Source organism: Beta vulgaris, chromosome 3, assembly GCF_026745355.1.
Source record: "Beta vulgaris subsp. vulgaris cultivar EL10 chromosome 3, EL10.2, whole genome shotgun sequence".
Lineage (NCBI taxonomy): Eukaryota > Viridiplantae > Streptophyta > Magnoliopsida > Caryophyllales > Amaranthaceae > Beta > Beta vulgaris.
In genome coordinates this window covers 56,597,722-56,663,553 of record NC_079204.1, presented here as the reverse complement: position 1 = coordinate 56,663,553, position 65,832 = coordinate 56,597,722, and the positions used below count along the sequence as shown (strand labels likewise).

The 65,832-nt window shown below is 35.1% G+C and overlaps 6 protein-coding genes and 1 non-coding gene across 7 annotated transcripts; 4 read left to right on the top strand and 3 right to left on the bottom strand.

The window, feature by feature from the left end:
• Positions 1-760: 760 nt before the first annotated feature.
• Positions 761-4,281, bottom strand: LOC104889778 (serine hydroxymethyltransferase 4). The gene is made up of 4 exons (XM_010675084.3): positions 3,293-4,281; positions 2,129-2,519; positions 1,936-2,037; positions 761-1,292 (listed from the first exon to the last, which is right to left on the bottom strand). Exons 1-4 carry the CDS (start codon positions 4,160-4,162, stop codon positions 1,048-1,050), a joined length of 1,608 nt encoding a protein of 535 aa, XP_010673386.1. The 5' UTR covers positions 4,163-4,281; the 3' UTR covers positions 761-1,047.
• A 14,815-nt stretch (positions 4,282-19,096) lies between these two features.
• On the top strand, positions 19,097-22,029 carry LOC104889777 (adenosylhomocysteinase). The gene is made up of 3 exons (XM_010675083.4): positions 19,097-19,486; positions 20,252-20,686; positions 20,964-22,029. The coding sequence occupies exons 1-3, from the start codon at positions 19,205-19,207 to the stop codon at positions 21,708-21,710; spliced, it is 1,464 nt and encodes a 487-aa protein (XP_010673385.1). The 5' UTR covers positions 19,097-19,204; the 3' UTR covers positions 21,711-22,029.
• A 1,345-nt stretch (positions 22,030-23,374) lies between these two features.
• TRNAW-CCA (transfer RNA tryptophan (anticodon CCA)) lies at positions 23,375-23,446 on the bottom strand. Its single transcript has one exon. It is a non-coding gene; the product is annotated as a tRNA-Trp (tRNA).
• A 232-nt stretch (positions 23,447-23,678) lies between these two features.
• LOC104889776 (photosystem I reaction center subunit V, chloroplastic) lies at positions 23,679-24,426 on the top strand. Its single transcript, XM_010675082.4, has one exon. It carries the CDS (start codon positions 23,790-23,792, stop codon positions 24,279-24,281), a length of 492 nt encoding a protein of 163 aa, XP_010673384.2. The 5' UTR covers positions 23,679-23,789; the 3' UTR covers positions 24,282-24,426.
• A 1,125-nt stretch (positions 24,427-25,551) lies between these two features.
• On the bottom strand, positions 25,552-41,249 carry LOC104889775 (partner of Y14 and mago). Its single transcript, XM_010675081.4, has 4 exons — positions 40,780-41,249; positions 38,487-38,609; positions 31,093-31,311; positions 25,552-26,145 (listed from the first exon to the last, which is right to left on the bottom strand). The coding sequence occupies exons 1-4, from the start codon at positions 40,981-40,983 to the stop codon at positions 25,999-26,001; spliced, it is 693 nt and encodes a 230-aa protein (XP_010673383.2). The 5' UTR covers positions 40,984-41,249; the 3' UTR covers positions 25,552-25,998.
• A 2,691-nt stretch (positions 41,250-43,940) lies between these two features.
• Positions 43,941-47,351, top strand: LOC104889774 (uncharacterized). The gene is made up of 8 exons (XM_010675080.4): positions 43,941-44,096; positions 44,576-44,741; positions 45,214-45,304; positions 45,401-45,459; positions 45,701-45,761; positions 46,039-46,129; positions 46,237-46,313; positions 46,985-47,351. Exons 1-8 carry the CDS (start codon positions 44,069-44,071, stop codon positions 47,099-47,101), a joined length of 690 nt encoding a protein of 229 aa, XP_010673382.1. The 5' UTR covers positions 43,941-44,068; the 3' UTR covers positions 47,102-47,351.
• A 1,898-nt stretch (positions 47,352-49,249) lies between these two features.
• Positions 49,250-56,651, top strand: LOC104889773 (anthranilate synthase beta subunit 1, chloroplastic). The gene is made up of 7 exons (XM_010675078.4): positions 49,250-49,668; positions 53,124-53,194; positions 53,339-53,376; positions 53,645-53,755; positions 54,290-54,389; positions 55,081-55,213; positions 56,293-56,651. The coding sequence occupies exons 1-7, from the start codon at positions 49,432-49,434 to the stop codon at positions 56,383-56,385; spliced, it is 783 nt and encodes a 260-aa protein (XP_010673380.2). The 5' UTR covers positions 49,250-49,431; the 3' UTR covers positions 56,386-56,651.
• The last annotated feature ends 9,181 nt before the right edge of the window (positions 56,652-65,832 follow it).

Below are 65,832 nucleotides of genomic sequence, written 5' to 3'. Positions count from 1 at the left end.
TATTTCCTAAATTCATTTTGGCATCAAAGAGTATAATTTTTTAAAATCTCATCTCTAAAAAGGAAATTGACTACTTCAAAAATCATATGAATTGTAGGAGTGCTAAAATCAGACTTTCGGCAAGTCAAGATCCACTATTTTCGTCACCTGGAAATTGGAATTTAATACGCCTAGAACACTATTAAGTGTAGACACAACATTTAAGAAGTCAATGACTCAATTCCAATGGTGATTATGCCATTCCCTGGTAATCTATCCGACGAGTATATAATTCGGAAAATGTTTGAGTAATTCTTTTAGATCTTAGCTATATTAGAATAAAATATTAATATTTATGTAATAAGTGAGGGGAGAAATGATATATAAATACCTAAAATGCCTAGCAAGGTGAAAACAATTTGTGATAGTATAAGATTCGATGCGAAAAGCAATTTAGTAAGACTAAGAAATAAGTAATAGTACCATGTTAATCCCAAATACCTGAGTGATGAAGACTGAAGAGTACTAGAGTTCCACTGTTCCAGTGTTGCACACTCTATTATTCATTAACGACCCTATTTTGTGCTTATTAGTAGCTTCGGGCTTCATGCATGCATGCATGAACAGTAACTTCATTACAATTTTGTTAGTATATCTTATTAGTAGCATTACAAGTTCATTATCAATACCATTATCTCTGCTAATCCGTAATTATACCGTCGATTAATGATATTAAGCGTCGTGTAAAAGAATTTGTAAAAGACATTAAGGGAGTAGAAGATGAAGGAAAATGGAAAACTATATTAAGAAGAAAACAAGGTGAAAACTGAGACATTACATTGTTTATTCTTCAAGTAAATGTGACAGTAGCCGTTCAAATAACTACTAGTACACCCACTGGGATGTATAATTTCCACAACCTCTTTTCTTTGATCAAATCCTCTAAAATTCCAACAGAAAATAAATGAACAATCTGCAGTAGCTTTCTTCCACAGAGACGATAAAACGACACTAAGGCTTCGTCCATGGAGAAGCTGCTATGATCCCGATATTTAGACACGAAAAAACCTAGTCCTTGTACTTCAACTCAGACTTCAAGAAACCGGGCATGTCATATGAAGACGAAAATTTCTCAACATCAGCCTTGAGTTGTTCAATGTCTTTGTTGTTCACCAAACCTTTGTTGAAGTCCTTAAGGAGCTTACCATACTCCTTCTGAATACTCAAAGTGATGGTGACTGCCCTGTGGAGGAACTCACCTATCTGCTCAAAATCCTTCTCCAGCAACCCTCTTGAAGTCATGGCAGGAGCACCTATCAAACATTATTTTACTTCACGGATCAATACATAGCAGGAGCCAGATTATAGCAGGAAATTCAAGAGCAAACGATGCAGGATTCCAGTTCCTGAATTTGAACATGCTACCAAAATAGGCGGTATAAGCTACTTTACTCGATCTCTTGAGTTTATGTCATATATACCAATGTAGGGTTCTCGACATTCTGACATGAGTATGGACATTTTAATACTTCATTTTAGGCTAACATCATGGAAAATTTACATAAAATAACCTATTCAGGCACTTTACTCATGTTGCAAGTATCCAAGTCCGAGTAACATAGTGTAATAGGTCAAAAGATGGGAGTACTTTCCAACAAGAAATCTGATAACATTTCTTTCTCTCAGTCAAACAAATACGGCCTGGTATAAATGCGCTCAAGACCATATAAAAGAATAATTTGTAAATCTTGTGCTATAGGAAAAATTATGACTATCTAATCAGTCAACTTTCTAGGCATTTACCAGTAACCAGAACCAGATGAGTTGCACCAAATTCTTTTTAGCATCGCAAGTCCACATAATCTATTACTTGATAGGAAGAAGACAAGAAGTTATACTTTAATTTTCCACTTAATATTGTGACTATAGTAATATATTGGGTATCAAAGACCATACCAACTCGTACACCTCCAGGAGCCAAAGCACTGCTGTCACCGAACACAGCATTCTTGTTAACAGTGATGTTGCAGAGATCACAGAGCTTCTCCACCTTGTTTCCTGCCAAAATGAATGTAACAAGATCAACATTTCACACCTTGACATAAGTTAGACACGGAAACGACTCAAAACAACATGTTGATTCTTTTACCAGTCAATCCAAGAGGACGAAGATCCCAGAGTACAAGATGGTTCTCAGTTCCACCGGTAACGATGCTGTATCCTTTGCTCATCAGATAGTTTCCAATAGCGACAGCATTTGCCCTGACTTGCTTGGCATAAGCCTTGAACCCAGGAGACATGGCCTGTTTCAAGGCCACAGCCAACGCACCGATTTGGTGGTTGTGAGGACCACCCTGAAGAGACGGGAAAACAGCAAAGTTGATGCGGTCTTCAAAGTCATACACAGCATCCTCGGGTTGGCCTTTCTTTGGGGGCTTTGGGCCTTTACGGTAAAAAATCATACCAGCCCTTGGACCCCTAAGACTCTTGTGAGTAGTGGTGGTGACAATGTCACAGTATTCAAAAGGACTTGCAGCTTCCTGCAATCAAAACATGAACAAAACTATTAGTGTTCTATCCACCACCAACAAGTAATCGATTTCATAGCGCTCAAAAAACGACCTAAAACGAGCTCACAAGGGAAGTATTCCACCTCTCTCGAATAACCAAATAGTACATCAATATTATACAATGACACTGCCAACACTAACTCCTCCTATCCCAATCACATATTGTATGTCTCAACTCTCACCTATTCAAAGGACTAACATAAATCGAATACCTAAGATATAAGGCCGAATAGCCATCTAATTACGTCGAGTAATTAGGAAACAAAAACCCCAATAACAGAGGGGGTTTAAACTTTAGAGACACACTTCCCACTATCACTGCAGCAGAGGTGTGATTGTGTATATGCATTCCTTTTAATACTGAAAGAGCAATGAAGCATTTCCTATCACATTGTAAATTGAACAAAGAAAAAACTTCATATACACAAACAACTATCCCCTGGAATCTTTACACAATGACATGCAAAATCTGACACTTCCACATCATTTCCTCACTCCACATCATTTCCTCAAGGAAACACTTAGATCATCATACTAACAAAAACCACCAAAATTACAGATCCAATTAGCTCATTCATCATCAAAACTAGATCAACAATCCACAATATAAACAAACAAAAAAAAAAAAACTCCTGCAAAACCAACACAAACCCAGATCTCAAAACCAAATCTTCCCACCAACCCACATCACAAAAACAACAAAAATTAACAAATAATCAAGATCAAAGAAAAAAAATATATACCTCAGCAGCAACAAGTCCACTAATGTGAGCCATATCACAAAGCAAAAGAGCCCCACACTTATCAGCAATAGATCTAAAACGTGCATAATCCCAATCCCTAGGATAAGCACTTCCACCACAAATGATCATTTTTGGCCTAAAGTCCAAAGCTTTCTCCTCAAGCTTATCATAATCAATATACCCAGTTTGAAAATTCACCTTGTAAGGTAAACTTTCAAAGTAAATTGATGTTGCAGAGATTTTTTTACCACCAGCAGTGTAATACCCATGAGTTAAATGTCCACCTGATGGAAGATCTAACCCCATAATTCTATCATGTGGGTTTAAAACTGCTGTATATGCAGCAAAATTTGCTGGACTTCCAGAATAAGGTTGAACATTTACACCCCATTTTTCTGGGTTTAATCTGTAACATTCAAGTGCTCTTGATCTGCAAAGATTTTCAATTACATCAATGTGTTCATTACCTCCATAATAACGATTTCCAGGCATACCCTCTGAGTATTTGTTGGTTAAAGCACTTCCTAAAGCTTGAATTACTGCAAAAGATGTGAAATTTTCAGATGCAATTAGTTCAATTCCTCTACATTGACGACGCTTTTCTTTTTCAATGAGATCATGGATTTCTGGGTCGACTTCTTCAAGAGAAGAATTTCCCCAACTGTTGACAGGATCCATGGCGGAAATGGGAAAAGAGGAGAGAGAAAATGGTGGGTTTTTTGTTGCAATTGCAGAGGAAGAAGTAGAAGAAGAAAGAGGGATGCACACAAGGTGTTTGATGAAATGCGGAGGAGATTTAAAGGAAAAAATTGGAGGATGTGAAATTACTCTTGTGTCCTTGATGTGGGATAGTGAGATTTGGTGCATCATTTTTTTCAGTTTTTTTTAATGGAAATTAAATTAAATAAAATAAAATAAAAAAAGATTTTTGACTGTTGTTTGTTTGGTGGAGAGAGAGGTGGAGGAGAGAGAAAGAAGAATTGAGAATTGGTTTTGGATCTGGAAAAAATTGTTGAATTGAATGGTGTGGTGATGATTTAAGTGTCGACATATGCTGTTTTGCTTACTTCATCTTTTACTATATTGTCCCTCTTGGGCCATTTTAGTGCATTTGTGGAGTATCCTTGCCCACAAACTGACATATAAAGTTTTTGGGTTGGATTGAATTTGATTAGGACAAGTTAGTTATTGCTGGGTCTGAGCGATGTTTCGGGTTATTTTTTTAACTATGTTAAGAGAATGAGGATAAGTTTTTTTTTGTTTCGTATAAGAGATGTAGTATGATAGTAAGAATTTAAGATCATAACATATGTGTATCCAGAAATGATATGCATTCATAAGTTTAAGTTAATTAAGATAAATTGTCATGTGACGCATGTAATTTGAAACAAATGGTGATGAGATAATTAAGAACAACATCATTAGGTCCATTGGAAGAGTTTTGGAATAGAAATGGTAATTTTTTAATCGTCAAAGGATTAAGAATATGTTCGGATTAAAAGGGTATATGCTTAACCCCTCTTCCCAACAATAATTTATGGATTTCTAAAAGAATTATAGGGTAAATTTACAACAACATTCTATATAAAATACATTTTATCCAAATCTCTCTGTTATTGGCTAAGAATCATAACTCTAACAAGTATATTTTAGCTAATGATTCCTCAAGATGCCAAATTCATTAAACTAGTTAAGACGTTTTTCTAGTATAACACGATATCATGTGTCAATAATTCGATATAGCTAGTCCTTTTAATTCTTTATGAAAATTTATTTGGTAACCTAGATTATACTAGACACTAATCGATGGGCATCAAGTTGGAAAAAAAAAAAAGCTCTCAAAACAAGTGTTATTGCATTTTAGAGATTGAACCCCAAAACTCTACTTATCTTCAAACCTTTTTTTTGAACAATTAAGGTATCCACTGTCAATAGTAACGACTAATCTCCTCGTTCCAGGTGCTCCACTTAAGGGAAAGTGCTTGCCAATATTTTTTATTCAATCCGAAAGATTGAGGATTGAATCCATAACTAATAATTAAAGGACGAAGTGAGCAACTAATATACCAAAACCAGTTGGACAACCACTTTTCGACTGATCTATATATATAGTATATTAGTAAACTAGATTAAAGTCAATCTACTATTGGCCAAATGACATTAGAAAACTTTGTACATGAAACAAAAATATCTACTAGGGGTGGATGACGATATGCATATATTATCTTCTATGAAAACGTAGTGCCTAATTTGCCTATGCAACTATGCCCTATATGATCAGAAATTTAGAATGCTACCAAACAAAGGTTGGTGTGCTCTATCGTAACACTAAGGGAAAAGTACGTTAAAGTAGTAGGTATGTTATTAGAAGTAATATGATTGAGCCATTTTTATTTGTTGTAGGACTTGTGGACTCAACTGTGGTTGGTGAAATTGGTGGAAAAGTAAGAATTTTACATACGAAGAAAGCTAAGATTGAGAGTTGGTATGGCCATCTTTGTCAATTTCTATCTCAGATAAATTATTATATACCCAACAATTTGACCCTAAGCAAATTCTCTAGACCAAATGAAAATGTAATAAAAACATCCTAGATGGGATAACATACAGAAATTGATAGGATAATGGTTAAGCAGTCTTTGCTTTTGTCCAAAAGAAAAGGTCTCCTGTTACAAAATTTACCTTTTGTAAAAGGAAACTAGTCATTAAGCTCGTACCATTTTGCGAGTACGGAAAATTATTGTATAAAATAATAATACTAATATAAATACCACTTGATTTAGTGATTAAGATATTAGTATATAAATTTGAGATTATGGGATCAGAGTTATACTATGCCATTTCTATTTATTTTTTTTCTACATGTATTACATGAAGTAAAACGCTCTTAGGAAGAGTGTCGCATGAATTTCTTCCTTATTTAGGAACGTCTTTTAATAGATTTATATAAATTTTGACATGAATTTTTTCAACTATTCCTTATTTGTTAAGGTAATTCTAAATTAATAATTAACTCAAAATGTTTCCAACTCTGCATGTTTCTTTTGAAAAGAGTCTTGCACAACTTATAATATATTAAACATGTAAAAAAAAGTCTTTTTAGGTTTTATAGTTTGCTCTCTTATTTATGCTCTTTTGACCATGATCATCCTTCTTTTCACCTATTTAACATGGTATAAGTCATGTCATACTACTTTGGGAAAATATCTTTGAAAGTTAGCTAGGAGGCATCCACATATCCGTTTCAATCCACATGACTCTTTCCCAATGAACTCCCAAGTCCGTAGGAGGCATACTGTGGAGTTCGACGCTCAGGCCCCGAGAAAGTCCAAAAGTGTGTATTATAACCTTCAATTTTGGCTGTTTTTTCGGCATTTTTAGACTTCTTCGGGTCTGGTCATATTTTCTCCCGAAACATTCCTATGAGTACCAACGTGAATTTTTTCGTTGAACGGGTGCTTGGCACCATTTGTGTTGCCTCGAAAAGCCTATAAACACCTCATTTGTTCATTTCTCGTAAAATCTAAAATTGCCTCGAAATGAACGTAAAGGCATCCATATATTCATTGCAAGTCACGTGACTCATTTCCAATGACCTCCCATGCCCCTAGGAGGCATTCTGTGTCGTTCGGAGCTCGGACACCGGAGAAGTCCATATGACTCCTTTCCAATGACCTACAATGTCCTTAGGAGGAATCACGTGGCGTTCGGAGTTCGGACCCCGGGAACGTCCGAAAGCGTGTATTATAACCTTCAATTTTGGCTATTTTGGGACATTTTTGGACTTTTCCAGGCCTGATCATATTTTCTCCCGAAACATTCATAGGAAGGCCGACGTGACTTGTAACGTTGCACAGGTACCTGGCACCATTTGTATGTGTTGCCTCAAAAAGCCTCTAAACACCCACATTTGTTCATTTCTCGTGAAACCTAAAATTGTCTCGAAAGGAACGTAAAGGCAACCATATATTCATTACAAGCCACTTGACTCCTTTCAAATGACCTCTCATTCCCCTAGGAGACATCCCGTGGCATTCGGAGCTCGGGCCCGCGAAAATCCGAAAACGTGTATTATAACCTTCAATTTTGGTAGTTTTTGGGACATTTTTTGACTTCTACGGACCTCGTCATATTTTCTCTCGAAACTTTCCTAGGAATGCCGACGTGACTTGTAACGTTGCGCGTGTGCTTGACACCATTTGCATTGCCTGGAAAAGCCTCTAAACACTCCATTATTTGCTCATTTCTCGTGAAAACTAAAATTGTCTCGAAATAAACGTAAAGGCATCCACAGATTCATTGCAAGCCACATGACTTCTTTCAAATGACCTTTCATGCCCCTAGGAGGCATCTCGTGGCGTTCGGAGCTTGGGCCCCCGGAAAATCCAAAAGTGTGTATTGTAAGCTTCAATTTTGGTTGTTTTTGGGACATATTTGGACTTCTTCGGGCCTGGTCATATTCTCCCGGAACCTTCCTAAGACTGCCGACTTGACTTGTATCATTGCGCGGGTGCTTAGCACAATTTGCATTGCCTCGAAAAGCCTCTAAACACCCTATTTGTTTATTTCTCGTGAAACCCAAAATTTCCTCGAAACGATCGTAAAGGCATCCACATATTCGCTCCAAACCACATGACTCTTTTCCAATGACCTCCCATATCCCTAGGAGGCATCCCGTGGCGTTCGGAGCTCGGGCCCCGGAAATATCCAAAAGCGTGTATTACCTTCAATTTTGGGTGTTTTTGCGACATTTTTGAACTTTTTTGGGCCGGGTCATATTTTCTACCGAAACATTCCTATGAGTACGGACGTGACTTTTTACGTTGAACAAGTGCTGGGCACCATTTGTGTTGCCTCGAAAAGCCTCCAAACACCCCCATTTGTTCATTTCTCGTGAAACCTAAAATTGTCTCAAAATGAACGTAAAGGCATCCATATACTCATTGCAAGCCACATTACTCCTTTCCAATGACCTCCCATACCCCTAGGAGGCATTCCATAGCGTTCGGAGCGCGGGCCCGAGAAAATCCGAAAGCGTGTATTATAACCTTCAATTTTGGCAGTTTTTGAGACATTTTTTGACTTCTCCGAGCCTGATCATATTTTCTCCCGAAACATTCCTAGGAGTGCCGACGTGACTTGTATCGTTGCACGGATGCTTGACACAATTTTCATTGCCTCGAAAAACCTCTAAACACCCGATTTGTTCATTTCTCGTGAAACCCAAAATTGCCTCGAAATGATCGTAAAGACATCTACATATTCGTTCCAAGCTAGATGAGTCTTTTTCAATGACCTCACATGTCCCTAGGAGGCATCCTGTGGCGTTCGAATCTCGGGTCTCGGAAAATTCCAAAAGCGTGTATTATAACCTTCAATTTTGGCAGTTTTTGCGACATTTTTAACTTTTTCGGGTCTGGTTATAACAATAATAATAAAATCAATAAGTTTTAGTTTTAAGTGAAGTGAAGTGAACTGAAATGAATAGGTTTGAACCGAATCGATCTGAATTGTTCTCAAGATCTGAATCGAATTGAAATGAATTTCCATTTATGTAGTCCAAAAGAACAGAGCCTAAGACCACTATTTGAGTGTGAATTGTTATCTAGAATTAGACTAGCGTTATAATGTAGAAAATATCTTTACCAAACACCAACCATCAACCTTGCCAAGTCGTAGTGTATTTGACTCTCCACTTAAGTATTGAGTTTCGTCTGCCTTTTGCATAAGATTGACTAGATTTGAGTGCCCAGAGTTGGTGGATTGGCAACAAACTAAAAGTTACATTTATTTGTGTATACATCTATTAATATAAGTCGTAAATTAATACTGTTATTTGACATGCTTATTGTTTGCTAATTATTGGAAGTATAATAACCACCAAATCAGATTGGCAGATTTTGATGTAAACCACTACAGTAAAGAAAGTACAACCTTTATTCTAAAACTAGTTTTCCACCCGTGCAAAAATGCACGGGAAGTTTATTTTTTTGATTTAATTTTTATATCAAATAAGAATGTGTATATATTATGTTATACATTGTAAAACACAGCAAGTTTACATGTAGCATTTATTGACGAGGAAACACGAAAAAACCCTTTTATCTCAACGAAGTGAATGAACATCACAAATGAATTATTAAATGACAATAATAATAAGAGTATTTTAAAAACATTTTGAACCACGTCTTTGTACTATACATTTGTGGTAACATTTGAGTTTTCACGTTCTTTATCAGCTATTAATGTTTTTTCAAACCCTTTTTGCTAATAACTCTTGATATGACAATATATTTTAAAATTATATAATACGTCCCTTGAAATCATGGTGTATCTATATTTATATAAATATGTAATGAAATAGTATAAACATAAAAGTAGAGCAGGCAACCAGCAATGCAAGTTGGGCTGGCAATCAGTTCAAGTTTGGTTGGATTTGCTTTCGGGTTTACTTAGAGGTGATCATTTTGGCCCGGCCCGACCCGTTTTTTGGCCGGGTTTTGGGCATAATTTTTTGGCCCGGCCCGCTCGGATTTTTTTGGACTTTGGGCAAGCCAAAAACAAAATTTTAGTCTAATTTTTGTCCCAGCCCGTTTTGGCCCGCAAAAGCCCGCTAATTTAGGCCCGAAATAGCGGGCTTTGGACACAAAAATTCGGCCCGAATTTTGGGCCCGGCCCGGCCCGACCAATGGGCAAATTTTTTTGACCGCGGCCCGGCCCATGATCACATCTAGGTTTACTACACATCTAATAAACAGGTTGAAATACTCAACCCTGACCCGACCTATTTGATAAGCGAATGACCCGTTGAACCCATTTAATTATAATTAGTATTATACAAAAAATTAATTATTTTCTTAAAAGTATAGAGAGTTCACTGTTGAAAGTATGCATGTTTAATATTTCTTATAATAATTGTGACGAATTTTAGCAATATTTACTTTTTTAACCAAATTTTAGATTTATCAATATATTTTTCGAGAATTTTCTACATATATGTAAGTTAGCAAAGTCAAAGCATGTCAATTTCTAGTCGAAAATGTCAACCTTAATTCAATAACACATAACCTTAATTCAATAGAGATTACTCTAAACATAATCTTAATTCAATAACACATACATTGCTTAGGTTAAAAGATTAGATGGATTTTAAAATTTGTTACTATTGACTTGCGAAATAATTTACATCTTCACTATTTGAGAAATAATTTATATTAAGATTATCTGGACCCGTGCATAATGCACATGGTTTTTTTTTAGTTCTCAAATAGTTTTTTTTAATTCCAAAATTATTGGAATGACTACATTTAAAATAAAAAGATTATAAATTGTAAATTTATATTTCATGATATAATCTTTTCATTAGGGTTGTCAAAATTAAAGCTGATCAAATATGATAACCCGTCTCGAATCTAACCTGAAAATTTCGGATTTGGGTTAAAATTTTCAACCTGAAAAAAAAGATGGGTCAGCCCAACCCGACCAGAAAAAATAATGGGTTAGGTTCAGGTTGAATTTTTGAACCTCAAAACAATCCGAATAATCTGACTTTGAAGTGGGGTCAAATTCAAGGCAGGCCAACCTATATTTATCTAACTTGTATTAGATCAAACTCGTTTCTTGAATATTCTAAATTTGATTAAGTTGGCATTTGAATTCAAGACTCATTCAATATGTTGAATTATTGCAATGATTAAATTTAAAATCAGGTCAATTTGGGTTGGTTTCGGGTCAACCTGAAATCGAAAAGGTCGGGTTCAAATTCTAATTTTCGACCTGAAATCATAATCAAGTTAAGTTTGGATTAGGGGTAAGTGACCCGAAATAGAAATCAAGTGAACTTGAAATTAATCCAACTCGAACTTATTGCTACCCCTACATTATTAATATAGACAAATGACACGTAAAGATAATTATTGTATACTACAATAATATCTAATAATAATGTACTCTACTGGGGTAATAATTAAGCAATAAAGTTGTGAAAATTATCAATCCCGCAACTCCAAAATAAATTGTCTACATTATAAATCAAAATCTACGACTACGGGTAAGTTACATAAATGGTAATGTAAAATGGAAAGTTATATCAATATTAACATTGTTTATTATTAGTTAGGAACTGTGCCGGAATTATACACGAACTAATATGATTGTAAAGTACTTCCATTTGCTGAGTGAAACTTACCAAATTTATAAGATTGTAATTGATCCATTTTACACGTGGCACTAAAAAAATGAGAATAAGTATAGTGATGACATGTGGCGAAATGAGTAATAGCTTGACACATAGGCAAATTTTTCTAGCTTTATATATATATATAGATGTTTGTTTTAAGCTGGTAAAATATTTTAATGCATGTAAAAGAATATTACGTAATTCATAATAAGTTGAACGATACTTATAATAGAAACTCAAACTAAATATGTTTCAAATTTCTATGCAAATTGCAAATCAAATTTATATAAATTCTCATATAAGACCGTCTTACCATGATTTATGATAAGATAAGGGTCGCCTACTATTTTTAATGGGTCACTTCTCCTGAAAGTGACTCTTTCAAGTTAAAATGTAACCCCTTATATTAAAATGATCTCTTTAACTTAATGTTACGGTTAACCCTTATAACATACAAAGTTATCCTTTTTAAGAAAAAAGTGAAATGATCTTACCCTAATAAATATCATTGTAATATAGACTTACGCAATACTTATTTTAAAACTTAACTAATGATTTTGTTATTGCTCATTTTGCAGACCGTAATACAAACTTAATCCTAATTTATTTTTTATGACATAACATTCTCAATGAGATCCACATAAATGAGATGTACTAAAGTACTAGTCAACTACATTTCGTAAAAACTCTGTTTTTTGGTGAATGAAATCAGATCTAGGACCAAGGATGTCTTGGCCTAGTGGTTAAGATTGAGGTGCCCTAAACGATAGGTCACAGGTTCAATTCCCCTTCCCCTTCTTTGTACTTTGTATTGCCTTCGTGGCTCATATGGATCAAAAAAAAAATCAGATCTAGGTCTTAAATCTATGATTCATGTTACATTGAATTATTGAAAATATGATTCTTTTATTTTTAATTAAAACAAAAATAAAAATATCAAGAAATAAAGTAACAATGCTGCGACTAGTGAACGTGAGGCGATCAAGTGTGATGGCATCACTAGTCACTACTTGTCTCGTACCTCTACATCAATTTTGTGTTTGTTTATTGGCCTTTCTTTACTTCATACTCTATCATACACCTGTGTGTTGTCCAAAAATAAAAAACAAATGTAAATTACACTTGTTAATTCCTGATTCCTCCATTTCAATGGGCCACCGACATCATTTCATCTCACTCTCAATACTAAAGCTAAATATATGTTGGCCCTTTTCACTTTTTTGGTGTTTGGGGTGGGGTGTTTTTTTTGTGGTCACAAAACTTAATAGTATGTAATTAAAGGTGATAATAAGCCTGACAACTTCACGAATAGTTTAAAGTCAGCTCGGTCAAAATTCGATTTATTGTGACTCGGTTTGAAACTTAAACAAGTCGAGCTAAGCAAAGCTCGATTATTATTTGATACTAAAAAAATATTTTACATTAAAAAAATATTTTATATTAGAATCATCAATGATAATAGAATCATTGAACTCACTTTATACAGATTTTTAGCAAAATAATTTTCCCAAATGAGCTCGAGCCCATAATCGAACCCGAGCTCGAGCCGAGCCTGATAACGAGCTCGAGTTGAGCCTGATAACCAGCTCGAGCCTAGTCGAGCTCACGAGCCAAGCCAAGCCCATGAAAAGTTAAACGAGCTCGAGCCGAGCCCATTGCTATTTGGGCTCGACTCGTTCGATAAGCATGCTTAATATAACTATGAGCATAGCACAAAAAATAGTTTACGAGCGAAGTATTATAAATGGCTTTGGAGTAAACAAGAATGTCTTGGACTAGTGGCTGAGATTGAGGTTAAAATTGTGGTGTTGTGAATGATAGGTTATAGATTTGATCATCTCCTTCTTTGTACTTTTTACTACTTTTATAACTTAAATGAAATGATTTTGGAGTAGCTATAGTCATTAATATACAAATCTATATTGCTATTGAAACAATATGGCATACTTCTCACTCTCCATGTAATTTTAAAAATACAAATATTGTTAATGTGAAATTTAAATGCAAGACCTTATATATGGATGAAAGGAAATTATATAGTAATTCCTTACAATCTTATTGATTCTTATTTAAAATAATAATGGTCTATCGATCTTCAATGGAAATCAAAATCTTTGAAGTACAATTATGCAAATTCATGATATAAATAAAATGAATTATCCAATTTCTTTTACTATTATCCAACCAAATTGACATCATATATAAATCGATGGCAATTGTTACTGATCACTTGTTATATGTAAGACAAACAAATAAACAATAATTAAGAATATTAAGCAGGTGACACATTGGTGCGATAAAATTTGAAAAGTATTAAAACCTTAATTACGACCCTTTTAATAATGGATAGCCCAATAGCAAGAACTCGTATTTTTAATATAAAATTGAGATGATTGCATCATAATAAGGATTTTGCCCTAATTTTCGACCTGGTTGGCAACTATTTGGGGGTTAGGACTAGGAATAGGTGGTACATGTGGATGATAGAACTCCTAAAAGAGATAGTCTAAAAGACCAAAAGAGAGCTTGTTAGATGAGGATGTTCGAGGCGTGACTTTTCCTCGATTGATTCCTTCTTGGCTGTAGTTAGTTGTTTTGTTTCTAGGGAAGAAAATACTTGATTATTCTTAGGTGGCTATATGAAAAATGACCACATAAATCTAATAGTTTAGCGTCTATTCTCTTCAACTTATTTAACATGAACTTATATTAATTTTACTGAATTTTTTGAAACCTTTAAAGAAGTTTTCTTAACATTTCAACACTTTTCTAAACTTCTTTCTACTTTTTTTAACTTTTTTGTGAAAATTTCTTTTTTTTTTATTAACTAACCTAAACTTCCAAATAGTCCCAACACTATCGATCATTACTTTTCTTAAAAAGTAAGTTGAAAAAAACATACTTTCAGAATGGTTTTGTATTGATCATACGGGTTCAAATTAATTTTGAACTGCTATATGTTCAAGATAATTTTAATAAATGGTCATATATGACATTTACAATATATCGCCATCTCACAATAAGGAGAGAATTGTTCAATTAGAAATTACTTGAAACAAATAAAATATAACCAAATAGTGTAAAAAGAAGAAATATAAGGCAGATTTGATCAATGAGAGAGAGGGAAAAGGAAAAGATGATTGGAGATTTCGAAAATCACTTTTTTTTTCCTTTTAGGGGTTCGAAAATACCGTAAATCAAAATCCAAAAACCAAATTAGCTAATATATCTCTATTATATAAGGGAAGGGGGGAGCAATGGTGTCCTCATTTGAAATGCCTATTTTGCCCCCCCCCCCCTTCCCATTATAAATTACAATTTCACTTACAAATCAAAGGGGGCTTCAAACAAAAATACCAAAAATATAATTATAACAATCACTCACAAGTCAACTAAAATCATAAAATTGCATAATTTACGTAATGCAAATCACTAAAATGAGAAAACTTTATAAAAACTTAAAAATTCACTTACAAACTACAACCTATGAAAAAATTGACTTCAAATCAAAGTGTCCACTTTCTTTACAATTTATGAAGTACTGTACTTAATTCAAAAATCAACTAAAAAATTATAATATTAGAAATTATAAATAAATTCATTAAAATTTCTATTTTGTTTATAGAATTTAACTTTGAAAAGTAAAAAAAAAAAAAAGAATGGTGAGAGACTTAAGTGACATAAACTAAACCAATCAAATTTTGCAACTAATAAAAACAATTATACTTTGTATGTCTAATGTTCAAATTTTGACTCTTATGCCGAAGAAGATCGAGTGTTAAAAAATTCTAGTAGGATAATAAGACGTGGTAGTGTCATCTTTTCACAATACTTGTATGACTAAGCCATCATAATTTGTTGTGAAAAATTATTAAATATTTCATTCACATACGTAAAATCAAATAATTTGTAGGGATCAATCGAAAAAAAAAAAATACTTCACTATATATATCTCATAGAGCAATAATGTATGCAATAACAATAAATAAAGGACTATTTCATGTGACAACCTCTTCAATGGATATATGAAGCTATCTCACATTTGTCATACATGAATGCAAAAAATCAATTCCAGGAATTTAAATAAATTAGATATAGCAATATAAAGCAAGTTTATTGTACTAAATTTCTAGGTGCCTTGAGATCTTCATGGATGAACTATGCCCATATGCGCATAATATAATCTAATTGGTTTCACCAACTTCACTGACAGAGTAACAAGCACTTGCTATTGATAATCAGTATATAAACCCTAATAGAATAATTATAATTTATTAGCAATGATGAAGTGTTGATATTTTCTTGAGCACAATTATTAATTGAGTTGATGATACAGGGATACTTTTGTCAAATCGTATGCATGTTGAGCCCATACTTTCTTTATACCACTTTCGTATTTTTTTAATTGCAACAATTGTTTTTGTGGCATTATTCATCAATCAATTTATTTAAACTATCTTGAATTATTATTATAGAAGAACAAACATAGTTAAGTCGTCTCAATGCGAGGATTCTAAATATTAAACTTTTATAATTTTTACTTACATCCAATAAGAGATAATAACGTTCAAAGAAGCGTCTCGGCAAATGTGAAAAAGAAAATGGTGTAATTAAAGACATACAAAGGTAGTATTTTAGTAGTAATAAGATTTGAGAGAGAGATTCCACAAAACCAGAAAAAAGTTTGAGAGATATATCTCCCTATACCGATATTTCACGTAATTTTTTTGCTTGTTCATTGTAAAGAATCTTGGGGTTCAATTTCATGTTTAAATTTGAATGTCAGCTATACTTTTTAAGACTGATAATTTTGATTTAGAGATGACCATGGGACGATTGTAAAGCGGGACGATTGTAAAGCTAGTCTTTGGACCGACATTTTGTGCTTAAACTTGAAAATCTGGGACTAAAATAGTAGGGCCTAAAAATTATGTCATAAACCTAGCCGGTATTTTTTCCCAAATTTGAGGGTGAAAAATTTTGCCGCAATTTTGAGTATATTTTGGCTAGGACGGGTCTAATCTAATACACCAATTTGGCTAAAATGGAAGCTATATTTGGGTTGCAAACAGACTATTAACACAATGTTCTTTTAATCTTCTCAATGAAATTGTAGTTCTATAAGATAATAAAATATCAAACTGAAAGTGAGGGATAACTAAGTTGGTTAAAACTTTCCTCTCGATTTCAAATAATCTTGGGAACGATTCTTATCTCCATCCTTATAGGTCATTCACACCTAAAAAAACAAATAATTACTGAAATATCAAACTAACCATCCTTAATTCAAAGTTTATTCCCTACTAAATAGTACCCAAAATTTAGGATCCAATTTTGACTTTTACCACTTCCTTATCCTTATGTGGCACTTCGTACAAAAAAAATTACCTTTATTGGACTCGAATTGATAAAATAAATAGAATGATATAATTCCATGTATCATGAAGATTGAAGGTGACGCCATTCCACCAAAATGTAGAAAAAAGTAATAGGAAGAAAGCATCCATTACCGAATACCTACCATAAAGTTGGTGACTAAACAAAATAAAATCTTGATATGTGGATGTTGTAGTATTACAAATTCATATTGTGGAGCCCAAAGGACATGTTTTTGGTTAAATTTTAGTATATTCTTGTAAATAAAGAGGTATTATTAGCTACTACTAGATTAAAACTCTTCCTTGGTGGTGAGAGGGACTTTTCACTTTGGAGGGAAGCAAAGCATGCAACGAGTAAGAGTGAAAAGACCAATCAAACTAAGTATCGACATTTATAAAAGAAGTTATTATGAATTTATTAAGTATACATATTCAATTTTGCAACCAAAAAATAGTCCAACATGTTTTACAATATACTATATTTGTGGTTATTTGATTGTAGAGTGATCATTAGTCGGGTCGGGTCTACAACATTGCTCATTGATCGGGCTGGTCAAGCCAAAATTTAGGCCAAAAGCCCGCTATATTGGGCCGAAATAAGCGGGCTTTTCGGATCAGGTCAAAAAAAGATTAAAAAGTCGTTTTTGGCTTATCCAAAGTATGGCCCAAAGCAAAAAAAAATCGAGCCGTGCTCGACCGCAGGACAAAAATTTCTGCCCAAATCCGCCCAAAAATCGAGTCGGGCTAGAGTTGATTAGCTCTATTTGATTTACATAAGAAAATATAAAATGTGGGATTTTGATCCTAAAGCATGTGAGTTGTTTAGCTGACAAAAAAAAGTAAAATGGGAGAAGTAGTTTTTCATATGAATTTCCATTTTCCACAAAATATAGGGAATTGCTTATTTAGTCGGCTAGCCGTCCTTAAGTAAGTGGAAATTTCTCATGGAAAGTTACTTTCCCTATTGCTAACCATAAAAATTGAATGCTTAAAATTAGTAAGTTTCTTTAAAGATCAAAGAGGGAGGAGAATACGAAAAGACAATACAAAGTATAAAGAAGGGGAGGGGGAATTCAAACTTGTAACCTATCGTTCACAGCACATAAATCTTAACCACTAGGCCAAGACATCCTTGGTTACAATTGTAACACATTAATTGATATGCATTACTTCTAATGATCGAACCTCAACATCCAATATAACCTCTTACTCGTAGCAATTTTAAGGGTCAATTATTTTTACTTTTTTTTGCTTATTTTTATATGAAATGAAAAAATTCCTACAAAAATAAGAAAAATTCATAATTATTTTGAAAAAAATAAGAAAAACTGAGAACATATAAAACAAGTTCAGAAAAAATAAGGCGAAGAGTACAAATTCGTGTATGTTTTATTTTGTGTGTAGAAAGAGCCACAAGGGCGAATAATGTAGACGAGATTCGATCTCAAGTGTTAGATATTACCTCCAAAAATTTTAACCAACTAAACTAATTGACATTCACGCAAACTCGTGTTATTAGTTTGTGATTGTTTGTGTTCATCATGGGGAGAGTTGCTTTTAGAGTGTATGAATCAATTGTTACATGGAACACATAATGTTTCGAAACGTGGTACGAAAATGAAAACGCGGAACACATCCTCTAGAGTAAACTAGATGGACTCTTAGACCACGTATCATGTACCACGTTCTAAGACACGTTCCCTGAAAGGCTGAAACGTGGAACGTACCACGTACCACGTTTCCGGTATCAATGTACTCATCAATTTACTTGAATGTTTGCTTAAGAATGAAGATCATAGTGACAACATTACGTATACTTCCTCAGTTCCGGATGAGATGCAACAAATTCACTTTTACGCATATTAAGATATTATTTTAACCACAAATATCTATAATTACATAAAAGTAAAAATTTTAAAAATTACATTTTATGAAAGTACGTCACGAGACGAATCTAATAAGATCCCACCTCACTACATTTTTCATTATATACAAGTCACAAACCTTTGTCAAGATAAAAAATATAAACAGTGACAAAATAAAACTATTATATTTAATTCGAAACGGAGGAAATACTTTACACTACATGACTAACAAGTCAATAACCTCTTTCCCACAATTCAATCACCAACCCCAAAACCTCCCACAACAACACAAGAATAGATCTAAAAATCCCACAAAAACATCCTGACCGTTAAACCCACCTCCTTCAAACCTATTTATACTCCCTCACCTCCTTCACTACCTCCTCGCTTCACCCCTTTCTCTCTTCTTTTCTTGTGTTGTTTTACTCTCTTTCTTCTCTCTCTGGCTCCATCAAGTTCTGTTCTTGAAAGAGAGAGAAAAAGAGCAAAAATGGCGACATCTTTATCCGTGGAGAAGACCACCTCTGGTCGTGAATACAAGGTTAAAGACATGTCTCAGGCTGATTTTGGTCGTCTCGAAATCGAGTTAGCCGAAGTTGAAATGCCTGGACTTGTCTCTTGTCGTACTGAGTTTGGTCCTTCTCAACCTTTTAAAGGTGCTAAAATTACTGGATCTCTTCATATGACTATTCAAACTGCTGTTCTTATTGAAACTCTTACTGCTCTTGGTGCTGAAGTTCGTTGGTGTTCTTGCAACATCTTCTCTACTCAGGTACTTTTATAAAAAAAATCATGTTTTTGGAGATTTTGTGATGTTACCCTTGTTTTATTTTATGAGATCTCATCTGGGTGTGATTTTGTTTTTTGTGGGTCAGATCTTGAAATGTGATATGAAATAATATAAGGGTTTGATTTAGTGTTATTTGTAGATGATTTTGTATAGTTGAAATGATGATTTAACTATAGATTTGTACTGTTTTGTTTTGTGAAATGTTTGTAGGATTGGATTGTTGTTTTTGTTGAAGTTTGATTTAATGTTTATTGATATATGATTTTGTATAGTTGAAATGTTTGTGGGTTTAAATCATGAAATATTTGTGGGATTGGATTGTTAATTTTTGTGAAGTTTACTAAATTATGAATTAATAAATGTTTACTGATAGATGATTTTGTTTATTTGAAATGATGACTTAAAACTAGAGATTTGTACTGTTGTGTTTAGTGAAATGTGTAGATCTTAGTATATTTGTTGTGAATTATAAGTTAAAAAGTTTGGATTAGTATAGATCTCAGTGTGGAATTTGTATTGGATCTTTGCATTTTTTTGAATTTGGGTTTAGATCTTATTCATTTCTGAGATTAGGATAAATGAGGAGGTTGTTAATATTAGCTTAAAATGTGGATCTTTTTACTGAATTTTGGGATCACTGTTGACTGTTATTTTAGTTGCGTTATTAGTGGATCTGTACTAGTGAGATTAACTTGAAATGCTGATCTAATCATCTGATTTGTTAATGTTGTTGTTGTGTATTTACAGGACCATGCTGCTGCTGCCATTGCTAGGGACAGTGCAGCTGTGTTTGCCTGGAAGGGTGAGACCCTTCAAGAGTACTGGTGGTGCACAGAGAGAGCTCTTGACTGGGGTCCTGGTGGCGGTCCCGACCTCATCGTTGATGACGGTGGTGACGCTACCTTGTTGATCCACGAGGGAGTTAAGGCCGAGGAGGAGTTTGAGAAGAGCGGCAAGATTCCCGACCCAACCTCCACTGACAATGTCGAGTTCCAGCTCGTATTGGGTCTCATCAAGGAGAGTTTGAAGGTTGACCCTAAGAGGTACCACAAGATGAAGGAGAGATTGGTTGGTGTTTCCGAGGAGACCACCACCGGTGTTAAGAGGCTTTACCAGATGCAGGCTAACGGCACCTTGTTGTTCCCTGCCATCAACGTTAACGACTCTGTCACTAAGAGCAAGGTATAATTTAGCTCCCATAATTGAATTGTAGACTGAGCTAATTTAGATTAAAAGTGACCAACATTGGCAATTAATTAAAGTAATAGGAATGATAATAATGTACACTTACATAGTTTAAGTGAAATGGATTCATAAAGGGAATATTGTATGAAAATGTCAATTCATGATCAAATAGAGGATAATTATTATAGTGAAATGGATTAATGTAGGGGAATATGCTTTAAGCTGCGTTGCTGCCATGTCTATGTGCTTACCACCTGTTTGTGTTTGTAAACAGTTTGACAACTTGTACGGATGCCGCCACTCCCTCCCTGATGGTTTGATGAGAGCCACTGATGTCATGATTGCCGGCAAGGTCGGTGTTGTCTGTGGATACGGAGATGTTGGAAAGGGTTGTGCTCTTGCCTTGAAGGCTGCTGGTGCTCGTGTGATCGTGACTGAGATTGACCCTATCTGTGCTCTCCAAGCTCTTATGGAAGGTTTCCAGATCTTGACCTTGGAAGATGTGCTTGCTGAGGGTGACATCTTTGTCACCACCACCGGTAACAAGGACATTATCATGGTCGACCACATGAAGAAGATGAAGAACAACGCCATTGTTTGCAACATTGGTCACTTTGACAATGAGATTGACATGCACGGGCTCGAGACCTACCCAGGAATCAAGAGGATCACCATCAAGCCCCAAACTGACCGTTTCGTCTTCCCTGAAACTAAATCAGGTGTCATCATCCTGGCTGAGGGTCGTCTCATGAACTTGGGTTGTGCCACTGGTCACCCTAGCTTTGTCATGTCATGCTCATTCACCAATCAAGTTATTGCTCAGCTTGAGTTGTGGAATGAGAAGGCATCCGGCAAATATGAGAAGAAGGTCTACGTGTTGCCCAAGCACCTTGATGAGAAGGTTGCTGCCCTTCACCTTAACAAGCTCGGTGCTAAGCTCACCAAGCTCACCAAGGATCAGTCCGACTACCTCAGCATACCTGTTGAGGGTCCTTACAAGCCAGCTCACTACAGGTATTGAAGTGAGAATTTGCAGAGATCGGCTTATTGGATCATCCAAGAGGAGAGGGACAGTGTTCTTCCTTATCGTAATTCGCTTAGGATTGTTAGTTTTTTGTGCTTTTCTTTGATGTTGGGAAGGATGGAATGGACAAAGTTTATATCAAAGTGTGTTTGATTCAAGTCCAAGAACGGGTTTTGAATAAAGATGATGATTGTCGTAGGCGTATAGTATGTTTGTAATTCACTCACTAGACTTGCTGCTTTCGTGCATTTTGGTGAGTCTGGTTATAGTTTTTCAGTCAATGAAGAGGAATGAATGTTGTCATTTCAGTTACAAACATCTTGACATGTTCACAGTAATGCCTGTTATGACATACTACTACTGAACTTTTATGGCATTGCTCTTTGATTCCAATGGAGCACAATTTTCTCTGATTGAAAAATCGGATTTTCTTTGTTTGGATCGGATTCAAACTCTAATTGGTTTAGATTCGGATTGGAAAATTCAAATCCAAATTTTGTTCGGATCAGATTGAAATAGGCCTTAATCCAAACAGTATATCGAACTTTCATCCCTATCTTAACATCTACCGATTGATATTTGTCACCTCAACTGCGCCTCAATGAATGATGCTTATTTGTGAATTCGCATTTGACTACTTGAATTTTGATTCTAGTAAAAAGAAATAGATAAGTTGGAATGATGGCTAAAGCATTGAACTAATTGTCAAATTGTTAGACAAAAAAGAGCACAATTTATTTTCTCTGTCATTTCTTTCAGCAGCCATGTAATACTAATACGTAAACCAATTACCCAACGTAAGAAATGGTCAAAAATGACTACTTATCCTCACTGTAAAAATTAGGTAGGTATACTTCTTAATAATATGAACTTTGGAGTTGCTTTAAAATAGAACTTGGGAGTTAAACTTTAAGGTAATTTTGGTCCCTTTCATAAGTTAGATTGCTTTATATCATTTCTTCTCCTGTTAGGTTTACTCCTATGACATATCTAACTAGTTAATTATAAAATTTTATGACATGCAATAAATTAACACAAGAATAAAGAATGAAAATGAACGATCAATTTTAAAAAATTATTTATACGTGACCATCTAGTTATGCGCGTGTCAAAGTTTGTATTGAAATTTGAAAATAGTGTCCTTACCGACCCACCACCAAACCAAGTTTGTTTTGGCGTTGACACTCTTACAACTGTAATAGTCAAGTCCATCCCCAACTCTGCTTTCAAAAATTAAGAAGAGCAAACACTTTGATTTTGTTGGGAACTTTTCCTCTAAAATTGCAACATGATGTTGAAGAAGGCACATATTTGAGGTCAATATAAAAAAATTGTCATTAATTTAATATCGATCCACTTATCTTTTTTTTAAAAAAAAGATTTTCCAAACATATGATCTAGTAAAGATTATTGAAATTTGAAAAAAATAGCCTTACCGACCCACCACTAAACCAAGTTTGTGTTGACGTTGGCACTCTTATAACTGTAACCGTCAAGTCCATCCCCAACTCTACTTTCAAAAAATAAGAAGAGTTAACACTTTGATTATGTTGGGAACTTTTCCTCTAAGAATTAAAGGCCTAAAAACACATGATACTAGTAAAGATTATGCAATTAGCAAAAAACAGCGCAAAGCAAAAATGATCCAATAAGTTCGGGATTGAACCCGACGTGAATCGAACACGCAACCTTCTGATCTGGAGTCAGACGCGCTACCATTGCGCCACGGATCCTCATGTTGATCAATCCTTCATCAATCAGTATCTCACTAAACAAATACAATAACTATGGATGAGAGAAAACTATATTGGTCAGTTACACTTAATCTTTAAATCCACAAAAGACCAATAAATGAAAGACACCTCAGCAAATAAAATCTTAAAAAACCAACCCTTACCACCCACAAAAAAAAATACAGATTTTTAGACTATCAAATTGTGGACACCATCATCTTCACATTCATCCTCTACATATCTTCTTAGACCTTAAAAATTTCCATCAAAAAAAAAAAACCATACCATATTTTATTGAGCTTAACTTGTTTACAGTTTACACACACCTAACAACTAAAAAAAAATGTCAGCAACCACAGCAGGTCTAAGCAGCAGCAGCTTATTAGCAGCATGCAGCTCAAAGCAGCAGCATAATGTCCATGTCCAAGTAAAATCCATCTCATTTTCCGGGCTGCGGCCATTGAAACTGAAGATGCTGAAGACTAACAGTAAATTTTCGACGTCCGAATCTCGACGATCAATGACTTGTAGAGCTGAACTGAGCCCATCATTGGTGATAAGTCTAAGCACAGGACTGTCACTTTTCTTAGGAAGGTTTGTGTTCTTTAACTTTCAAAGAGAAAATATGGCAAAACAAGTTCCAGAACAAAATGGGTTAACCCATTTCGAAGCAGGTGATAGCAGGGCTAAAGAGTATGTTAGTCTTTTGAAATCAAATGATCCAGTTGGGTTTAATATTGTTGATGTTCTTGCATGGGGTTCTATAGGTCATATTGTTGCTTACTATATTTTGGCTACTGCTAGTAATGGTTATGATCCTAAATTCTTCAACTAATTGTGAGTTTAGTTGGGAGAATTGAGAATTTGTTTTTCTTTCTTCTACTATAAGTATGTTATTGTCATTTTATTTAAGATCATCGTTTGTGTGTAATTATAACAGACTATGTTGAAATGTTATTGCAGTATTGTCATCTTTGATCTTTTTGTATTGTTTAACTACTTTGCTTACTAGTAATTTTTTTTGTCGGCGGGAGTTTGTGTGGATACCTTAAAGGGCAGCATCCCTTCCAGCTGGGATTTTTTCCATATTCAAGACTCGAACCCCGAGACCTTGGTTAAGGAGCGAGAGGCTCTTAACCACTCACACCAATTTAAGTAGTAGAATTTCATGGGAGGAATACATCTTATATAAACTCTACGGCCTAGGAGAATTTGGTTCATGTTTTTTATTTACGCAAAAAAATATCTCGAATTTTGATTGTATATTCAACAACTATGATTGCAAAATTCTTTACTCAAACAAAAATCAAGATTGATGTGATTTCCCATGTAATATGTTTGTAAAATTATGGAATGATAGTGATAATTAGAGATGGACAAACCTTAATGAACAATAAGATGAACATTTCTTCACAAGAAGGCTATAATGATGGTAATTTAACATGCTTGTATGAAAAGCTTTTTGTACACTTGACAATTGTACAAAAATAATCACCTATGATTATTTGTTATATAGCTAACAAGCGCCAAACAAGCTACAAACACCTACTTAACTAACTCTCCTTAAAATCCTGTCACATACCTAATGAGATTTTTTCATTCATAATTAATAGGAGTCTGAATCTTTTAGTGAAACTCTACAAAGTATGTACTATTTTAGAGAGCCGAAGAAAAGTTTATCACAATATCAAAAATAGTAATAGTTTGTGATTACAGTGATCCAACTATTACAAAGGATCCTCTTATATGATCACATAATATTCACACCATATGTTTAATTTGCAAAATTTATATTTCATTAGCCACCGACACACAACTTTAACATATAATATATTTATTATTCTGTGGATATATTTAAAAAATTCAAAGATGATATTTTAAAATATAAATAAAGATAAAATCCAACAACTTTAATACCTATACATTAGTCAAAATTTAAGAGCATTTTGGTGTATAGATAATACAAAAGTTGAAATGTTGCAACTAAAAAAACGAGATTAATTTCTCTATATAACACCCAAATCCAAACGAAGGGAAACATATATGTCCCTCCCACTCCAAACTAGGAGTTTACCATATTGAAGTATCCCAAAGAAAAACAAAGATTAACATTCTCTGGTAATTCCAATTTCTGACATTATAATTTTCTTCAAGATGAATCTATTTTTTTGGTAATGCGATGAGTATGATATCCAAAAATGTATTAATAAAGATTTTGGAATGGACTTCAAGATATGACTCAATTTCATACCAGGGCATGTGAAACATAAGTTACAACTACACAAACCACAGACATTGCGCATTTGCGCTGAGTACAACTCCTTAACAATGGAGCACTAACGTCTAACAACGCAACTCTTCTCCAATGATCAACAATACCACACATTATGCAGAGCGAAACAGCGACTAATTTTTGCTGAGGGATGGTAATAGAACAGGCCTCGCCCAGGGCCCGACCCCAACCCCCAGACCGCTGGAGCTCAAACTCAAAGAGCCACTTACCACTCGACTAAGACAATCTTGGTTAAAACATCGACTAGAATGAATGAGGGTCACGATGCTGATAATGCTGTTGTGTTTTCACCTTCTAGAAGCTTCAGCTCGTCATGCCAACCTTCCAGCTTCTTGATCTTTTCCAGCTGCTCGGGTTTCATACCTTCAGGGCTAGCCTTCTGCAGTTGAGCTTCTGCAAGCCGAATCTGAAGAAAATAGACCAAACACAAGTTTGTAGGTTAAACATAACAGCAATCCGGAGTTAGGTGGGCAATAATCTAATCAACGAGCGTTGTACATCAATTATCACCTAGAAATCTAGAATTACTTGGCCGGTTGGCCACCCAACCCCATCATTGTAAGTTGCAACTTGCACCTGTCCTAGTTGACGAAATGCATGCATATTTAGGAGCGTTAAATTTTAAGCAATAATAATACCATATTTTAGTGGAATTAAGCATATAACGGATATTCCAAAAACGTTCAATCGAAACATGCCAAGCAAAAAAAAGTAGAATAGTGCAATAAACAAGGGCATTTCCTTGATTCAACCAGACCAATTAGAGTTTGTTTCTACATATCCTCAAATTAATTCACTCACATGTACAAAAAGTAGAATGAAAACGTTGGAATCAAAATGGGTACCAGTGAAACTTCCTATTTATGGACTCATTATATTATTCAGAACTATACTAGGAAATCGATAGTCATAGCAGAAATGAACACAATATATACAGGTGCAGGTGATAAAAGAAAGATTATTGAGCTATAATAAAGCATGTTTAAATACAGATCCTAATCGACTTTTCTAAAGCCAACGATATGCACTGTGTCAACCTCAACAGCATAACAACCACCGAATATAGATCCCATCAAAACATCAGCTTCTACACCATCTCTATACTCTTTCAATGTGCATCTCTAAACAATTATATTAAAATTACGCGAGGAAATAAATCCAAATGTTGATTACCCAATATAATTGCAATGTCAAGGAGGTTAATGGCTCAAATTATAAACTTTTTTGCTGGCAGCTTTTTCCACGTTGTTTGTTAACTAACAATTCTAGAGCTTGTTCTTCTTTTGTCAAGGTTAAAATGAAAAGAAAAGGTAAAGAAAGACATTCCATTTGGCTTAAATGTTGTTCTTCTTTTGTCACACATAAGCGTATCAAGTATCCACATATGTCCAAATCATTCAATACTCATGAATTTTCAAGACCAAGGAACAAATAAGATGTTCTAACATTCCCTTGGGGACAGCAGATCCAATTCTTTCGACTCTGGGTAGGCCCCTGAGTAAAACAGGGGAGGGGACATGAAACTGCTTCAGATGCAACTGCACAATAAGATATCTATGTTCTCTTATCATTTATTATGCTGAAATTTCAGAGGCTTAATGATGAAATTACTTGAGAACAGGGTCAAATAATGCAGGGAGTGGGACAGGATTAATGCACACAAAATGAAACAGAACGAAGTGTATATAGGAACTGTTCAGCGACTATTACTCAAACACTATTAGCCTTACACATAAAGATGCCAAAGACGGAAGTTACGGAAAATTCTCAAATTAACTGTGTTTTTTCGAATAACTAAAATAACAAATTACTGTCTCTCCAATCTGACCTTACTCCTAACAGCAACGTAACTCAGTTATTCAGTGTCTGGATTTAAAAAGGATGACCTATTGACTTACCCCCTACCTTTTCCTTTTCCTTTTCCTTTTCACGCCATACACAGCATCCAATGAGGGGCTGGTCACAGTATTCAATTCTAAGAGGTTACACTGCGGAGCAGGTACTGTAACCTAAGGACTACCTTAATTATTCGACAAAACACGAAGTTTAATTTGAGCATGTTACCTAAACTAGGTGGAAACCCTACGCTTCTATGCCATATCCATCAACATTCCTTAGCAATGCCCAAAGAAAATTAATTCACATGTTCTACATTCGTTTGAGGTTGGCGTTCAGATTGAGTAAGATCAATACAATTCCTTCAAGGGCTTTCACCAAGTGTCCGAAATTTATCTCAGGTCTAGGTCATGGCAGCCATTAATAGGCCTTAGGCCTAAATGTCCTGTGTTGTGTATGGAACTATGGATGGCATGGCCCCTCCGCACTGAGCCTAGAGGGTTCACGTGAGAAGTTTCAAACCCTTCATAATTTATATAGGGTCCACTAAGGCGATATGCCCACATCAGTAGACAAGATGGCCAAAATATAGCCAGTCACCCACAAAAACTACTTAAAAGGATTAGTACTTGGAAACTTACCTATTTTTCCACAATTATCTGAGAGTGGTCTTTTGGGCAAGGCTTATGGCCTTTTCATGGACAGCAAACATTACTTAAGCATGGCCTTGCACGACCCCAAAAGACATTTGCCATTGTACCACAAAATCACCTCAGGAGGATGGGTCAAGCCCACCAATAACGACTTTGGAAGTGAGCCAGAAGTTGCAAAATGGGTTTGCCAAAACAATTTGGATAGTGATGACTATTGTCCAATTTATCATGGAAAATTAGTGGTCTCCAAAGCAAGAAATCTTTCATCTGAATTCTAATTTTCATTGATATCTAGAATGAGTCTTACTTTCTTTGACTTGTGTTATTAAGAAAAACACTACATCACTTTAAGTCCATTGTCATACTTGAGCCTCGGGGTTAATAAAAAAACGTAAAGAAGATCCTCAATTTTCACCGACTTCCCTCTAGGATTCCATGTGAATCACTCTTTAGCCCAGATGACACATCAGGACCCTATGCAACTCCAATATGCTAGGAGGCTGATATATGTTTATAATCGAAATGCTAAGGGTTCTTGTGTTTTGGTTTAATCTCTAAAGGAGGTAAACAAAAAGACTAAATTGTGGTTGCCACTAGTTAAGTGCTAGATTTCCCTTGACCTTGGTTTAGCGGGTTTAACCTTAGACTTGGCTTTCGTCATCATCTCATGGACTCCCCTATAATCAATTCCTATTCTCTATATATTGGTAACAACTTGCAATGCTCCTTAAAATCATAGATACACCCATTACAGGACACGTTTTAAAAACATTTACGTCCTTACACTATTCCCTTGGTCACAGTTCATAGATCCCACTTTGACTTCACACTTAAACAAGGGAAGAGAACATTGATGGAATGATGCAAGGGGAGATAGATAGAAAACCTATCAATGGAACTAATTACACTCGAGCCGAAGAACATAGAAATTTCAGGAGATCCTAAAATCAAGACATCATATTAATTTTACATACTAGAATAACAAATTCAAAAGCACTCTCTACCCCAACCAAACATAGATAACTATCAAGCTACAACCTAACATAAATCTAAGAATTTACAAGAATAAAAAGTTGTGAATTATGGATGTAGGATCACATGTAAACCATAGCCGGACTCCTCACCTCCTACAATATTATCTCCTTCCAACACTTCCACCACTGAATTCTCCCCCAGAAAATCAATAATTAAACCATGAGCCCAGCTTCACAGTATTTGAAAAAAGGAACATCTTGTAGATGCAAAGCAAAATGGGAAAAAAAAATCCAGAAAGCATGGCTTGGAAGGAAGCCAGATGCGACTTTTTCTGTATTTTTCTTTCCCTTTTTCTTCCAGGAGGGTCTAGGTTGAAATATCATGACGCAGTATAACGTTATACTTTTATCAATTTGTAGTTCAAAAATCAACATTTGATAAGCTTTGCTAGTTTAGCTAATGACAAATAAAGTGCTATTATTGTCATTTCAGCAAGGAAATCCTCTTCAATGTTGTCCTTCATTGTGTCTATATAACAACTTGGATATAATCCCGATGCCTCTAACAAAACACCTCAAAGGACATCAAAAAGAAGGTTTGGAGGTCAGGTGTAAGTAGCCTTGCTCTTGTGATAGATATTTCAATCGACCACTCATCTAAATAACAAAGACTCTTTGCTGCTTCACTACCGATATGAACATAGACAGTTTAATAAGCCATTATAGAGCACAGTCCCGATGCTTCTAACTAAACTCCTCACAAGGCGTCAGAAAAAGGTTTTGGAGGTGTAAGGAGCCTTGCTCTTGTGATAGCTGTTCCAATAGACCTTTCAGCTAAGTAATAAAGACTCTTTGCTGCTTCACTATATATACAAACATAGGCAGCTTGGCAGAGTGACGCAATTTCATAGAAAAACAAAAAGAAGTAATTTGGCAGAGGAAATCCTCGCATTTCTTTCCAACCACACACAACATACTATCAACACTAAGGAAGTGCGCCAAACCACCATTCACTATTTATCTGCAGATTCTGCACAAAGACTACATATTTCCTTATAAGTAATCCATTATAGTAGCTAGGTATCTTAGATTTTTAACCAGGGATCGCATTAATTCACCCTAAGGTAGCAGGCAATCAAGTAAAGAAGAAACAAATGTTTAGTAATTTTATGGTAGCAAACCATAAGCATCTCAGGGTAGAGCTTAGCAAGCTTTAGCACTTGAAGCACATCACTTGTGTTGTTTCATACTCGATGTCACATTCTACATCAAGGACCACATTCTATATGAAGGCTTTCCTTCATTGGGCATTTTAGACTTTACATGACGTTGCAAAATGGATAAGAATGCCAAAGACCCCAAACAAAGTCCTAAGAGCATGTATCAGTGCCAACAAAATAGAACAGTGCCAAAGTACTCAATACCCTAACTTTTTATACAAGCCACCCCCTACCATACAGTAATTCCTCCTCCTAGGTTCAATCTTTTTTCAAATAAAACCTTAGATATGGAGTGATGTAACGAATTCCTCATCACCCCAACCACTATCCTGAGTTTGTGGATCCCAATGCCAAGTGCATCTTCTCATATTTTATTGGTGGAATCATTTGTGATATCGAATTTTGCTCTTCGACTATATGCCTTAGAATACAGTGAGTAAATGATACCCCATAGTGATACCTTATCTGTCCACAGTCATGACAATAATAATAATTCTCTAAGAACTTTCTACATTAATATGCATGAGGTAAGGGCCCAAGAGAAACCTTGCATTGTTTTTTCTCAATACTTCATGAGAGGGCATAGATTACTTGTATTCATTGCTAAACAACCAAACAGCAACTCTATTCATTTTCTGCAGTAAAAAAGTTCCAAAGATGGGAATGGTACCTTCTTTTTTAAAGCTCGGATCTTTTTCTCAATATCTACACCTGAATTAGCTGTGTCTGATACCTTACCAGCAGCCGCAGTTGTAGAAAGAGCTAGCTGGCTGATCTGAGAAGCAACAGACTCTAGATTATTTGATTTTAGACTTGGATCTGTGGCGTCGATTTCCTCCTTGTCCTCATCCACTGAATGTTCCGAGTTCGTAGCCCTTTCAAGGGCAGCCTGTCAGGGTCAATGAGAACTAATTAACCTTCTAATAAAAATCAAAACAGTACCCCAATTGTTAATACTAAGGAAAAGTAGTGCTTTCATGAAGAAATACAGTCCTCACTTTTAAATGTGATGCCTTTTAAAACTTGCTTCCATGTAGGACAGAGAGAGGTAAACTAAAATAATATTACAACAAAAACTGGATAAAAGTTGCACCATCCCAAACTAGTAACTAAAACAATTGACTCCAAATGAAGAAATAGAACTCAGAGCCAAACTAGAGACAGCCATCAGAAGGTCAAGCCACAAAAGGTTCAAGTTAGAAGAAAAACTGCATGCTAAGTCAATGTGTAAAGAAATCGTTAACATTTACATTGATTCGTTTTATCTGGATCTCTCTCATACTATCATATTCGACCCAGCTACGGTTATTATATTCTGCTGCACATTAGTAACTCCCAGAGATGAACATAAGAACACAACAGAGATTAGAAAGGATGTGTTGATTGTTGACAAAGGTTTTCAAGTTGATTTGATGCGCACAATAAAGTAAACGCATAGGATAAAAAGTATCAAAGCTGAAACAAAATGACTTGATAAGATATGACACATACTGATCAAGCATCCACCACCACCACCACCACCCCCCCCCCCAATCTGAATTGTAGTAACCAAGACATGAACTTTTAAGGTCTTTTACATGAGGATTCAAGTTCACAACAACATACTATATTCAAAGAATTAGTATTTTCCCATCAAAAAAAGAAGAAAGAATTACTATTGTACTCCAGTGAAGATTTAACCTTCCTATCCAAAACTTCTTCTCCAACAGAGAAAAAAGAGAAGTCACAAACAATATCAGACTCCCAGAGAAAACTAACAGAACCATGACAAGCACTCGAAGCACACAAATGTATACTAGCTTCAGAGCATAAAGTCAAGCGAGTAATTGGCTAAGCTTAGCTTAGTTAGGTAGTGTCATAGTGACTAAATGGCTGCAAACAAAATAAGGCAAAACCTCTGAAGTTGGGGACCATCACCATTTATAAGAAACCTGCTTATAAGAATCACAATTCATAAGTAACACTATAACCCACCCTAATTTCACAGCTTAGGTCCCTCTTGGACTTATTGGGTTATCTTTTCTGGATTTCCAAAGTTATCAAACCAGCAAAATTAAAGAATTTGGTGATATAACCTAATCATGTAGACCATTCGCAACTCATTAGGGATCGAGGTTATTAAACCAGAATGAAGAACAGCGTCGTGGTGTCAAGCAATAAAGTGGAGGGCTCAAGGCAATCAACAAAGCACAAATTTAAATGGAATAACAAAACAAGAAAAATATTTGTTGAACAAAATAGAGAACAGATTAAGCTTAGTCAGCCTCATGCATGACTAAGTCTCCATGTCTCAATTGTCCAGAATCTTTGTTTTTTGGGAAATCATACATGGGGGCCTCTTACTTTCAGTTTTTCTATTTGGTGGCAGGCTAAAAAAAGATTTATTCCAAGTGACATCCTACTTTAAGCAATTATACGGAGTGACCCTAATCCACTTAAAACCTAGCTAACCATCCAATTAAAGGTGAAAAACCCTCCTATCTCTTGTGTTTTTTTATCACCCTCCTATCTCATTGCTCTCCCTCTGTTCTCTCCTCTCTTTTTTCCGAAGCAAACTCCACCAACTTCACCCGTTATGTGGGACCACGTAGATATTTTTGTCCTATGACCTAATAGGGAGTAAATTTAGGACTCCATTGTCACTTAAGTTATACCCACCCTTGAGTTTCCGGTCTAGAGTGGTAGAAGTAATACTCGCTGATTTTGTCGGTTTGTTCATTTTCTAACAGCAAAACGACTTCGATTCTACTAATTCTTAAATAAGATGAAATAAGTTATTCAAACTACCATTAGAATTATGAAGTAAGTGTAGTAATATAGATGAATATATAGTGGAATTTCGGAAAACGATGTCCTAACAAGACCGCATGCATAACATAAGTATATATCATATTATAAGGAAAAGAATGTACAACCTTTGTAACGTCTTAGTGTAGTTCCTAGCGTTGAGAATGACATTGACTTGTATTATGACAACAATGGTGCTATTGCTCAATCCAAGCACCAAAGATCCAAACATGTGCTCAAGATTTGAATCTGGTGCTCCATATACTCAAAGCATATGCAACATCCGGTCGAGTGCATATCATGGCATACATAATGCATCCTAGTGCAAAAGCATACGGAACATTACTCATACGCTTGACCTCATCAGGACTCGAAGGATAGTGAGTCTTGCCAAGTGTTATGCCAAGTTGCATGAGAATGAAATCTCTTTTGGAGCTTTCCACCTTTAATTTTGCAAGAACCTTATCAATATAAATCTCTTAACTAAGTCCAATCAGCCTTTTCGATCAATCTCTATAGATCTTTATTCTCAATATGTACTCTGCCTCCCATATATCTTTCATAGAGAAACAAATTTTTAAGTCATTCCTTGACTGACTCAAACATGGTTTTATCATTTCCTATGAGAAGTATGCCATCCAAATACAAGACCGGCAAGGTAATACTAGTCCCACTTAACTTCTTGTATACACAAGATTTCTTTTTTTTTCATTTCTGAGAAAGCCAAATATCTTAACTGCCTCATCAAGTCTGATGTTCCAACTCCTTGAGCATGACTCGTGAGAAGGTTTTATCACAGTTTATACCATAAATTTACTTGAAACCTTTCGCTATTAACCTTGCTTAGACAACTAATGTTTCCATCCTTATCTGTTTTCAACTTGAAAATTTATTGGCATCCAAAAATTATAATTAGTAAAGTTTTTACTTACCTCAACTACTATACATTGAAGGCAGGGCCAAAGTCCGTTTGATTATAATAGGAGGGGATCTTGGTTAATTCTTTATTCGATAGGAGACTTTCATTTTGAATAAAGGTTAATAGTTAATTAAAATTTATTTAATTGCTACTTTCTTGATAAACATTGATTGAATCTTGCTTTATTATTCTTTTGTTGTAGTTATCATGTCTAGTTCAAACAACAACAACACCTCAGGTTTTAATTTGCGTCATGTACTTGAAAAAGACAAATTGAACGCACATAACTTACTAGAATGAGAAATGGTTGTGAGAATCATTCTCAGAGCCGAATGAAAAATGTTTTTGACAATCTTGTGCCTGAACCTCCCTTATAATGCCGCTTCAGTTCAACGGAGAGCAAGGCAACAAACCTAGAGGCTAAACCTGTGCAAGTAACATGTTTGATGCTTGCTTGCATGGAACCAGACTTTCAAAAACGTTTTAATGGTCTGGATGCCTACTTCATCCTCCAATAGCTGAAAACTATGTTTTAGAAGATTGTTAGATTGGAGAGGTTTGAAGCTCACTATAAGTTGTTGGAGCGCAAATGAAAACTTGTTGGTCCACATGTGTTCAATATGATTGGACATATTCAAATCATGGAAAAATTAGATTTCCCTTATTCCTAAGAATAGGCAACTGATATAGTCATAAAAACCTTGCTTCAAGCTTTTCAGTTGAATTTCTACATGTAAGGAGAGGAGGCTAATTGAGATGAGTTTGCCTACTCAACCTCAACATAAGGATTTTCTTATGGTTAGGAAGGACAAGCAATTCAAGAAGAAAGGGGCACCTATGAAAAAGAACAAGGGCAAGACTGTTGTCACTTTTAAGACAAAGGCCACTCCTAAGGCAAAAATAGCACTACATGAGTGCTACAGTGCCGCAAGATCGGTCATTTGGAAGAGGAACTAGCCCAATACTTGGAGGAGAAGAAGAGTGACGCTTCAACTTCATGTATTTATGTTATAGAGATTAACTTATCTACTTCTACTTCATGGGTATTTGATATTGCGTATGGATCTCACATTATTTGTGATGTGCAGACACTAAGAAGAAGTAGAACGTTCACCAAAGGAGAAGTGGACCTTCGCGTGGGCAACGGAGCACGAGTTGCTGCTTTAGCTGTGGGTGATTGCAGTCTACTTTTGCCTTCTGGTTTAGTATTAGAACTTCATAATTGTTATTATGTTCCAACTATTACCAAGAATATTTTTCAATTTCGATTTTGGATTTAAAATATTTTTCAGTTCAAATCAAGAATAATAGTTGTTTTGCTTAATTGAAGGATTCACTCTACATCTCGACCAGTTCAAATAACTATTATTCAACTAAGGAGAACAACTATTATTCTTGATTTGAAATGAAAAATATTTCTAATCCAAAATCGGAATCGAAACAATATTCTTCATAATAGTTGGAACATAATAACAATTATGAAGTTCTAATATTAAACCAGAAAGCAAAAATAGACTCCAATCTCCCACAGCTAAAGCAGCAACTCGTGCTCCATTGCCCACACTGAGGTCCACTTCTTCTTTGGTGAACGTTCTACTACTTCTTCTTAGTGTCTGCACATCACAAATAATATGAGATCCACAAACAATATCAAATACCCATTAAGTAGTTATACATAAGTTAATCTCTATAACATAAATACATGAAATTGAAGCGTCACTCTTCTTCTCTTCGTGCAGTTCCTCTTCCCATGACCAATCTTGTGGCAGTGGTAGCACTCATGTTGTGCTACTTTTTCCTTAGGAGTGACCTTTGTCTTAAAAGTGACCAACAGTCTTGCCCTTGTTCTTCTTCATAGGTGCCCCTTTCTTCTTGAATTGCTTGTCCTTCTTAACCATAAGAACATCCTTATGTTGAGGTTGAGTAGGCAAGCTCCTCTTAGCTCTTGTAAGGTAGTCTCCCCTTCTTGCATGTAGAAATTCAACCGAATATTTTGAAAAGCTTGAAACAAGGTTTTGATGACTATATCAGTTGCCTATTCTTAGGAATAAGGGAAGCCTAATTTTTCCATGATCTGAAAATGTCCAATCATATTGAACACATGCGGACCAACGGGTTTTCATTTGCCCAATTTGCACTCCAACAACTTACAGTGAGCTTCAAACCTCTCCAATCTAACAATATTCTGAAACATAGTTTTCTGGAGGATAAAGTAGGCATCCAGACCATTAAAATGCTTTTGAAAGTCTGGTTCCATGCAGGGAAGCATCAAAATGTTACTTGCACAGATTTAGCCTCTAGGGTTTGCTGTCTTGCTCTCCGCTAAACTGGAGTAGCATTATGAGGGAGGTTCAGGGAAAAGATTGTCAAAAACATTTTCCCTTCATTCGGCTCTGAGAATGATTCTCGCAACCATTTCTCATTCTAGTAAGTTATGTGCGTTCAATTTGTCTTTTTCAAGAACATGGCGCAAATTAAAACATGAGGTGGTGGTGTTGTTTGAACAACAAAAGAATAATAAAGCAAAGTTCAATCCATGTTTATCAAGAAAGTAGCAATTAAATAAATTTTATTTAACTATTAACCTTTATTCAAAATGAAAGTCTCCTATTGAATAAAGAATTAACCAAAATCCCCTCCCGCTACAATTAGACGGACTTTGGCCCTGCCTTCAATGTATAGTAGTTCATGTAAGTAAAAACTTTACCAATTATAACTTTTGGTAGACAGGTTAACAACTCCTTATTTTCTCCTATCTCTTAGCTTCAAAACCCTAAAACTTTACCTTTTGATGATTTTGTTGAGTTAAACCAAATATTAACATGTAAGTTTCAAAATCCTACCTTATTGTCCCCTTCAATAAGTTTAGTAAGAACACGGCAATCATGCACATTCTGATTTCTCATGCTCAACAAAAGCTTGCGCTTGCACTCTCATCCCTGAATTTACTCCTTACTAAGGGTTGAAATACCATAATTTACTAGAAAGAAATTAGTAAATTGTAATCGATGTTTCAGGAGTGTAAGTGGAACTTTTCAAGATGCCAAGATGGTGATTTGTTGCTAAACTAGGAAGGATTGCGGCTTATATCTGAAGATAAAGAACCTCGTGTAATTTTTTCGTTGGTATCATAAATTTAATTTTGTTCCTTATGCCTCAATACTCAAATCAATTGTAATTTTTAACTTCTTGAATTCTGATTATAATGCTACTATTTAGCTCTGAATTGCAATGGAAGAATTTTGCTCGAACATATTCATAAGTAGGAAAGGCGAATTAGGATTTTGGTGAAGTTGGATAAATTATTGAAGTTTGAATATTATACGGTTAGTGTGGAGTCACTCAAATCAATTTGAATCTTCCACCATGCCTAGCTAGGCTCTAGCTGTGCCTTGATGACTGTCATTAACATTAGTCCTGTTGATATCAATTAGTTGAAGATTGACGTACGAATGCCACATAGTAGCATAAGTTGCTTCATGCTAGTGTTTTTAGTTGGTGGAGCTAACGATGGAAAATCCTTATGTAACCTACTCACCTTGTTATATATATGGTTTTTGGCACTTGGCACATGTTTCTTTTATGAGTTAATATATTCTACAAATAGTCATATAAATTGCTATATATATATTTCATTAGTATTTGGATAATTAACTTAGGAGTAGATGAGTAATTTACCTTTAAATGGGTGGATAGCTAGGTTTTAAGTGGATTAGGGTCACTAAGTAATTGCTTAAAGTAGGATGTCACTTGGTATAATTTTTTTTTGGCCGGACACCAAATAGAAAAACTAAAAGTAGGAGGCCACCATGTAGAATTTCCCTTGTTTTTTTGGAATTGTTAATATAAGTATTGTAATATATTAAGCCAAAGGGGATAGCTACAACTAATTTTAGATAAGGAAACAATTAAACTGATTGAAGTAGTTCCATACGAGCAATTTGGTGCAAAATCTTAATTCTACTTTTTGGATAGGTAACAATGAATTGAATTGAAAGCAACATCTAGGGAGTTCAGCCATATAGAGAGAGGGCAAGAACCAAGACGTCACAAGTCTCATATACCAAAATCATCTATAGACAAATTACATAAAATTTCAATCTGTAGAAGCACTTTATCTACAAAATCATGAATAGGCAGTTAACGCTCGTGTTGAAGCACTTGACTCCAGATCGACGAAATTTTCAAAAGAGTCTAATTTAAACGCTTGGAAAAACTTATCCTCACAAATTAACTTAGATTGCAGTTTAAATTAGTGTGATATGTCCAATAAGAAGTATTCACTTAAGGAAACACCTGAGATATATATATAAACCACATAAGAATTGCATAGGAAAACAAAAGGTTAATCAAAGCACCTGTTGTCTCTTTTCTTTCTTTCTTTCATTCCTCTTGACAGACTTGCTCTTCGTTTTTGCCTCCGTTCCGGTTCCGGGATCATACCCGGGTGGTCCAACCTGTGACTCGAGCTCTTTTCTCCACTGCAACAATTTTTGAGTCAAAATCATTCAGGGTTTTTTTTTTGACAGGAAAATCACTCAGGTTTGATGGCACATTAATTGATTGCTACAGAACAAATATAAACACACAAAAAAGGAAAAAGATCGAGAAATGAAGCAAATATGAAATCAGAATTCAGCATGAAGTGAGAAAGGTTATAAAGAATGATACAAGCAATTTTTACTCAACATTTTCCTGCTTTCGTAACCCCACAACATCTTTTATGCCACTGCTCCATCAACACACGTCTATCATAGACAAACAAACAAATGAGATGAAGCAAACAATGAACTAAATTCACAGCCAAAAGATCGAACTAATTACCTAGTACAATACAACAGAAAAAAGGGGAAAAAACAAAACACAAACAAGAAGAAGCTTCCATGGCGCTATACACTTACCTTTTGAGAAGATGGTCTCTTTACTAGACTAAACTAGCTAAGGCTAAAGCTCCCTAACGCAGACCTCCTCCAACCTACTTATTGCAAGAATTGCCTGGACTTGGCCCATCTAGAGCCCACCGGGTGGAAATTACTCTTAATTTAGGCTTGTGGTTCAAAATTCACACTAGTGTACCATCTTTTACCTGTTAGTATAAATAAGAAGGTGCATTTTCCACAAGAGCTCCTCCTCCCCTTCGCTATTAAAAATTCAGCTACTAACTTTTACTTGCATCACTTCTACTTTGCCTCTAAGTTCTACCTCCCTCACTGAAATGATTTCTATACGACTGTACAAGTCTTATAGAATAGTGGTGTGCATCCTGACCTCCCTCAAACACACCAACAACTATGTACGTGCAGATTGATAGCATAGCATACTGACATCAAGTGGATAATTAGGTAAACCATACTAATGCAGTTGGAATGGGGAGACTGTCCTAGTAGGACCTAAAAGCTGTAAAGTATACAGCCAAAGTAGGGTGAAACTGAATGTAGCACTGTAGCAGCTTACTAGAACTCTAGAATTTAGTACCAACTTTAAGGTGAACCTCGCTGCATAAGAAATGACTGAACTACCGCGCCTACAGGCTACAGCCATGGCTGACATTTAGGCTGTGGAAATCACCTTACAGAGAGATCAAACTCCAGCTACAGGACGTCAAACTTGGATCCCCTTATCTAATGCCAAAATCATGGGACATTGCTGTAAAAGGGGATGAAATTTAACAGCATTTTGCAGGCAAACCAAATTGTGATAGTGAAGTAAACCGCATTGCTCCACAAGAGAGGGAAAACCTTAGAGCATGACGGTGTGAATGATAAAATTCTTCTCAGTTCCACACCAAAGCAAATATAATATCATAGATCTCCAATTGAATATGTTCGAAAGATTTTGTCCTCACAGGATATTTGAAATTGCACTATTGTAGGCCCCTAATGGTTGTTTGGTACTAAAGACTGAAACTTTATGTAATCCCGTTAATTTGACAGTGGAGTTTGGACAATGTCAAAGTTCAAAAGATGCACAAATTCAACATGATAGGTGTATGCAAGGAACAGAAAACATGGATGAGGAATCTGTAATACAATTCATTCAAGATTTGCATTAAAGTTCCTTTCATAATCATGGTGATTGGCAAGTTCATAGACTGAGTAAAGTTGGCTCAAGGCATCCAATAGTGGCCTGGTCAAGTGCATCAAGTTAAAGTTGGTAGTTAATGTGAGTTTTAACTCTGTAAACCCGTAAATATTTGCTGCATAGTTTCTACATTCATTCGCACTCATTGACTCCATTGAGCTATGGTTACTCCATAATACTTCCTCCTTTTTTCTTAAGTTCTACCATTTTGACTGTTAACACTGTTCGCAAATTATACTTTAACCACCTCACAAATTGAGGGTTACCCAAACCAAAATCACTATCCTATATCAATCACACAGAGGAGAAAAAATGCTAACAATTCCCTTGTGCATTTCAGGCCTTATACAACAATCTCTTATACAGATAAAGAATGAAGATTTATATACATTGACAAAACATCATCAACTGACAAAAAAACAACAAAACAAATAATTGAATGAAAACTGAATAATAATTGTACAAACAAATACCCACATTATCAATTAACATCATTATAACACACAAATTAAAGCAGGAAAAAAAGAGGGCAAAAATACCAAAAAGAAAGTACAAAAAATAGAAAATTACCAATGTTCCTTTAGATTGATAGATGGCAACTTCTTCCTGGGGAACATAACCAGCCCTAATTTTGATAGGTTTACGAAGAGTACCATCAGGTCTACGAGTAGGACCCACTAATCTCTCTCCTTGTTTTAGAGATTTCTCCAACTCTTCTGCCATATACGATGCTTCTTCTTCTTCAAATCCACTGTCTTTTCCACTACTTGCCATATTTCATCAATTTTTCCACTTAAGAGTGACAATTTTTTCTTCTTTTTTAGAGTTTATGAATCAAACCCACTTAAGAGAGAGAAAGAAGAAACAAAGAAAGAAGATGGATTAGACTGCTAGGTAAAGGTAAGTCATGGTGGTATGAGATTGTTGTGTAAGCGTGTGTAAAGTAAGTGTAAAAAAGTACAACTATGGTCTATGGAGAAGTGGAGGTTTAAGGTTTTAGACTGCGAGCTTAGGTTACCGCGATATTCGACCTAGTAATCTAGTACTTCCTCCGTTCTATAATAAGTGAAACATAGGGATTGTGCACAAGATTTAATAAACATCACTTTCAAAAGCCAAAAAGTCATAAAATACCCTTTTTATTATCAAAAGTAGGAGAGAGAAAGGCAAACCACACAAGTTTGTGATGGACACTCTTGTCATTTTGTCACTTTCTTTTATCCATTTAAGGTATGTTTCACTTATTTTGAAACGTTCTAAAATAATAAGTGTTTCACTTATTATGGAACGGAGGAAGTATTTAACAAAAGTGTATTCTGTTTTTTTTTTGGGGTTGGAGGGGGAGTAGAGGTTAAAGCAAGCAAATCACTTGTGAGTTTAAAGGGCGTATTCGGCAACGGTAGTTGTAACGGTAACTTTTAACGGTTAGAGTAGTTATTAGTTATATTGGTAGTTGTTAGTAGGCTTAGAAGTTATTCGGATAAAATTCAAAATCCAATCCAATCCAATAAAAAAATAGTAATTTGAATCAGATTCGGTTTGTGTCCAAATTGGATTCGGATTGCAATTTTTGAAAAAAAAAAATTGAATTGGATAGGATTGAGGATAACTAGATCCAAAAATTCAATATTACTGAATAGTAATATGCCTTGTATTATGTATCTAGATTTGGCTTAAGTGCTTAGCTGATTTTCTTGAAAAAACAAAACCCTTCCCGTAAAACTCTAACACCACTTAATTACTCATTTTCTATATCTATTAGGTTGCTATTGTGCTTAATTTATTTTATGAAAAAACTAAAGTTTTAAACAATCGGATTTTCGGGTCGGATCCAACCTGAAGTATGCAAAATCGGATCTGATTGGGTCATATTCAGACTCTAATTGGATTGGAGTCGGATTAGGAAATTAAAATCCACATTTTGTTCGGACCGGATTATGCCATAATCCAAACCGTACACCGAACTTTCACCCCTAGCTATTAGATGGTGTGTAGTTGTTTCTTGTCAAAGTAGCAATATAAAATATTGATTTTCAGTGGGAAAAGAATATCATGGTAGTTGTTTCTTGTCAAAGTAGCAATATAAAATATTGATTTTCAGTGGGAAAAGAATATCATGGTAGTTGTTTACAAATAATTCGTCAATATCTCAAAACTTATGTGAAATTTATACACCACTAGCACTAACTACTATCTAAAAGTTAGCAAATTTTAGTTTTAGCCAGCCGCTAATGGAACATTATTTCTACCACTAAACATTATCCATACCACTAAACTAACCAAATACTTTTATTTTTCTTGATTAATATTTTGGTTAATAGTTTAAATGGAGATAATGATGTAATTGAGTTGGTTATTTACTTATTCATACATATTATAGTCTGTAGCAAATACTTTCACAATGTAGTAAATATCTCTCTTTCCACATTCAACCTTTTGTTTTGCTTTATCAATAGAGTTTCTTCTCAAGTTTTAATTCCAACACAATTACACAAACTTCTTCGATTTAATTAAAATTTCTCAAACAAAGCTCCATGTGACTGGAAAAACTCTAACCAACCAAAGCAACTAAGTGAAACAAAAAAAAAACTTTTCAGTAAGTAAACCAATACATACAACCGATGCTTTCAGCTAGTCAAACAAGCCAATTAAAACAACCAAAAGCCAATATCCAATAACCAATTGCCAAACCTCTTAGGGTGTGTTCGGCACAAGCTTTTTGTTTTTTTTTTAAAGATAAATTTCATTAATTGAAAGCCAAACGGCATCTATAATAGGTATTAAAGTAAAGCAAGATACAATTAAACAATACTAAATCAAATTCGTCTTCGAATAAACTACAATGAACCAGATCGAACAATACAGCACAACCCTCTTGTATTTGTTGAATCAAGCAGCTATTAATGAGGAAGTCTATCATTTTGATATAGTTTGGGAAGAACATTTTTGATCGAGTCAGGTTGACCGCATCCGAGATTCTATTACCTTCATGTTGAGTCTCGAACTTCAACCAATGAGAATAATTTCTCATACCTAAAAACAAAAGAACCATACTCACAACTCCCATAGGGGAGAAGGAGATTTCCAAAACATAAACTAAAAATCCCATAACAGGGTTTGAGAAAATCTCATAAAGAGAGACTAATTTATTGAACAAAACAAGAAAATGAACTAGAAACTGAAAATAAAAGGAGCAAAGGGGCTTACCATGGATGAAAACATCCATGGCAGCCCCTAATTGATGAAGAAAGGGGTAGGGGAGACTAGGGTTTGAGAGAGAAAAAAAAAGAGGGGAGGCTCCGGCACAAGCTTTGTTTTTTTACTAGGTCAAAACACTAATTAAGAAAAATAGTAGTGTTTGGCAAGTTAGTGGTGTAAGTAGTTTTTAGTGTTATTAGTAGTGTTTTAGTAGTGTTTGTGAAAAGCTACAATTTGTAGCTTTTGGGGTAGCTTTTAGTGGTGCATAAATTATATATCAAAGTATTGTTTGAAATTTTAATTAACTATTTGTAAACAGCTACTATAACAACTTCTTTTACCGAACATTAATATCTTATGCTGCTACTTAGACAGCTAACAGCTACACACCAACCATAGCTACCAGCACAACTAACCGCTACTGTAACAGCTAAAAACTACTATCACAGCTATTGTTGCCGAACATCTATCAAAATTTATCGACATAGGCACGTGCCATGCAGAGGCGGCCCCACTTTAAACTAAACTGTAACAACTACCCTTTACCATGAAATTGAATTTACAAAACCCTAATCTTAAGCCCTTAGCTAGCCCCCTCTTTCTTCTTCTTCTTTCGTTTCTTCTCTCTGTTCTCGCGCAGCCCTCTTAGTCTTTCTCGAAGATGCCGAAATCTAAGAGAAATCGTGCAGGTACTCTCTTTCTCTTCCTTGATATTGCAATTCCTTCTTATTCCCCCCTGTTTTTTCAGTAATTTTTGGTTGTATATAGATATATTTTGTGTTTTGCTAAGTTCTGAAGATTTTTTTTATTAAGACTGTACCTAATTAGTATTATGATTAATTTAGTTACTTTATATTCATATTTTGGAATCTGGGTGTGTAAAATTTTAACTAGTCTGAAATGGGTTGTTGGAAAATCTAAAAAGAATTAAGGGAAAGTATAGTAATTTTGAAAGGATATTAGATACTGAGCTAATGATGTGCAAAATTTAGTTACTTTATATTCATTTTTTGGAATCTGGGTGTGTAAAATTTTAACTAGTCTGAAATGGGTTGTTGGAAAATCTAAAAAGGATGAAGGGAAAGTATAGTAATTTTGAAAGGATATTAGATACTGAGCTAATGATGGTTTTTGGGTGATTTTTGTTTGGAATATGATTACGTTTCAGTGACCCTGTCGAAGACAAAGAAGAAGGGAAGGGAGCATAAGGAGGCAATTGTGAATTCAATAAGGGAATCAGTAGAGAAGTACCCGTCTGTTTACGTCTTCGCTTTCGAGAACATGAGGAATCTTAAATTCAAACAGTTCAGAGAGTCTCTCAACTCCGGCGGCAGGTGATCATAGTTGGGGACACTTTGTTTACGTTGTCGTTGAATCATTGTTGCTTCATTTTGTTGTTTGTTAAACATGTCTTGACTCTTGTATGAATGAATGTTGGATACATGTATTGGTCACTGTTACTTTGTCAAAATAGTAAAGTAGTGTCTTAGCGGAGACTGATTATGGTTGGTGTTACTCTGAATCGTTAATTTACCTTAAGTACGTGTGTTGTTCGAACATGAGTATGGACACTTCAACGCGTCATTTTGTGTCAAAATCATGGATGTTTTCCCCCCTAGACAATGCCCCTGTCAGACACTTAGGCACAGTATAGATATGGTTGTGCAATTAGTTAATTTTCAATATTTAGCTTGGATTTAGATAAATCCAGAAGCATAGGAACTGGGAATTACAAATAGTCACGCTCGTTGATTGTTCCATGTGTTGAATATGATAATTGAATTGTGTTTTTGTTTGCAATTTCAGATTCTTTCTTGGATCAAACAAAGTCATGCAGGTTGCTCTAGGGCGCTCTGCCTCTGATGAGATCAAACCAGGACTTTACAAAATTTCAAAGGTAATAAAATGATCCGCTTTCTTTCCATGTAATATACTTTCTTGGTTATTTTATGATCTTGTCTCATTTTTTATTTGCTTACTTCCCGTTTTGCAGTTCTTGCGCGGAGAGACTGGTCTTTTCTTCACAACTATGTCAGAGGAAGAGGTCAAAAAGTATGCATCAGAAATTTTCCCGCTTTTCGTGTATCTATTGGACAAAGTATAGTGTTATAACTTATAAGGATTTTTTCTCTCATTTTGTGATGGTCAAAGGCTTTCTAGAATGGGGCTAAATGTGATTGTTTTTTGTTATATATTTTGTCATGCATATTCTATTCACAGTTTTGTGGAGTGGTATTCCAAGTTTTTATGTTGATTCCCCTCTAATCTTCTGTTATTTTTGTGTGATCTGCAGGGTATTTGATGAGTTTGAAGTTTATGATTTTGCAAGGACGGGATGCAATGCTACTGAGAAGGTTGGTTATATTTTGTATATACATCTCTCTGCCTTTAGTCTGTTCTGGCACATTGGTGGGTCATGCATATAACAATGATTTTCTTCTCTATTGCTCTTGCATTGGCATGGAGAAATCGGGAAATTATTCCATGCCGAAAGTTGTCTATTAACAACTTCTTCTTTTATGTGATTAAACTCAAATCTTTTGTATATACTTAGAACTTACATCCAAGGTTCGGTACCTTTTTTGTCTGATATAATTATGGTAAGTAATGTACAAATGCTGAATGTTGCAGGTTGAGCTTAAAGAAGGACCTCTGACGGAGTTCAGCCATGAGATGGAGCCCTTCCTACGCAAGCAAGGATTGCCTGTTCGATTAAATAAAGGTCTGCTTACTTCCAGTGCTTAGGAGGCTAGGAGCTTTCTGTTATATCCCCCATTCAGTGGACTGAGAAAGAAAGATGTAAATGTTGATTGAATTTTTTTATGGCAGGTGTGGTGGAACTTATCTCAGACTTTGTTGTTTGTGAAGAAGGCAATCCTTTGTCACCTGAATCAGCTCGTATCCTGGTTAGTGACATATTCCAATTTGTGTCTTATCTTTTGTCCCACTTCTATAATTTGGATGCTGACCAGATCTAAATCCCAAACTAGCTGTTAGGCTCTGTGTGGTTGTTCGGAAAACATTTTTAATGTTTAATGAAACTCCTAGAAAAACATGTTCAATGTAAAAACAATTGTAAATTAGTTATTGTTTTTTGGGTTCCTTGCAATAAATTTTTGAGAGAAGGAAATTAGACAAGGAGGAGACTTGAATGAATAGGAAAAGAGAAAGAGGAAGGTAGGAAATAGGGAGGGAAAAGTGTCATCCCTTCTTTTAGAAATGAGACTGTCCATCTTCGGGAGAGGTATTTTCTACCCTTGGGTGAACGAATTTCCACCCTTAACAAACCATCTGCCACCTTTTGCGAATTTTTCCCCTCTGGCCTAACACTCTCTTAATCTTATCAGTGAATTTAGATAATGTGGCACAATTATTGATAATAAGACACATGAAGGGACACATAATAGGATATAGGATCTCTACTAGTGTACTGGGTATCTGGATGCCCGGGTGCTAATGAACGTTTTATCTGCTGATTTTGTTTGCAACTGTTGGTGTTACGAAATGAAAGTTGTAAATTTCTTGCCGTGTTTCTCAATTTCTACTCTGCTGAATTCTACTCTTATTTTTCTTGCAGCGCCTGCTGGGAGTGAAAATGGCTCTCTTCAAGCTTAATCTGATCTGCAGTTTGAGAGGGGATGATTTTGAGTTGTATAGAGAAGGGTTGGAAGTATCAGACATAGAGTCTTCTTGAAGCGATAACTGTTTCTGGTGTGTGCGACTGTTCTTTTTGGTAGATGAAACTTTAGATAGGACAGGGGATTCCCTTGGTGTTTTGTACCTGGAATGACCAGTTTTGCCAATATATGAGGAGCCTAGAGCCCGAAATGTGATCATTTGATAGGTTTTTATATTACAAAAAGAATTGGTGTGTAGTATGTAGTGATGGATGAGAAATTTTGATGAAAGTTGTTGCAAATTCAAAAGCTTGTTTAATCTTCCCATTTGTTCTGTTAAATTATACTATAAGCTGCTTATGATAATAAGGTTGCGTTCTTTTGGACTGGGAGAAATTGAATTGAGTTGGGAGAAAGCTAAACATGAGAGTATGTCTGAATTGAACGGAAAATAAGTCCAGAACAGGGCGTAAACACTTCCCTTTTTGGAAATTTCATATCTAATAGTTGCACTGTAACTCAAGTTCTTAGTTCTTACTGCTCAATTATCCAATAGTTAGTTAACTAATACTGGACTAGTTGAAATTATAGTAAAAAATCCCAAGACATCTTCAATGAAATACTTGTCATTTACCTGAATGCTTTCGTATGACCAGATGTTATTTATCAACAGATGCTCATTGAAATGCCAAGAAAAAGAAAAACGAGATTGAATTACATCTTAAGGGCCAAGATGCAAGTGGGAGTGTATGTATAACCCACATGCTAATTGAAAAAAGAGTCGCTCAAATAATGTGGTGCATCTTTATTGGTAATTACACACAATTTATGAAGGATTTACGGTGCTACAACTTGAGTAATGGATTTCTAATTTTAAATGCATATTGATGATTATATGCGCATGATGCTCTTGCATATATCTGATTGAATCTAATACGAAGTTCAATTTATGGGACCTTATTTGCATTATTTTGAATAATATTATGCTTATATGGGCCTGTTCTCTTCGGTATAAAATAGCTGGACTGAACTGATCTGAACCGAATTGAACTGAACCGAATTGAACTGAACTGAATTGAAATGAATAATGATATGTGAGAGTAAAAGACTAAAAGTATTGTCAAGAGCTGAACTGAACTGAACTGATCTGAACTTAATTGAACTAAACTGAACTGAACTGAACTGAAAATAAGCTGGGGAGAACATGCCCTATGTCAATGAAAATGATTATTGGAAAAATGGTTAATAATGAAATAATTGAAAATGAGGATCCTTTTACAGAACCATAAACTATTTATAAGACAAAAACAGAATGACCAACTTATGGCCAATCTTTATTTAATCTTCTAGCTTCTACGTGAACACATAGCTTAGCCATGACCGTGATAGGTATAACTAAAGCAAATATGAACGTAGTAGTAGTAGATGGTAGATTTTATAAAAAGTGAAAAAATTATTGTTGCTTTGTATCTTTTGGTGCATGAATCTTTGATGTGTTGTGATTTCAAAAATCATACTATATCAATATGGTAATAAACCATTTAAGTTTAGTAAAGGAACCGAAAAAGAAACAAATCACATATTACCTCCATGGCTCCATCCCCATCGATTCTTTCTATATTTCCTTTTCAGAATGTGTCAAAAAAATAGTCCCATATTTTTGTGTATGTTTGTGACGTAGACGATATTTGATTTCAAGTCTTGGTCACCATTCCGAAACGACTTTACCAAGTAAGCTAGATGACATATAGAAAAAGTTCGCCCCATATTAAAAATGACTATTTACATTTGATATTTTGGTCCTACTTTTTTTTGTTTTTCAATTTTTGATTTTAAGATTTTCAAAAGTCATATAATATCAACAATGTTAGGCAATTAAAATTATTCTTACCTATACTTCGTCCGTTTTTTTAGATGTTACACTTTCAATAGTAGGAAGTTTTAAATTAGATGTTACACTTTTATTTTGGGTAATAACTTCTTTCTATCTTTCTCTTATCACATGTTCATATGAGACCCTTTTGTTTTTCATTCGCTCTATCTCTCTCCCCTCCAAAAATTACCTAAGAGTCTGTGATATGAAAAATGTAACATATAAAAAAAACGGAGAAAATATTAATTTTAAAGCCGTCAAGATAAATTACATTTTCGCATTTCCACATTTCCACTCAAACTTTCGTAACAAAAAACGATAACGAACCTGCCCTAATCACATAGCGCAAATCAAAATCGGGTAGATCTTCACAAACAAATGTGGAAACAAATTGGGGACGCTTCTTCAAAGTTTGTGTCTTCACTCTTTCAGTTACACTTTGAATATTTTCCCTCTATAAATTCATTTTCTCTCTCCTACAAAAAACCCTAAATTTCCGAATTTTTTGTCACTCTCATCCAAAGTCTTTCCGCCATGGAAACTTTGATGAGCTCAGGCAACATCTCCTCCATCTCTCCAATCAAAACCTCTATCAATTCATTGACTCCTCGAAAATTTCCCGCCCAATTACCATTATTTAAGTTTTCGAGCGAAAATAAAAGAGTTTTTAAGAACTCTTTGAAGGTTGTTGCAGAGGATAATAAAGCTGTTGATTCTCGCCCTCTCATTGTCATTGATAACTATGATAGCTTCACTTATAACCTCTGTCAGGTTAAATTTTGGATTTTTTTTGATGTTTTGATTTTTTTTTGTGGAGTAATGATCTTTATTTGAATAAACAATAATTGAATGAAATGTGGTTTTGAAAGATTTTTTTTGTTGATTGTTCGTGATATTAAAGGATGATCAGAAGTGGGATTTTAGTGAAATTGAAGTGGATTGTTGTGTTTGGTTGTGTAGATTGGTTTCTGGTGAAATTGATCTTTGTTAAAAAAATTGTATTTAAATTTGTGTTGTTGTCCTTTTTTTTTGTGTGTGTGAAATTGTGGGTCTTTTGTGCTCTACTGGTATGTTGCATGCAACTATGCAAGCACATTTGTACATATCTTGAAAGTTAAAGCATGAGGGTTTATGGTTAAACTTGGGAGATATGTCTGGCATTTTCAGTAACTTTTATATTCCCGACTGCTAAAAACTTGGATTTTGTTTAGAGACAGGAGGAACATGTGGTGTGTGTTGGTGTATGTTTTTGGAGGTGTGTGTGTGTGTGTGTGTTGGTGGTGTTGGTGGTTGGATGATCAAGTATAGAAGAAACGCGTAATCTTAATAAAGGAATCTGTAGATTTATTTATTAGACCTTTTGTGATGGACATCCAATGAATTAGAAAAATTTGGAGAGAGGATTTAGTCCATGGTGCAGCGTGGCATTTAGAGATTTAATACTTAATGGTGGCGTATATACATAGTAGTGACAAATGCATTTAACTTTCTTTGATGTGCTTCTAAAGAAGTTGGGTTGAGTTTGTGAAGCAGCATAAAATTGCTGAAGAAAAGTTTCATTTTAGAGGGTGGGAAATAAGGTTCAGTTATTAGACCTTTTGTGGACATTCAATGAATTACTAAATTTGGGAAAGAGTATCTAGTCCACAATGTAGTCTGGCGTTTGAAGATTTGATACAAAATGGTAGCATATGTTAGTAGTAACTACAAAATGCGGTTAACTTTATATGGTGGGCTTCTAAATAATTTGAGCTGAAAGCAACAAAAAAAATTTATAGCCTTTTTTTGTCAATGATTGGTGAAGTTATTGCTGACCCATGCCAGCCTCATGTGAGATAACTTCCTTCATTAAGTATCACTTGGATACTCATAGTCCGTTATATTCCTAGGGATCATACTCAAGTATCTATCTCACTCCTTTTGAGGTGCTTAATTGTCGTATTCATGTGATCTGCGTCCAATTCGGGTGGTAATATGGAGAATTTCATTGACCTAGGTGACAACCCAATGCTTTACTTCTTCATTGACACAGTTAGGTGATGTGCATATCTTAATTCCATAATTTTGGGTAGGTAGAGTTTTGTGTGGAACAAGAGGGTAAGGTTCAGCGGAAACGATAACTGTTGAGGGGTGCTGCAAATTGAGGTGAAGCAAGCTAACGGGATATCAGTTTTTTCCTTAAGAAATAGGATTTTGCCGTAAAATTTGATTGTCAACAACAGTATTCAGATTTCTTTTTGTGATATCATGGAAAGATCGGGATGGGGAGATTAAAACTATTGGCCTCATGATCATGTGATGTGAAACAAAACCCTTTATCAAGAAATTGAAATTCTCTCATTTTAGATTATTTGAGGTCCAAGATTCATATTTTCTCCTATTTAGGTAATTAGATTATATGCTAAGTGCTAGCAAGCTTGATAGTCTTGTCTGCTAATTCTTAGAGCTTTGAAGCTCTTTATTCAAATTAAGCGTGAGTTGAGGGAGCGTTTATTCCCCATCCTTCTAACCCCATGGTGGGACCACCTAATCTGTCGAGAAAGACCCTTCATGAATAAAACAGCTATCATGTGACTTCAAGGTTGATTTGCTCATTCTAAATTTTTCACCTCTGATACCGGTGAGATCAACTATCTGAAGTTTGATTTGTAATACTCTGAATTTTGCAAGACATTATCCAGGCTTCCTTCTTGAGGTGGGGTAGTAGCTGGCTAAAAAAGATTACAATAGCCTTCTGATATTGTTGCTTTATCTGACGATTATGCCCAAGCTTTGAGTTTGATACTTGGAAGAATAATTATCTTCCATTAAAGGCATAATATAATGTGATTCCAATTATAGGCTTGTTGGCTGCTTTTAGAGCCAATTCATTTTCCTCGTACTTAGTTCTGAATGAATAATAAGCTCCAATTCATTTTCCTCATACTTCTGAATGAATACTAAGCTCTTTATTTACTTCTATCGTATCTAAAGCTACCAAGACACCAACATAGTCTTTTACAACACATAATATGTCTTCTTTCTAAAAGTTGGTCTAAGGAGGTCAAAGCAATGCAACCTAAGTGATAAAAGAAGTATGTTTTTCTAATGTTGCTATATTGAATTGCTTCACTTGTAAATTGGAGTCGGGCAATAATTAGATAATAAACAATGACAATTGTCATAATTAGACTGTGGAGCTTAAGCTTTTACTTATTTTGAGAAAGTTGGTGAATTATCTGTGACAATTGCGTACGAGATGCGTATAATAATACATTCCTCCACCTGTATGTTCTAAAGGCACTCTCCTCCACCTGTATAAGCTGGGATCTTTGGGCTGAGTCTCTCTTCTACCCCCTGCTAGTTAGAGCTAAAACTGCAAAAATATGCGAATTTTCCAGCCTGTGGTGATATTAATACTGAGTATCTTTTTGCTGTTGCTTAGCTTGCACCAGAGATGAAGTAAACTTCACCTTGGTTCCCAGGTTGGGGGATATTAACTGCTACTGAATTTCCGTGGGTTAAATTAAGTAAAATTGCTAAAATCAGCATCTTTAATAAACAAGTTCGCAATTAAAATAATGAGATACATTAATGAGCTCCATTGATGCAAGTCAATAATATCTTTGAACTGAAATTAACACGAGATCTCTGAATATTTAAGACCTGTATAATAGATTAATAGGTAGATGATAATTTTAATTAGCTATTTCGGACAATTACTGCGAAGTTTCCAACAAGTTTCCTCCATGAGCAACTACCTTAAACTGTGTATAGGTTGCTGCATTCTTGTTCAGTGATTTCGTGGGGGATGATTTCTATCTCTTACTTCTAATTTCATGTCTCTCCATCTTAAAACTCCAAAAATTCGAAGGCAAGAATAAGTTAAAGAATAAGCTCTTGGTAATTAGAAAAATCTGTTTTGACCTTCAGTAACTGAAGAAATTTGCAAAGATATTACTACTTTAGCATCGTCTTGGTCAATTATTAATGGAAACGAGGACCGATTCCCTGCAAGCAACTGTAGTCTATGTTTTGGGTTGTTTTCTCCTCTTGTTCTCCTCCAACTTGCTATAGTAGCTAGCTTGACATTGAAAAGATTGTGCATTTTAAGACTACTGTTGTATCTGGATGAAATTATGGATCCATCACTATCCTGAAACTTTTTTCTGTTTTCTCTTGACGTTTAAGTTTGTGGTCACCGGAAATTTATTCACTCTTAATATTATGTTGTTTCCATTTTCAAGTATGTGGGAGAATTGGGTACAAACTTCGAGGTGTACAGAAATGATGAGATCTCTGTGGAGGAATTGAAAAGGTAAGGAAAAAGATCACTGATTATGTTTCTTCTTTCAGTTCTGGTGCTTAGGTTCTTGTTAACGTGTGAAGTTTTTCAACATTATAATTTATACCAAATGTTGATAGATAAGATTTAAATATGCTGATTCATCTCCCATAACAGGAAAAATCCAAGGGGAATCCTTATATCACCAGGTCCAGGTAAGAGCTCTAGATTATTTTCTTTTAGAATGTGTTTGCACTAAATATATATTCTCAATTCAAAGCTTTTTTTTTTGGATGATAATAGACCGATTTAAAAATGACCAATCAGATTGTATGCACTGCTTCTTTTTAAAGAGGTTGCAAACAAACATTGCATATTAGATTAAGGGTCAAAACAAATGTTAACATTTACTTGCTGTTTATTATATTTTATGTTGTCCCTGGCTCCCTGCTAACCACATATGTACTTACAATATTTGAAAAGGTACACCACAAGACTCAGGAATCTCATTAGCATCTGTGTTGGAATTGGGCCCCACTGTCCCGATATTTGGTGTTTGTATGGGCTTGCAGTGCATCGGAGAGGCTTTTGGAGGTGAGAATTTACTTTTGTTGTCATTTGACGTTGTGAATATGCTTGAGTCTGTCATAACTGGTATTGTCTATTAGTGCTGCTCTCTGGAGAATGCATTTTTATTTTATGGATGACACTCCAAGCAGTTTTGGCACTGGTAATCTTTTGAATCGCAATTCCATAGAGGCCAAATTTTTTCAACTGGAGCGAGTATCTTATCTCCAATAGAGCATAATCTTGTACTCATGTGAAACCTCACTAGTCAAGGCAGACAGAGCATAATGTGAACCTCATATGCTGCTCTAGAGGCGATGTTTTTAATAATTTGCTCAAATATTTTTAGTGCAAGATATAAACTGGTTTTGAATGAATTACTTGTTCTATTGGCGAATTGTCAACACAAACACTAGATTTTTGTGATAAAGGCCATTGCAATGATATGTTATGCTGGTATGATTATGGTACAGTTTCATCTTATTTATTTGACTACATTCATCACTTGCACATGTTGTTTTGATCTTCTACTAATTCATGCTATCATGATTTATTTTACAGGCAAGGTTGTGCGTTCTCCATACGGGGTTATGCATGGGAAAAGCTCGCCCGTGTACTATGATGAAAAGGGGAGTCATGGGTTGTTTTCAGGCTTACCCAAGTAAGTTATTTAACATATATATATGTATAATGGTTTTATGTTTATGATCTAGATCAAGAGAGTTGTACATCAGAAGTATGAGGTGTGAAAAGGAATAAATTTGGATCAGTAATTGATTTTTAACAAGCAAAAGAGGCACTAAAGTGATGTAAACTGACGCTGAGTATCAGATTACGAGTTTTCTTTGAGATTTAATTTACAGCTATGGTATGAAATGAAGAGGAGCCTTTTTTGATTCTTCATTGAAGTTAACTTGTTAGACAAGATTTATAGGTTGCCTTCAGTTTGAATGAAATCAAAATGCTAAACCTCTCGCGGCAGTGAGATATTCTTGGTCTTATCAATCCTGCTGGGGAGTTAATAGAGAGCTACTTTTGTCTAAATTGATTCTCATTGTTTATCAAGGAGATTGTTCTTTACTCTTGTGCTTCTTATTTGGAGTCACCTGGTCTGTAGGATAGTTTTGATAATGCCAACTTAAAAAGGGTTCTTGGGGATTCATAGAATGCTCTTCTTCCTAGATGTGCTTTTGCTTTTCTTTAATGAAATTTTCTTCAGAGTCCAAAACAAATAGTTTTCGCCATCTTTTACAGGGAAATATAATCGTACACTCATACTGCTATGTGACTGAAATTCTAACTTCTACTGAATTTAATAGACTCTAATGATGGTAAATTTTATCTGTTTTCAGCCCCTTCACTGCTGCACGGTATCATAGTCTTGTGGTTTCAAGGGAGGACTTTCCTGATGAGCTTGAGATTACCGCATGGACTGAGGATGGGTTGGTCATGGCTGCTCACCATAAAGAGCACAGATATCTACAGGTAAACTGACCGTAAACCTATTTATCTCTACATTAGTGGCAATTGATGCCCTCTCCAAAGTCCAATCCTTTACCTCTTCCGCCAAAGAAAAATAACGAGCTACAAGGAAAGAGTTACATTAAAGTTCTCCCTTCACTTTAAGACATGCATAGTTGAACGAGTCCTAAATCCTCTCATATGATGATTTTTCTTTACAGTTCTTGCATCTATCACAAAAATATAGTGTTTGTGTTGGTAATATATCGTGTTTGTGTCAGGAAATACAGTGTTATGGTAAACACTCCTCTTCTATATGTTACTGTTTTCTATACACTACATTACTAACACAAACGCTATATGTCTTTGTGATAAGAGGCCATTGTGGCTTCTCTCTGTTATAGATTCATCATCCCTCGTATATGAATATGATAATATCCGAAAAGAAAGATACTGGAGTGTTGAACAGGAGATACTTAGAAAATAAGCAAAACCTGTTACAACTTACATGTACTCAAAGTGTTGCAACCTTTATTCATCTACCTTTTCTTTTCTCTGAAGTTTGGTCCGACCAATTTTTTTTTTTTCTCTTTTTCTACACTCTTCTTAAAAATTGAATTAAGTTGCTATGGACCAAGGGTTCCGAGACACAAGGAATGTTAGTGTAATGAAAAGAAAACTTGGTCTTTGTTGTAGTTTTATGGTTTTTGAAATGGAGCTTGATTGGCGTCTAATTGTTGGAGTCTCTGTTGGAGTCCTTTAGAGACTCCAACAATAGCTTTTACTGAATCAGACTTAAATTGGTATCAAATCAGAGTCAAGTTGGTACCAAATATCTAACTTGATACCAAAGTGAAAAATTTGGTACCAAATATCTAACTTGATACCAAAGTGAAAAATTTGGTACCAAATTGACTCTAAGTTGGTACCTCTAGAGTCTAGCCCATAAAAATTACCAAAATGCGCTTGTTGGAGTCCTTAGTTACCAAGAGTTTCCCTCTATAGCGCGCTCATTGTCTTGATAAATGGTTCTTTTAATTGAACATACTTTGTTTCAGGAATGTGCCAACATTGTTAATTCTAATTTCATCGTTGATTTGCAGGGGGTCCAGTTTCATCCTGAAAGTGTTCTCACTCCAGAAGGAAAAGGGATTATTAAGAATTTCATCAAGATGATTGAGTGTGACGAACAATGAGACTGCATTAAAAGCTTTCGAAGTGATTTATAATGTTGTCATAGCTGTTAAAAGCTTTTCGAAGTGGTTTATAGTGTTGTCATAGCTGTTGTTTAAGTAATTAGGTTGTCTTGGCAATAAGATCACAATGTAATCTTGCTGAAATTGTAGAATATAGTTCTGTTGTAGTTGGTTAAAAAGCGGAGTTTTGCTCCCATTTTAGTGTAATTATTGTAATAAGCCAATGAACAGTATAGTTCTAATGCAACATTATTAATTGCATACTTGTTCCAATTGTGGGTTTTTAACTATCAAGATTTGCCTCAGATGAGCAGCCAAGATGAAAGGTTAACATCCATGAAACTATTATTGTACCCGAGATCCGAGATGATGGTTTCATCTCATCGGAGTAAGGTCTATTTTCCGAACTAATTCGACTATTTGAAGGACGAAATGGCACCCCAACTTGGAGATTAAAGAACAACCAATGCGTTTATGACGCACCTAGGTGTCTCTATATCCAAACTATCTTTTTGCTCAGTTGGAGCTCTTTTATATGAGCAATGAATAAAAATAGTCTTATGTCGATACGCTCCCATGTATAATAAGAATTGTAAAGAACATCTATGATTCCTAACAATTATACTTCCCTAAACCTAATACATATCTAATGTATCATATTTCCTAAGAACACAATATAATTATAATCATTATATTTAAAATCTCCTATAAGGGCATTATCCAGAGTGTGCCTTTTGCTAAACAATTAGCTGGACTCCATAAATGGTGGTCTAGCTCACCTAATGATAAATATTCAACCCAGAGACACTTTAAAAAGAAAACAAAAATGATAAAAACAACCTAGAAGAATGAAAGATATTTCCTCCGTTTCATATTACTCGCTACATTTTTCAATTCACGGATTCCTAAGCAATTTTCGGAGAAAAGAGAAGTAGAGAGTAAAAGATAAGGGACCCATGTGAGAGGAGAGAGATAGAGAGAGTTTATTGCCCAAAAAGAAAGTATAGCAAGTAATGTGAAACTTCCCATAATAAAAAGCATAGCGAGTATTATAAAATGGAAGAAGTATAATTCAACTCATCCAATCTAATATTTCTGCCAGCAAAATCTTCTGATGATTCAAGTTGTAATGACGGAAAGTAGCTTTCATTGAATTTATAACATGTCTTTACTCCAACTTGCAATAGTCAAAATGTATAATCTATTTTACTAGAATGGAGCAAGTTCCTTTATAGTAGGAGTATTTTGTGTATAAATTTATTCTGAAGTCATGACATGTTGAAAATAGGTAGTGCATAGTTTTGTCTTGCTTTAAACAAAATACTAGTCATTATCAATTTGATCTGTAAAGCATTACTTCTATATATTGTAAATACACCCAAATTTTGGCTCATTTCTGGAAATAGAAAGTGATGGGATTTTTGAACCTGATTTTTACTCTCATTTGATCAAACATACAACTTGTAAAGTCTCTCTCTTCATGTGAGATTTCGTGCAAGTTTTGGGTGATTGTGATTCTATATAGTTGTCATTTCTTCTCTTTTTCCACATGAATGTTAATGATTGACTTCAAACTTTCTCAAGGAGTAACTTTTACATAAACTAGTAAAAAAATGATTAAAGTTGAGTTTGGAAAAAAAAAGTTGCTGCATTACTATCCAATTAGGCTAATTATGCAAAAGAGACTTGGTTAGTTGATAACAGAGGTTTAGGGCATGTCCTTTTCAACATAAAACAGCGGAATTGAACTAAACTAAACTGAATCGAATAGTGATATGTGAAGAGTAAAAATATTATCCAGAACTGAATTAAACTAAACTAAAAATAAGTTGGTGAGAACAGACCCTAAGTCATAAGTGTTGTGTACCATTAATATTATATTAAGTCTTAATAGAGTGATAGTCTTTGTTGTACGTCAAACTTTGACTATTAATTCATAAAGATCTACTAATTTATATACCATCCATTTGTCATAAGTTGATTTACTATATTTTTTACGATAGACAATATACAACTTTAAACATTTATCTCTAAACGAAAGTACACTCCATCACCAATATCAATTAATTTGATTCCTCTATCATCTTGTTAAGACAAGAGCTATCCTAAGGATTAAATGAAAGTACTCTTCATCATCAAAAGCATCAACTTTAGCTTCAATTCTCTCATAAATTTCTTCGTTCTTCCCACTTCTACATCTATCTTGCTCCTCAAAGCTTTCCCAATTTTACTTTATTCTATTTTCCCTCTATATTTCCAATGATCTCGACTTTTATGATTGCTAATGCACAACTTGACCAAATATTACTAATAATTATTTTTGCAAATTATATATATAGTTGAAATCTTGTAAATATATATTGAAACATACATAACCAAATTTTACATGCGAAGTTATTCTTCACAAACTATTGTCAAAATAAGTATATAAATAATGCAAAAGTCAAAACGTCGCAATTACTAGTGAGTAGTATTTAGTTAAAAAAGTTTGCCTCTTATCCTTATCCTCTTTATTAATTAATATATCATGTTTCTAAAAACTTCTCTATTTCATTAATTTTTCTTGTTTCTGTTGTTTCAGTATATGAGAAAAGACTTTAGATTGAAAGCAAAGAAGATCATTTAAGATTCATCCTAGTTAGTTTCATTCTACCAAAACAGAAATTACAGCACAAAATTACCAATTGTTCTATGTTCATCAACATTCAACATTATTATCCAAAAATAAATATAATAGTACAAATAAATATAATAGTAGTAAATAACTTGCATTTCATCAATAATAACCCATTTCACAAATGTTAACATTAGGATTCTAATTCCAGATAAATATAATACTACCAACAAAGAATAAAATAAAGACAAAGATCATAAATTCATAATAATAACTATATAACTGACTAACACATTATTTATACTACAAATTACACAAAAGATCTCATCAAAGAAATCAGAAATTACCCAAAAAAAGATAAAATTATAGCACATTTAGTCATTTACCCTCAAAAGTTTGATTCTTTCTGGGAAAAAACTCTCAAATTTCAATACATTCTTGCACATTTAGCAATAACACTACACCCTCTTCTATATCTATTAGCTGGAGTAGCTCCACAACTGTAATAAGAAGATCCTGGTGTTGAACAAGGAACAACATCTCTCTTTAATGTTTCATAACTTATATATTTTCTTCTCATACCCAAAATTCTTCTGTTAATTTCAGAATCTACCTCAAATTCTTCTTCTTCAATGGAATTAGGGCAATTTCCCACATTTTCATCACAAACCCTATTCACCATTGCATCAATTTCACCACTTTCTGTTGAATTTAAGCTCAAATCTGAAAACCCATTTGAGATTTTTAGGTGGGTTGGTAATAATATCACAAGTAATAAAAGTAGTGAGATGAATTTTGAGATTTTGGTAAGCATTGCTAAATTGGGATTTTTTTTTTTTGTGTGTGAGAAAAAAAAAAAAGGTAGGTGAGAGTGATTTTTTTGTTTTTGTTTTTTGGGTTGTTTTTTCTTGGATGTTTTGGTTGATCAAGTTTTGATTTTTTTACTTTAAGTTGAGAAATCTTTAAATATGGTGAAGGTCACAATCTCATTTATATAGTGGTCCAACTTAATTGGGAGATACTAATGTAAATGTTTGCTTGTTGTGGCCTCATAAATTATATGGTTGGAACTTGGAGGGCCAAGCCAAAAGATATGCCAACACATTTCTTTTACATCTATGCTTTCAATACAAGACACCCTTTTGGACTTTGGTAGAGCACCGAACGAGTGATATTATATCTATGATTGTATTTTTGTATGTATTGATAAGTGTTATTATCAAGGTTAACGGATTTTAGCGATAGAACTAGTTATTAGGTCCGGGCTATGCCCCGGGTAAAAAAAATTTAATTTATTAATATTGTACTTTGATATGATAGCACTAAATACAACTTAGTCTAGTGGTTAAAACTTTAGTTCATGAACTTGAGGTCACGGGATCCAAACCTATACTATGCGAATTCTAATTTTTTTTATTGTACATGGATTACATGAACTAAAACTCCCTAGGGAGAGCGCCACGTGGCACCGTTTCTGGTTTATGGAGTAGCAACCCAAAATTTAGGACGTTGTCCAGGATTTGAATTCTCATTTCAATAATATGTTGGGGCATTTACTATGGGTTGTTTAATCTTGTACCCAACCTTTGAACTAGTGTGCCTTGCAAGCTAATAGCCTATTAGGGTTGGTTTTGGGACCAATTATTTTTCCTAATAATAATAAAAAATCACTATAAAAGGAATATGAAATCCTCCCGGGCCAAATTTTCGATATTATTGAAAACATTTCACATACTGTTAGGGACTTAGGGGTGAGCAAAAAAAAAAAACTGAATACCCGGTTCCAAACTCAGAATCGACTGGGATCGGTGGATCCGAAACTAGAACTGATCCTGTTGGGATCGGATCTGGGTCCATATGAGGACCCAGTTGCAAGTGGTTCCAATTATGTGTAGTAAAATTTTGGACCCGATACCCAGTAAATCTAGATACTTGACGAAATCAGGTCTCGGCCTAAGTACCTAGTGGAACTTTTTATGCATGATGAATAATTTAGTCTTAAAACTTATTAGCTCGTCATTAGAAATTTGGCCGAAATTATATCAAGGGATACTAATACATATATGCTATGTTTCTTATATTAGTCTTTATTAAGCTTAAAAATAAAACAATTTAGCTTTTGAATGCCATTGGGTACCGGATACCCAATACTAAAATCGGTTCCTATAGATTCCAAGGCCAGTTCTAGAATGTCACCTCCAGTCAAAATTGACATGACATTACACTTTCAGGGAACCGGGTACCCGGTGTTGGAACCGGTTTCAAGATCAATTCCAGAAGATGAGGACCTGGTCCAACCAATTCCAATTATGGATCCAAATTTAGGAACTGGTTCTGACTAGGTATGAGTCTAATTTTCGAAATTTTGACCGGATACCCGGCTGTGTTCCCTTAGATTTGTTTGTTTGCATTAGTTTAAATTGTATTAGCATTAGGTTGTACTTCCTCTTTTAATTAATATACGTTGATATTGTAGCTTAAATCTGTCTTGATTAACTTAAGGTGTTGATTAGTTGATTGGTTGATTGACCATGATACCAATGTAGTAATGAATAATGGTAGCTCCACTACTTGTAAGCAAAGGGGAGACATTGCGAAGCAAAAGTACCAACTAAACAAGAGTGTAACACCTCCAAAATCCATACACGTCTAATGCTACGTCGCATCGACTTTGGGAGTGTTACCGCCGCGATGGAACGCAAGGCATAATTAGAAATACGGTAACTCAAATTCATTGTCTCAAAACCAAATTGCAGCGGAATAGAAAATGTAAATACAACTCGGGAATCATAGATGACCCCTCTTTATTCAAACTCAAACCTGTAACAATGTTCTATAAAATTCATAATGATCAAACCAAAAGTTAACTTCAAACTACAGTCTAGCCCCCATATGCTTGAGTCATGCAGCAGCACCAGCTCACCTAGTCTGCTCCCCATTGAAGTATCAATAGTTCATCACAGGACAACAAACACATAAAAACACACAGAGTCAGCTATGCTGAGTACGTAATGAACCATTGAAACTATATGAATATAAATGAAGCATACATTACAACTGTTATATGAACCACTTATCTCACATCCTTTAATCTTTCATTATTTGGCATCGAACGGGCACCGTCATCTTACTAGAATCATACGGGCTACTGAATCCTTAATAGACAACTTGGTCTATTAGATGAAATGCAAATACGGTTTTGTTCCGTCTCACACCCATCACCTTAGTATGCATACCCCCAAGATCGAACGGAACCTTCCGCCTACTTGAGTTATCAAAATATAAGGACACTACTGTCGTCACAGTAGGCCTGCGTAGGAGTGTAGGACAAGTCCTACACTCCCCCCATTGTTCTATACTTGTAGGGAGTCCAACTACAAGTATCGCCATAATCTTCTTTTATTACCAATCATTCTTTTATAACTTTAAGGAGTCATTTACATACTCTCTTAATTACCAAACTCAATCTTATCCTAGTAACACTCTTGTTACTCTATAGATCAGATTAATAATGCTGATGTTACACTACGATAGAACTTCGCATTTCAATGCAACATATTTCAATGCATCATATTGATTTCACGTTATAACGTCTAACCAAACAATCACAATCAAATGTTCCCTATCATGGTACTAGGTTCCAATAACATGAACTGCAACCTAAACATGATACTAAGCTTTGAAAGTAAACTGGTACGCGTACGTACCTTGTACGGAGAATTTTCGCTGACTTAATAGAACGAGCCGCTTATGAAATTGGGACCTAAATCGTTAAAACAAAGCTTTAGTGTTACGTCCTTGATAACACTAACAACTACTACGTACTAAGACCATAACGATCTACGATTCGAATTACGCAATAGTTAAAACCTTATTCAGAACTTTCGTTATAATTCTAATCTAGTGAATTTAACGTCTTTTAGAAGTCAGAATTAGTGAGTAACTAAGTTAGTTAGTAACATTAGTCCACTATTTTACCAATCCAAAAGGTCATAAGTCCAACCTGTCTTATGTCCAGAAGTTAAGTCATATGTCCAAAAGTAAGTCATATGTCCAAAAGTAAGTCATATGTCCAAAAGATAAGTTCCATGTCCAAAAGGTAAGTTCCATGTCCAAAAAGGTAAGTCATATGTCCCAAAGTCAGGTTCCATGAAACAGGTCACCATGAAACGATAATAACTGTAACTAATAATAGACACACTTTTCCTACTTTCAACTTATTCCAATTACAAACCTAACCAGAATTTTACTTAAAACAGAACAATAACTTAACTAGTTAACAATCTAATAAATTATACACAACTTTACTTACTAATTATTAATTCTAATTACTAAAATACAAGTACGTAATTATGAAAACAGTAAATATAAAATAATTAATAAACTGACATACTAAGTTAAGTACAAAAATTATACCGCTAGAACTCGCCGGCGAAAGAATTCCGGCGACCGAAAACCACACCACACACGCGCACAACACCGAAACGTCACACCACAACCGTCCGGTTTCCGTCGCCCCAAACACGCTCGCGCGACTCAGAATCGTCGCGCCACCACACTTCGCACGACGCGGAACCACGCTCGCACAACTCCCTCGACGGAACCCGTACCTTTCTCGAACACCGCACAACACTCTCACAGAATCTCGACGGAACTCGCGCCAAAACTTCTCGAATAAACCTCCGAACCACTCTTTCGCGACCGGCTCGCACCGAATCTCGACCCTCCTCGCCTGCGCACCCTCTGCGCACTCGAACCACGAACACCCTTCGCACCAACACGGCGAGGGAGACGAAGAACACAAGGAGAGAAATCCCGAAAGAGGGAGAACAGCGAGAGAGAAAGAGATCCGAGATAAAGAGAAAGAAAACTCTGAGAGAGAGAAATCGGCTGAGGAGAGAGTGAGGAGAGAGAAAAGTCGGCTGGGAGAGAGGGAGAAGAAAGGGTTTAGGGTTTTTCTGAAATTCCATCTTCTTTTCTTTTTATACTCCCTTCCAAAAGGTAGTAACCCTAGGTCGATTAGGTTACTCTTTTAAAATTCCGGAAATTCCTAACAATTTCATATTACTAATAATTTATTCCTATTAACTTGTAAATAAATTAAAATACCTTTTTATTAATTTCTTTATATTTTCTAAATTAGTACGAAATTAGTATTAAAAAATACGGAGTATTACAAAGAGTGCTAACTTGGAGATTAATTTTTGCAATCAAATTCTTTAATGACTAATTAAGGCATGTGTGTTAGAATGGATTGTTTGTTAATTTTAATGTTGGAAAGAGCCAACACATTTAATTGGATCTTCATAACATTATAAAGAGTTATTGGGTAGTTAGGTTGTGTCTAACTCAATTTGAAAATAATTCGAGTCAAGCTTTTAATTGAGTTGAGTTCTTTCCAATTGCAAGTCATAAGCATATACACTATTTATGACTCCTTGATGAAGCTATTGTATGGAGAGAAAAAACGCAGAGCATTGAGGAAACAACTAAAAGTTAAATTGAAAAAAATAGGGTTGAAGTTTGTTCCATTTTATCCATTCGAACATTATTTTGGTTCAATAATTTCTAACTATGGTTGTACTTTAACTCTAATTGACAAGTCCCGGCTGTAAGAACTCAATTTAAAATGAAGTCGAATTTTGTAATATAAGCATAAAATATAATATCCAAAAAAAAAATCAAGTTGCTCATAAGCTTAACTCAAATCGCTTGTTAAGGTCTTAAATCAACTTTGAATTCGAATCAAGTCGACCTAAGTCGAGTTGGAGTTGGTCACGACTCACGAGTATACATACTTGGTTAGCCCTCTAGTAGGGAGTAGAGATATTAGTGCTTCCAGTACGACTAGCGCACAATATGTGCAAACTCAAAGGGTGCATGTGACTCGGGCAGTGTGACGAACACACATCCCTTTACACCCTCGTATATCATGCACATGCTAGATATACAGCATCAACCGAGGTACTTCCGAATGCATGAAACAATTTTGACGCTAGTCTTGAGTTGTTATTCCACCTCAGAAGAGGTATTGACTTCCTACAGCAAAGTTTGATATTGGCACTCCCTTTTATAAGAACAAAATTTTCTTTTATGCTTACATCAATAACAAAAGTGCGCAAGTCAACAATCGACTGTTCACTGTAGAGATAAGTGGGCGAATGTTTGTTCTCAAATCTCACTTGATGAAACAGAGATAATCCACTACTACTTTTACTGTGCATAACACATTTTGTGGTCCAAAATTCAGAGAGGTTAGTTTTGAGGAACATTTGCAAAGATGAGAGAAAAAAAGTCAACAAACAACTCAACAAGCGAGGAGTTTGGCAATGATGAGAGAAAAACTGCCCCTCAAGTTTGACCAATTTCACTGCCTAATGTGAATCATGAAAATTTCTATCATGTGTGACAAAAAGGAAAGGAACACAATGAGAGGAAGAAGAAAAAGAAAAAGCGTTTCTTGGCAGTTTTGGATGGTGGTTAATGGCAGTGCACAGTGCAAAAACTGTAAAGGAGAAGTGTGGGCGAGCCTTGGTGCACTTGTGAACCGACAGGTCTACTAGCTTCAGTGCAGGTTGAAACCGTGCTCTGTTTAGCTTCACAGAGGTAGTATGTCAGCCAACCTAAGTTAATTTTCACTTGGCTACTAGATTTAGTCCATTGAATGGAATAGGATACTTTCAAAGTGTCTAGCCCGCTAACCTGGGCCGGGCTGACTTGTACGATCTTCCGGTCTGGTAGGGCAATTCATCTTACCAATCAAAAAGAAATGGAATCGGACACTTGCTGAAGTGCCAGACTCGGTCAATTCATAAGTTCTATGCTTGATTTGG

Coding starts and splice junctions, on each gene's coding strand:
- LOC104889775 (XM_010675081.4), bottom strand. CDS start 40,983: ATGGCAAGTAGTGGAAAAGACAGTGGATTTGAAGAAGAAGAAGCATCG. Junction 31,312..38,486: donor AGAAAGAAAAGAGACAACAG/GTGCTTTGATTA, acceptor TGACCCTGACAG/GCTGCCCTTGAAAGGGCTAC. Junction 26,146..31,092: donor TCCGAGCTTTAAAAAAGAAG/GTACCATTCCCA, acceptor TATTTTCTTCAG/ATTCGGCTTGCAGAAGCTCA.
- LOC104889773 (XM_010675078.4), top strand. CDS start 49,432: ATGGAAACTTTGATGAGCTCAGGCAACATCTCCTCCATCTCTCCAATC. Junction 53,195..53,338: donor TCTGTGGAGGAATTGAAAAG/GTAAGGAAAAAG, acceptor CTCCCATAACAG/GAAAAATCCAAGGGGAATCC. Junction 53,756..54,289: donor CATCGGAGAGGCTTTTGGAG/GTGAGAATTTAC, acceptor TTTATTTTACAG/GCAAGGTTGTGCGTTCTCCA.
- LOC104889778 (XM_010675084.3), bottom strand. CDS start 4,162: ATGATGCACCAAATCTCACTATCCCACATCAAGGACACAAGAGTAATT. Junction 2,520..3,292: donor GTGGACTTGTTGCTGCTGAG/GTATATATTTTT, acceptor TTTTGATTGCAG/GAAGCTGCAAGTCCTTTTGA. Junction 2,038..2,128: donor TCGTCCTCTTGGATTGACTG/GTAAAAGAATCA, acceptor TCATTTTGGCAG/GAAACAAGGTGGAGAAGCTC.
- LOC104889776 (XM_010675082.4), top strand. CDS start 23,790: ATGTCAGCAACCACAGCAGGTCTAAGCAGCAGCAGCTTATTAGCAGCA.
- LOC104889774 (XM_010675080.4), top strand. CDS start 44,069: ATGCCGAAATCTAAGAGAAATCGTGCAG. Junction 45,762..46,038: donor GATGCAATGCTACTGAGAAG/GTTGGTTATATT, acceptor TGAATGTTGCAG/GTTGAGCTTAAAGAAGGACC. Junction 46,130..46,236: donor GCCTGTTCGATTAAATAAAG/GTCTGCTTACTT, acceptor TTTTTATGGCAG/GTGTGGTGGAACTTATCTCA.
- LOC104889777 (XM_010675083.4), top strand. CDS start 19,205: ATGGCGACATCTTTATCCGTGGAGAAGACCACCTCTGGTCGTGAATAC. Junction 19,487..20,251: donor GCAACATCTTCTCTACTCAG/GTACTTTTATAA, acceptor GTGTATTTACAG/GACCATGCTGCTGCTGCCAT. Junction 20,687..20,963: donor ACTCTGTCACTAAGAGCAAG/GTATAATTTAGC, acceptor GTTTGTAAACAG/TTTGACAACTTGTACGGATG.